Source organism: Schistocerca serialis, chromosome 5 (genome assembly GCF_023864345.2).
Source record: "Schistocerca serialis cubense isolate TAMUIC-IGC-003099 chromosome 5, iqSchSeri2.2, whole genome shotgun sequence".
In the NCBI taxonomy this organism is placed as follows: Eukaryota; Metazoa; Arthropoda; class Insecta; order Orthoptera; family Acrididae; genus Schistocerca; species Schistocerca serialis.
Genome location: NC_064642.1, coordinates 510,396,860 through 510,468,948, shown reverse-complemented (window position 1 = coordinate 510,468,948; position 72,089 = coordinate 510,396,860). Strand labels below are relative to the sequence as shown.

The 72,089-nt window shown below is 41.6% G+C and overlaps 1 protein-coding gene across 1 annotated transcript; it reads left to right on the top strand.

Annotated features, from left to right (window-relative positions):
- Positions 1-16,048: 16,048 nt before the first annotated feature.
- LOC126482036 (odorant receptor 43a-like) lies at positions 16,049-69,628 on the top strand. The gene is made up of 5 exons (XM_050106009.1): positions 16,049-16,995; positions 21,231-21,330; positions 27,669-27,770; positions 56,941-57,096; positions 69,506-69,628. Exons 1-5 carry the CDS (start codon positions 16,049-16,051, stop codon positions 69,626-69,628), a joined length of 1,428 nt encoding a protein of 475 aa, XP_049961966.1.
- The last annotated feature ends 2,461 nt before the right edge of the window (positions 69,629-72,089 follow it).

Sequence of the window (72,089 nt, the reverse complement as noted above, 5' to 3'; positions counted from 1 at the left end):
AACTGAAAGCTTGGGCGTATCTGAAGGAGCTAGAGTTCCTTAATCTATTTTATTGTGGAACAGGATATTTATTTATTTCGAATTTTTAACGAGATGTAGTTAATCATTTGTAAAAAGTGAAGGCTGTCGGATTGGGGGACAGAAGCAAGTGTCTGCCTTTTGCTGGCAGTGCTGTTTCTGCTGAATGCGCTATTGGGTGGTATGTGGTTTCATTCAGCTTGTTGCAAAGGGCTAACAATGGGTATGCCTCACTGACAGTAAGAATTACGAACGTATTGAAACAAGAATCTGCCTTTCATTGGAAATCACGATTAACTCATTTACTCGTTTAACTTAAGACTTACTTTCTTTTCTTTCTTTCACTGGTGCCATGTTCTGCACTGACACAGGGTCGGCTTTGTTAGGAATGGATTTGGCAAGGTTAGGATGAAGGGGTGGCCGGATGCCCTTCCTGCCGCCACCCCTTACCTCTCAGGACAGGACTTGTGTACCCCAGCTGCTTGCGTCTAGTGTAATTCATGGAATAGTGCGAACGTGTTCAGATGTCGTCGGGTCGTGTAACTGAGGCGGAACGTGGAGACCAGCCTGGTATTCACCTATCAGGATGTGGAAAACCGCCCAAAAACAACATACGGGCTGGACGGCACACGGGCCTCCGTCGTTAATCCGCCAGGCGGATTCGATCCCGGGCCAGCGCGCCTACCCGAGTCCAGGAAGCAGCGCGTTAGCGCTCTCGGCTATCCTGGCGGGTACTCGTTTCACTTAAGACGTACTTTCCAAAATAATTGCATCTTCTTATGCATGCATATGGGCTAAGATTCGAGGGAAGCTGGGAAAGAAAGAGAAAGCCTAATGAAACTAAACCAAAAATTATTTTATCATGAAACACAAACAAAAAGTAACAAAAACAAAGGCTGTCTGTTCGAAAGAGTGTATGTTTCCACATCTAGGTAATCAAAATCTACTAATCAGCGGCATTCAGTACCCTGCTGCTCCAATCCGTGGATTGCCAAACACGTCGACCTTCTTCAGCATTGCGGTCCACAAACTAGCCGAGATGTCACTGCTCAGTTCAGTACCACTCATTGACGGCGGTCCTCCTGAAATGAGCCAATGTGTTAGGAGACTACTACAAGTGTCAATTGGTTGAAATAGCTATAAGCACTATGGGACTTAACATCTGAGGTCATCAGTCCCCTGGACTTAGAACTACGTAAACTAACCTAAGGACATCATACATATCCATGCCCGAGGCAGGATTCGAACCTGCGACCGCAGCAGCCGCGTAGTAGCAGACTGAGGCGCCTAGAACCGCTCGGTCACTTCGGCCGGCATCATCAATTGGTCCCAGTATGCTCAGTCACTTTCTTGATAACAGATACCATTGGCCATTCCACTCGGCTGACTTTTCTTGGAGGGAAGTGTTCACGAGGTGGTCGTGGTGTGCTCGTGAATTATTGTCTAAAAAGTCTAATCCATAGCCGAGAGTTGGGAAATACATTGAGGGTTTCTGTCCCGCCACTGCATAGCCTTAAAATTATTCTCGATAGTGACGACAGGCGTTCATTATTATTGCACGAGACCGGGAAAAGCGTGGCTCACCAGTTTTCTGTTCAACCCGTACGACTGTATGTCTCGTATGTGCCTCTAACTCTTCCGGTCAACATTAGGCATTAGAAAATTGTTGCATTTATCGGCGATGAGGACCCGACTCCTTTGAACTAGACTCCAATCCATGTGTTCCCTTACTCATCTTCTTCACTCACGACGTTGCGTACTGTCTGAGCCAACAGAATACAACACTCCCAATTGCCTTCATAATGCAATGCACAATTCTGCTGCATTTTCCACGAAGTACCAACGAGCCATAAATTGAAAGTAGCGGTCGCGGGAAACCACTGTGAACAAAATGTTCTGTGTCTCACGATAGCGGACGCATATTGGAATGACACGGCTGTACTGTACGAAGATTTCTGTGTCGACTACCTAACTCGTCGTAACGATAATGAAAATGTGTATACGAAATAAGCTTAAGGTGATCGTTCCATGCATATGCACGTGCAGAATTGTCTCGTTGGCAATTCGAGATATAGTGCGCTCTGCTACATTGTACCGAGTTTACTTTTACATCTGTTACACAGGTGGCTGCACGTAGCGACTTCCTGTGGCCAGAAGAGTGTTGAGTAAGAGGTTTCTGGAAGAAAAGTCATGAGGGCGGTGCAAAACTTATTTTGACAATTTAGATTTGACGCATCGCAACATTCATAAAGCAAATGCATTACCATTGGGATACCTCGGATGCCACAAAAATGTGCAGGAAAGTGTTCACAAACACTACGTAAACGATACGTCAGATTGTCTGTGAGGTATGTAGGATACGTAGCCAATATGACTGGAATAATCTCAGCCAAAGTAGCTATTTCGTAAATGTGTTTAATTGTTTTTCCATGAACATGTCACTCACAGATGGAAGCCTCAAGGCCATCAACTTCCACTGACATCTCAGACGTTATCATAGATATCACACTTCACAAAGTGTAATCCTTTGTCACAAAACATTGAACGAAAACGAACCTTCAGAATATTGTTACACAGAGATGTAATGACTCATCTGATCAAGATCTGTGAACTAGTAATAGAATCAAAATCAAAATGTTTAGTAACTAGTAATCATCGTATGTCTTCATCACACAAAATATATCAAGATATATGAAAGCTTCAGTATTACACGTCCAATACCGAGCACGGTCACCCGATTGCAGTTGCAGCTTGAGTATCTAATGCCTCCCAGGGCGATATCGATTTGGTTTTCAGTACTTTATATAATTACCAAACACATTTCAAAATTTTAAATTCTGTCGCAATCTTCTCATTAAGAGGTGTAATCTTATGACAAAGGTTTAACTCAGTAATACAAGTACTAAAGTTAGAAACTGTGTTGTGTTTTGAGGCAGCGTAACCCATGGCGCGTAAAAATGCTCACGCTATATTCATCCAGTATTTGGGACTGAGAGCATTTAGCGAATTCCAACACACCTTACACATAACTTCAAAACTTCACGAAGATCTTCCTCGCTGGCACCCCGTCACAAAATCATGAAAGGAAAAAAAATTACCCTTGCAACATTTTCGCTGTTCATGCAATAAAACTTCATCATCAGGCTTGACGTTTTCATTTATTACTTCTTTACTGCTAACTCTGTTAGCAACACATTTTGCAGACAGTATCCAATACGACCCTGAACGTACCTGCAAAATTATATCGCTGTACGACACGTAGTTCAGGAGATACGACGTCGTAAACACGGAGATGTGTGAAAAATTAGCGTTTGCTTGAAACGGAGAGGAAATCACGTAGACTACACTTATCCACTGTTGATAATAAGAGCACTTAGCGACTTCCAACAAACTTTAAACATAACTTAAAACTTTTTCTCGCTCACATGACCAATATCAAATATTTAACACATTAAGTGGTTTGTAAAGTAATCAAAAGTTTTAAGTTGTTTTATACGTAGGAGTTCGATTCTTTCAAGAATCTGGAGTTTACTGCTAAATACTAACTCACTAAAAGCAATCACAGAACAATATATGCTGTTTTTAAGCATCTCATATAATTCTATATTATAAATCGGAGAAAGACGAAGGTAATAAGAAGTAGTAGAAATGAGAACAGCGAGAAACTTAACATCAGGATTGATGGTCACGAAGTCAATGAAGTTAAGGAATTCTGCTACCTAGGCAGTAAAATAACCAATGACGGACGGAGCAAGGAGGACATCAAAAGCAGACTCACTATGGCAAAAAAGGCATTTCTGGCCAAGAGAAGTCTACTAATATCAAATACCGGCCTTAATTTGAGGAAGAAATTTCTGAGGATGTACGTCTGGAATACAGCATTGTATGGTAGTGAAACATGGACTGTGGGAAAACTGGAACAGAAGAGAATCGAAGCATTTCAGATGTGGTGCTAGCGACAAATGTTGAAAATTAGGTGGACTGATAAGGTAAGGAATGAGGAGGTTCTACGCAGAATCGGAGAGGAAAGGAATATGTGGAAAACATTGATAAGGAGAAGGGACAGGATGATAGGACACCTGCTAAGACGTGAGGGAATGACTTCCATGGTACTAGAGGGAGCTGTAGAGGGCAAAAACTGTAGAGGAAGACAGAGATTGGAATACGTCAAGCAAATAATTGAGGACGTAGGTTGCAAGTGCTACTCTGAGATGAAGAGGTTAGCACAGGAAAGGAATTCGTGGCGGGCCGCATCAAACCAGTCAGTAGACTGATGACCAAAAAGAAAAAAATTATTCTACATTGTTTTAGGTTGAATATGCGTTGCAGAGGGTCGAATGACCTAGGGATGTGTAGGAATGTGTAGCCAACATATTCAAGAAGCGCAGGCGTCTCCACCCCAACAGATCGTAAATAAACGACGGGACGCGATTAAATCGCAAGTACAATAAAATTTGAGCATGCAAGAGAGGAAAGCATTAGAGCTTGCCAAAATAGGAATGTAGAATACAATACGGTTGCCAGCCTCATTAGGCGACGAGGGCATCGTAGCAAAATACTAGAATACGAGGCTATTAGCTAACCCTTTGAGTGCAAACAATACGAAAAAATCTAATTTAAATATTTTTCACATAATTAATTTTTGTTGTCTTAGTAAGCAATGAAAACAAGAATAAACTGACAAAAAGCTCACAAATATATGTTTTGAGGAGGTAGATCCACGTTGGAACCATTGGGGCAATATAGTTTCCAATCATCCTTCATTTCATGTGATATGTTTCAAAGCAATGTCACATGTTTCCTAGATACAATCCCACATATCGACACTTTAATGAATTCATAATGCGTAAATAAAATTATAGAGCTAAGTAACAAGCAAAAAACGGCTCTAAAATAGTAAATATATATCAAATTACAAAATTGATGAAAGTACGTATTGTGCCAGCGATTTCATGTCGAAATCAGTCATAAAAGCTGTAGTACAAACTGAAATTTACGTTACAATAACTCTGGGTGGACCTATCCTCACTGCTAAATATCTTCTCAATATGACCACCGAAAAAAAAGAAAGAAAAGAAAAGAAGCTCCTTCACAGCCTTCCGCGATCACGTAGCAAAATCTCTGCGTCGGCTGCTGCTTTAAGCACTGTAATCAGTGCTGTTTTTCCGGGGGAACGCTGGGGGATGCATAGCCCTAAACTTTTTCGTCGACAAAGTAATTTTTTTACGATGTTGGTTGGTCCTCCTCTGATGTTGTTCCAGCCCATGGACTATGTACGCTATTGGTTCATGAAAGGCAGACATCTTGCTACTGATAGCAAGAGTAAAGTAAGAGGGCGTGAAGACTACAGCAGCCATGAACTGAAGTCAGTTTGGAAACTGTTGTAATGCTATTAATGTAAGTTACACTGTAGTTTTATAGTTAAATAAATTTTAAGCTGTATTAAAAACTGGGTCAGTTGAAGCACCGGATGCCACCCATCATCTATGCTATTTCGGGAGCCAAACAAGGTTACAAAAGATTTTTGTAGTGTAGTTTCTATTGTTGTTGATGATATGAGTGGATGGTCTTTGTTGTATTATGTCTTTTAGTGGTGTTTTATAGGTTAAAATATGTGTTCGGTAATATTTCCTTGTATTGTTTTGTATGTCGGAGGGTTGATTAGACTCACCTGTTTCATTTGAGGTGTATTATAGGTCAATTGAAGTGTAAAATACCATTTTCTTTTATTGTTCAGGGGTTGATGGAAATCACATGCTTCATTTGAGATGATATAAACTGAAGTGTTCGATACCACATTCTCTTGTATGTTTGGGTGTTTCTCATTATCGCCGGCTTCATTTGAACTGCAAAGTCAACTGAAGAGTCTGAAACCATTTCTTTTGTAGTTCGACATGTTGATGACATCATGCCTAAATGCAGACGGGTGGTATTGGATGCTACAGTTATACACTCCTGGAAATTGAAATAAGAACACCGTGAATTCATTGTCCCAGGAAGGGGAAACTTTATTGACACATTCCTGGGGTCAGATACATCACATGATCTCACTGACAGAACCACAGGCACATAGATACAGGCAACAGAGCATGCACAATGTCGGCACTAGTACAGTGTATATCCACCTTTCGCAGCAATGCAGGCTGCTATTCTCCCATGGAGACGATCGTAGAGATGCTGGATGTAGTCCTGTGGAACGGCTTGCCATGCCATTTCCACCTGGCGCCTCAGTTGGACCAGCGTTCGTGCTGGACGTGCAGACCGCGTGAGACGACGCTTCATCCAGTCCCAAACATGCTCAATGGGGGACAGATCCGGAGATCTTGCTGGCCAGGGTAGTTGACTTACACCTTCTAGAGCACGTTGGGTGCCACGGGATACATGCGGACGTGCATTGTCCTGTTGGAACAGCAAGTTCCCTTGCCGGTCTAGGAATGGTAGAACGATGGGTTCGATGACGGTTTGGATGTACCGTGCACTATTCAGTGTCCCCTCGACGATCACCAGTGGTGTACGGCCAGTGTAGGAGATCGCTCCCCACACCATGATGCCGGGTGTTGGCCCTGTGTGCCTCGGTCGTATGCAGTCCTGATTGTGGCGCTCACCTGCACGGCGCCAAACACGCATACGACCATCATTGGCACCAAGGCAGAAGCGACTCTCATCGCCGAAGACGACACGTCTCCATTCGTCCCTCCATTCACGCCTGTCGCGACACCGCTGGAGGCGGGCTGCACGATGTTGGGGCGTGAGCGGAAGACGGCCTAACGGTGTGCGGGACCGTAACCCAGCTTCATGGAGACGGTTGCGAATGGTCCTCGCCGATACCCCAGGAGCAACATTGTCCCTAATTTGCTGGGAAGTGGCGGTGCGGTCCCCTACGGCACTGCGTAGGATCCTACGGTCTTGGCGTGCATCCGTGCGTCGCTGCGGTCCGGTCCCAGGTCGACGGGCACGTGCACCTTCCGCCGACCACTGGCGACAACGTCGATGTACTGTGGAGACCTCACGCCCCACGTGTTGAGCAATTCGGCGGTACGTCCACCCGGCCTCCCGCATGCCCACTATACGCCCTCGCTCAAAGTCCGTCAACTGCACATACGGTTCACGTCCACGCTGTCGCGGCATGCTACCAGTGTTAAAGACTGCGATGGAGCTCCGTATGCCACGGCAAACTGGCTGACACTGACGGCGGCGGTGCACAAATGCTGCGCAGCTAGCGCCATTCGACGGCCAACACCGCGGTTCCTGGTGTGTCCGCTGTGCCGTGCGTGTGATCATTGCTTGTACAGCCCTCTCGCAGTGTCCGGAGCAAGTATGGTGGGTCTGACACACCGGTGTCAATGTGTTCTTTTTTCCATTTCCAGGAGTGTAAGTAATTTTCACTGCATTATATCCAATGTCAGAGTACCCTCAAACTTTTTCTTAGAAATAAAGCACTGACTGTAAGTAACCGCTAAAACGCACTACATTCGTAGAAATACCTCGGTATATAGCTGGACATCTCTGTCTCGCACTAGCGTCGGTGTTTTCACGCAAAAGGCACTGGTACTTCGAAACGAAGTTAGTAAAATGGTGGTTTGGGTCAGAAACCATTGCTGCTCAAAGGGTAAGCTTATGCGCGGTAATTGCACCATGAAATACATCCACTCCAAGCAAGTAAAATTCATACGAATGACTCTAAACGACGCATATAAGACGCTTTTTGTTTCAACTGTTGTAATTAAGACTGCAGGTAACACAAGGGTGCGCTGGTAGACACTACTGATCGTACAGGCATAAAAATTTGCAGGTTTGCTCTCGTAGTAATCTTGACTCATTCTATTCATCAAACAATGATCTTTTTTAAGTCTTGGGTAATACTTCATGCACTGTACAGGCCAGTAATCCTGAACGCAACACAATAACAACAGTGATTCCTTTTACAATTCGTAGACGAATCACGACAGAGACTATGCAAAACAGAAATGACATCAGGCAGTGCATAATACAATACCACACATGCTATGAAAATAGTCAATAATTTCATTTAACATGTAAGGTACGTAGTTTCTGTGGCTAGGACACCGATGTACTGTTTGAATGAGTTTTTGCAGTGTTTATGATAACTGAATTAAAGCATAGAAGTTATTCTTAGGTGTAGACGATTCTTAAACTTTTCACTGTTTATGAAAACAGTTCCTTTTGTTCGTCTATCTTTAAACGTCGATGACTTCCGTGTATCAAAATTCAGTGGTTCTTTTTAAAGAATTTTGAAAATTCTTTGAATGTATTTGAGAATTGACCTCAAAATTTACTTGGAAGTCGGTTCTTCAAACTACGGGGGTTTTTCAATAAGTAAAGCACCACTTTTTTCTCTGAAACCTGGTTGATTTTATTCAGTATTCCAATACACCACATTATTCTTCACTCTTGTGGTTACAAAACCTCATTTTTCAACGTAATCTCCGTTCAATGCGACGGGCTTACTCCAGCTTACTGGGAGAGTCATTATGCCCGCATGGTACCACTCTAATGGTCAATGTCGGAGCCAGCCAACGTCTTGCTGCTGCATCAGTAACCCCCCCCCATGTACTGCTTCACGCAGAGTGCATCCTTCATCGTGCCAGAGAGTTTATAGTCGGAAGGCGCAAGATGTGGGCTGTAGGGTGGATGAGGAAAAGCAGTTCAATGAAGTTATGTGAGGTCCTTTGGGGTGCGCAGACTTGTGTGAGGCCTTGGATTGTCATGGAGAAGGAGAACACGCTGATGTCGTTTCTTCAATTTCCTGAGGGTAGCACAGCTGTGTGTGGCCGGCCAGCACTCAGAGATCGGGCAGATTTGCGCTACCTTGTTGCTATAATGTCAGACGCCTCACCCAAAGACTCACCGTGCTTTTGCTAACTGCAAGGTCTCCGTAGAAATTCTACAAGCGCCCATGAATATTTGCGATGTTCTGGTCTTCGCCAAAAGAAACTCAAAGACAGCTCACTGCCTGGAATGCACCCGCCATTTTGAAAGCTACGTACAGCGCTGCCAACTACTGGACGTTCCTGAAACTCTAGGGGTGAACTGGGAGTATTCAACGATGTCTAACAACTAATTCCGCATTTTTTCAACCGAAAAGGGGCGAAGAAATATGTGTTGCGTTACTGATCGAATGGCTCTCGTATATCATCAACTACCAATAATAGGTAGTCATTAATCTACACCAACAAAAGATAGATTGAAATCCAGACACCCCCCTCTCGCAAGTGCCAAAGATCTGGTAAAGAACGCTTTTATTCTTGAGGACCGCTGGAGAGAAGAATGGGAGGAAAAGACACCGCCTCAGGTTAACACCTTATTGGAACATCTAACAGACCTCGGGGCTTTGACTTGCCCCGCAAAATCTGGTCTACCCTTAACAGGATCAGGACGAGCCACGGCCGTTGTGCGGACTCCTTGTACAAATGGAGCATAGTGCCATCACCACAGTGCGACTGCGGCGCTGACAGGCAGACAATTCACCATATCGTGGTAGAATGCCCTCTGAGGGCCTACCCTGGGCCAACAAGGGACTTCATGGATGCGACTAATAGTGCAATCGATTATATTTCTAACCTAGATGTTTGTTTGTGATATTGTAACTGTTTTGTGTGTTATGTACTTTTAGATTTTTCATACGTGATTTGTACTTGCCATACGCTAAATAAATAAATAATAACCAACAAAAGAGTTGATTAAAGAGTTGATTACAGATAATACCTCCTAATCTATTGTGAATATTTTTAGAGAAGACTGGGACAAAAGAACACCTTTCACGTACTCATCTGCTACTTCTGGCGAGATGCACAAGCGGAGTGGTAGCAGATATTGTTGCTGTGCAGACATGGTGAAGACTGCTCTTTAACGCGTCACAGGCGTGTTAGACTTTTCTCTACAGAAGAGATGCACAGACCGAGACCCCACTGACTTATAAGAAAGAGCACCTCACCGTTCGTTCTTGTAATTTATTTGATTTTATTTTTAATGGTTCCCTCCCGGAAAAGAGAGGGTGGGCCCTTATGGAAACTACTAAGCGGGCTTATTCCAGCAGGGTAATACCTATGACACAAATTATGTAAACTTTCTCTAAAGCCTCCCCCTGTACTAGCAATCATATAGACGCGTCCTCTAAAGCCTGTGACTGGAGGCCACTGCAAGTGCCATCAGCACCGCGGAGGAACAGGGCTACGACAGTTCTTTCAGACCTCGCTCCAAACCACATTACACCAATCTGCCGCGACCGAGCCGCCGTATGAATGCCACAGTTGCGTCCATTCACTCTCGATTCCAGATCTCGTCTCACCAAGCGTGGCGGCGCAGTTGTTAGCACACTGGTCTCGCATTCGGGAGGACGACGGTTCAATCCCGCGTCCTGCCATCCTGATTTAGGTTTTCCGTGATTTCCCTAAATCGCTCCAGGCAAATGCCAGGATGGTTCCTTTGACAGGGCACGGCCGACTTCCTTCCCCATCCTTCCCTAATCCGATGAGACCGATGACCTTGCTGTTTGGTCTCTTCCCCCAAACGATCCAATCCAATCAAGATCTCGTCTGTCTCGGATATGTCACAATAGTGCCACTCCCGTGTCGAGTTTCACTATGGTTTTACATTTCTTTCATAACTTTTCTAGAGTCCTTTTAAAAGCGATTCAATTTGCATAGTTAGTTTCATCTTACTGAAACAAAAAAATTAATAAGCACAGACATTTTTCAGAAAAGTTTATCAGTACTACAAAGTTGTCACAAATAGTACACGATTTCTTATCCCAGTGGTGATAAGCGGCATAAGGTATTTTCCAAAATCCGCAATATATATCCACTATACGTACTTGTTGCATCCAAAATTTGTCACATCTTTGCATCATTCACCACAAAGACGTCAGAAATTGTCAGGAAGAATGCTTACAACTTGTTATGCAGTAGAACAGAGCAAGAAGACTTTCTCTCAAACACAAATGTGATATTATCCCTCTGAGCAGCTGCTAAAATTATTTACAAATTAATTTCAGTCAACTGAACAAGGAGACGTTCTTACGAACATTAATTTGAAAAAGAGTCATATTTTCACCCTGAGCTGCTGGTAAAATACTTTATTTACACAACCAGTTTCAGTTGTTTAACTAGTAGCGGCACCACCGTTTAGGATAGGGAAAGTTAGTTTTGTGCAACAGTCTGAGCACAAGTCACAGCCAGGTGTGGGCTGGATTGCAGTGAGTTACGCATACCAGCAGTTGCGAAGTAGAATAGAGGCCACAGGCCCATAAAATTGCTGAAAGAGCGTATGTAGCGGTTTTGCATGTCGCAAATCACAGGGAGAAGGGGCCCACTGGCCAACCCAGCATGTTATGAGTACATGACCCGAAACGGCGCATATAGCAAAACAGAGGTGCACAGCCATATATAAATAGTTGTAGGATTCTAACGAGATTCATTCAAGTGTCGCAACTCTCCTCGATAGCAGGGCATGCCACACCACCAGCTACATGCAGCAGTAGATGGGGCGCCAGCATTCCAGTCCACAGCGCGTCACTGGTTCGACCCTGTGAGGCAGATGCAGGGTCCGTAGCCAGCCAGCGGCGGGCCATTCCATGGCTCGCTACTGTGGGCAGGTGTCCTGATCCCAACACATACCGGAATCCTGAGGCGAGGGCTGCAGATTTGGACGGCAGATCAAGTACACTTGTTGTCGCTGAGATCTCAGCCATGCCAGCGAGAAGCATGCAGCTTTCCGCCCATGGCTCACGCCCAGCGGTGCTGAGTGGGCAGGGACACAGACCGCTGAGTCGACTGCTGGCATCCTGATGACGCCACAACTCCACTGGTATGATGCTCAGAAGCTCGAAACTGGTTGTCTAAACAAAGTGTTTTACCAGCAGCTCAAGGCGGTAATATGACATTTTTCAGTTAGATACGCTGACGGGAAAAAAATCACAGCATCAAAAAATAATTAATGTGGAGTAAAGGAGCCTGCCGGAGTGGCTGTGCGGTTCTAGGCGTTACAGTCTGGAGCCGAGCGACCGCTACGGTCGCAGGTTCGAATCTTGCTTCGGGCATGGATGTGTGTGATGTCCTTAGGTTAGTTAGGTTTAAGTAGTTCTAAGTTCTAGGGGACTGATGACCTCAGAAGTTAAGTCCCATAGTGCTCAGAGCCATTTGAATCATTTTTTGGAGTAAAGGAGTTTCAGGAGTACATTTGCCTAGAGAACAAATTGAAATAATTAACATTACAAGATCACAGGTTAATGTAAGCGCGGAATAAGCCATTTCAAATGTGAAATACTGGTACATTAGCAACCGGGGTAACCGTCAATATGTTCAATTCAAGCACGCAAATGTGTTGTACAGGTGGCAGATGTCTGTCTGTGGGATGAAGTTCCTTGACTGTCGTACTTGGCCGGCCAATACAGGGACGGTTAATGCTGGTTGTGGACGACGGTGGAGTTGTCGTCCTATAATGTCCTGTATGTGGTCGACTTGAGACAGAGCTGATGAACGAGCAGGCCAAGGCGACATGTAGACTCTCGGTAGAGCATGTGGGGTTTTCAAGGCAGTATGTGGACGACCGTTTTCCTGTTGGAAAACACCCCTTGGAATGCTGTAAATGTATGGGAGCACAACAGGTAGAATCACCAGCCTGACTTACAAATTTGCAGCCAGGGTGTGTGGGATAACCACGAAAGTGCCCTTGCTCTTACACGAAATTGGAACCCAGATCACAACTCCAGGTGTAGATCCAGTGTGTCCAGCACACAGATAGGCTGGTGGCAGGCCCTCAACTGGCTGACTTCTAACCAACACACGGTCATTACTGGCACCGAGCCAGAAACAGGTTTCATTACAAAACTAACAGAACTCCACCCTGCCCTTCAATGCGCTCTTACTTGACACCACTGAAGCAGCAAATGACGGTGGCTTGGGGTCAGTGGAATGCACGCTACAGGGCATCTGGCTCGGCGCTATCCTTGAAGTGACCTATTTTTAACAGTTCGTTGTGTCACTGTGGTGCCAACTGCTGCTCAAATTGCTGCTGCAGTTGCAGTACGATGCACCAGGGCCTTACGCCTAACACGAAGGCCTTCCCTCTCGGTAGTGCCACATAGCTGTCCAGAGCCCGGTCTTCTTGCTACAGAACATGCTCGTGACCACCGCTGCCAGAAATCACGTACAGTGGTTACAGTCTTTCTGCAGTATCTCAGAAGGATCATCCAGCTTCTTGTAGCCCTTCTACATGACTTCATTCAGACTCAGTTAGATACTAATAATGGCGTCTATGTAGCCTTAGAGGCATTCTTGACTAACATCAACTCACCACGTTCAATTTCAAAGGTACCTAACGTTAACAACTGTTACACCGTGTATTGAAAGCAAACCTTAGTTGCATCCTCATAGCGGCGCTACCAGCACCGCTCTTAACGCGACTGGGCATCATGTTTCAGATGTAGAACACTCCTGCCAACCTCCGTTTATGTCGAAAAGTTTCTTTGTGTTGTGATTTTTTTCCGTCAGTGTATAGAATACCTGTGGGGCACGACCTCCTGAAAAACATGAATGTTTAAAGGTGATAGAACACATTGAAATTAATTGTAACGTAAAAATGACAATGGAGCCAGAGTTTGAAGTATCATCTTCTGCTGTTACACAAAATATCTATATTTCCGTATTTCTGAATAATTTTCGAATGACGACCGGAAGTCCTACCGTGACATTTCTAGAATTGAACAGTTCAAGTTTTAGCTTGAGGAACTTTTTAAGTGGTAGTACTTACGCTTCATATTTTACTCAACATACGTAGTGAAAGTGAAAAACTTTAGACTGCCGTGGCTATTTTTGGTTCGTAGCAATTTTAATTGCATGTCATGGCTGTTCTATAGCTGAAGCAGGGTTCTTTCTTTCGGTCCTGTGTCTTTGTTCAATCAGAACTTTTCTTCAGTCTCTAACGACATGATTCTTGGCGGGACGTTAAAACCTAATCATCCTTTATTCTTTTCGGTGTTTGATACAGTAATGTTATGTAACACTGTTGTAATGTTATGTAACACCGTTGTCTACGATCTCACATCAGTAACTAGGAAAATTAAGCTCGCAGATCCAATTGGTGCTATTCGATAGCAATTTTATGTGCTATTTCTAGCTTTCAACTCTCCTCTAATACCTTTCCGTAATAACACGAACAACCTACATTTCACATGTCATAATCACAAACATCGATGTGGTAAGGATATAGACTAATACCCTTCATTGGCACTTCAGAGGAAAACAACACGGTAGCACCTCAAGGATGAAGCAAACAAAGCAGTGTCAGACTGCCGCTCGTCAGACAGAACGAAGTACAGAATAAAGAGCACTAGGACAGTATGAGTCTACTGTAGCAACTCACCGAAATTCATTGTTCATCATCTTTTATCTCCTTTCAGAAAATTCTGTTCAGATATAATGGAGCCTGAGTTTTAAGCATCATCTTCTGCTGTTATACAAAATATCTGTATCTCCGTATTTCTGAATAATTTTCGAATGACAACCCGAAGTCCTGTCGTGACATTTCTAGAATTGAACAGTTCGAGTTTTAGCTTGAGGAACTTTTTACGTGGTAGTACTTACGCTCCATATTTTACTCAACATACGTAGTGAAAGTGAAAAAGATTTTTGAATGAAAAGAATTTGAGATTGCATGCCGAAATGATACCAACAAAGCTTTCTAAGTACGTTTCTTGTAACATATGACGTAGATAGAAGATAGGGGGTTGCAAGATAGACCACGAAAGCTGTTCCTTTGACAGTTTTTAGAAACAATTCTTTGACGATTGACGGCATACTATCTGCGACTCTGAAACTGCAATGGTCTTCATCAGCTTGAAAAGAATCCCAGTTACAAAAGAAAAGATTGTTCATTCATGAGTATGCGTCAATAGTACAACATCCATATGCAAATGCTGAAGCTTAGCGTTTTTTATATCATTATAAGATTTCTTAATTTGCACTGACAAGTGCACAACTCTTATATAACATACAACCTTTGTGAAGAAAGAGGAGGATGATTTCGATATACTTGTGTCTTTTAATAATGAACACACAGTAACGAATAACACAATTTGCGGTTACGCATGTCTCTCTTCTACATATACTGTAACTTACAGTACTTCTATATTAACCTCCAAGGCGAGATTAACATTTTACAGAATGATGCCAAATCTTACCAAGAACTTTCCTGGAACAATGGCACCATTAGCAAAGACGTTGCCAGAAATTCAACAAGATGTGCTATACGCAAAACGTTACTGTAGACAGATCAGAGTTTTGGCAGTAGGCTACATATTATCCCTGGAAGGCAATCGATTTCTGAAAGCCGTTCGCTGAGTGAAGTTATACATACGTATTTCTACCACTCCTGCCTCCCCGCTATCATGTCACAGTCTGTCCTACGATTAAATTACTCTGCTGAACGGGAAAGTGGAATCTCTATTATAATACAGATTCAGTTTACCGATACTGAGGAACGTCACGTCTTGGATATGAATTAGAAACCAGAAGCCCAAAATGATTCATTTAGTAGCTTAGACAATTGATTCAATTAGAGGGACTTAAGCTGTGTTTACAACTGACTTGCAATTACTCGTAGTTTTAATCGAGTCTGATTAATTATTTATTTCCGACCACTTTTCCCGTTTACACTGTGAGAAACGGGATTTGTGCGGAGAGAGCAATATTCCCTTTGAATACTATTTGTAATAACCGTGCTGGCAAACACCACACCGTAATTTATTACTTATTTGTAGGGGCATTTGATTTCATTTGTGTGGTTTTATTGATGAGCTACACAACACTTCAGGTACAACCTTCGGTGGATGTTATGCACGAGGAAGTGACGTAAATCGTCATACGCATTTAATTCAGAGATTCTATTACGCAGCTCAGAAATTCTCTTTAAGGTGCAGTGAGACCTACCTGGCTGTCAGCAGATTTTGTAATAAAAACATTGAGAGTCTTCAGTATTGATCCTGCACTCTTCGTTTATAAGAAGAGCAGTCATGTGGGGGAGGGAGCCGATGCTGCAGAAGTGCCGTCCTATTCACGTCAGTGGTGCTCGCACTGGGACTGTGAACGGTGGGGAGAAGGAAGGAGCTCAGAAGTGTAACAGTCTACGATTTGGGCCGTTTTTCGTCATGGATTTGGATACTCAAGGAACGACGTCACTGACATGGCAGTACACTACGGACTCCATTCTCAAGTACGACGTGCGTTTCCTGAGTGTCTGCGGTCTTTGGCCACTACAAGGCTCGCGATTGTTTCGCATCTTTACTGTCACCATCATCACGCTATGTTTGGGTCACATTGCCGAAGCCGGCATCAACCTCTGCACTTTACGAGGCGAACTGGAAGACTACACACTGGCGCTGTCCAACGTGTCGGTGATCATCGTCGGCGTGCTCAAGGTGGCGATCTTCCTCCGTGACGAGGGCAGCTTGTGTCAGCTGGTGCGCTGGTTGGATGCGCTGGTCAAGCGACAGACGGAGTACGTGCGGGGCCAGCCGTGTCGCGAAGCGATCTTCAGGGAAGCTCGGCAGCGCGCCAGTCGCATCTCAAAAGGTCTGGACGCGTACAACGTCTCTCTGCTCTTCGTATGGATTCTTGCACCACTGGTTGCGTCCCCAGGCGACAAGAGACTACCCCTCCAGCAACTCCCAATGGCGAACACGACCGCCTTCCCCCTGTACGAGTTGTCCTACGCCTTACAGGCTATCTCTCTGACGTTCATCGCTTTAATCAACGTGCATATGGACTGCTTTTTTACAGTAGTTATGATTCACATAGCAGCTCAGCTAAAAATTATGGCCTCACGCATTGCTGATCTACATCTGACCCGAAATGATGGTGGAAACTCGTCAGAGTCAAAATTGGGAAATAATAGTTTGGTAATGGAAGACCTGTACAAGCAGTTATGCCTCTGCATCCATACACACCAGGATATCACAAGGTACATAACGTCAAGAAGATATCATTCAAACCATTTACATTTAAGGTAATTCATGACAATATGTTCCAGTACCAGGGCTACAGTACGAATTTCTTTTCTTTGCGAGAAAGTCACCTTAGCCAACAGACTATCCGACGACGTCTCCTGAACCCGTTCAAATTCTCGCTGTCTTCGATGACTCCCTCTTACATCCCGAAGTCTTACGTGCATGGAATCTCCCATGTTGGGAGTAGCACCAAACGAGGAAACAGTAGCAGAGGACTTGTCTATTAATCTAGAACCAGGGATACTCCATGTGCACTAATGACAAACGAGAATTGCTTCACATTCCCCACTCATCGAAGAGCACACTGAATGAGGTGACGCAGTGGTAAAATACTGGACTCGCACTTGGAAGGACGGCGCTTCAGTTCTCAATCGGACGACCTGGATTTAGGTTTTCCATGGCTAAACCACTTAACGAAAATGCCGTGATTGTTGCTTCTCCATCTTCCCGTTCCATTCCCAGACTGAAGTTGTGCTCTGTCTGCAATGATATCGCCGTCGAGAGGATGTTGTAAGGTGACACAAGAATTGTACCAGGAATAGGACTTCTCATGCTTACCGCGATCGCTCCTTATAAGCAGTAATTCCAAGTTGAAATTCTGGTCCGCAAGCAAATTTTTCACGTTTAATTCCGATGTATATCACCATGGACACTGCGACAAGTTACTAAATTTACGAAATTCTTATTACAAAACAGTTCTTGCTAGTAATTAATACACCATTCAAATAAAGATCGTTGTATCTACCGAAGTAAGTAACGCACGATTGTGTGATTGCGCAGGATGACGTCCTCGGAGAGGAATAATTTTTTCATAAGCTGTAATGGGTTGTCAAGGACTAAAGTAATGTTCCCCATGATCAGAATTGGTATAGATATTACGGGATCAGTTTCAGTACTTCTCACATTGCCTCAAGCAAATAGAGCACGTCACACTCTTCACTGTGATAGGTCCGACAGATGGGGCAGAGAGTTCGGCTACTCTTTCGTTCTAACTTTGCGGAGCAGACTGCTTGCCAACATCGAATTCACCTTCCTATTATACTCTCACAACTTGGCGTTTGAACGGATTGCGCCAGTCCATAAATCACGTGAAACAGTAATAATAATAGCATCTACCAACAAGGAGCAGTTCCAGTAAGGACTGTGAAGGTGATGAGGTATGACATTATTTAGGTATTAGTTGCTTTGTGAAATTTTGAGAACCTATCGAAAACTTAAATGGAGATACAGGACCATAATTGTAAATGCTATTCTATCTGAATAAGAGTACACAATTTTTAAACCGATAAATCTTAAATAGCGTTCCTGAAAAGGGAATAGCTCATTGACAGCACAATATTATTCCATGCTGAATATGAATGATCTGAGTGTGCAGTGAATCTATATCCTTTTGACATTGGATCAGAGAGATGGGCCAATTGCTTCGTGGCCATACCCACTCCCGATTTAAGCCCATTGGTCTCCTACACACGCGAACGCACAGTCCGTCGTGCATTCGACCTCGGTAGCTGAAGAGGAAAATGTTCTCTGAGGATTGTGCTAGCCTGTCGGACGTTTCACGCTACACTGAATTGTGTGTGTTACGTAGTATGGCGAGGAGCGAGGACAGCATCTACGTCTACATCTACATCATAACTGTGCAATTCGCTCTTAAATTTTTGGCAGAACTACTTTCAGACTATTTCTCGATCGTCTCACTCTCGCGGAGTACGTGTGAAAAATGATTTCCTAAATTTTTCCGTTACTATTGCTATGGTAATTTTCCCCTATGCAGGTCAGAGTAAAAAAAATGATTTTGCTGCCAAGGTGGTGATTAAAATTCCATGAAAAAATCTCGCCGCAGCACATAACTCCAGAAATGAAATGAAATGACCGCATGGCATTGTTGGCCGGGAGCTCCCATTCGGGTTCCGCCGCCAAGTGCAAGTCTTACTTCAGTCGGCGCCACATTGGGTGACTTGGGGCTGATGATGAGGATGAAAACACAACACCCAGTCCCAGAGCGGAGAAAATCTCCAACGCGTCCGGGAATCGAACCCGGGCCCAGTACATGAGAGGCAAACATGTTACCACCCAACTAAGCAGGTAGACATAACTCCAGAGAAAGTTACGAACGCCTCAAGAAAAACTTTGCAAGCTAATTTTTAGTCCCTTATGACCCTTTAGACTAATTCTGATTTTATCATTTCTAGTGTCTCTAGAACTAAATCCATTTATTCGTATTTGATTTGTTGTTTTCCCATTTTTTGAGGCTCTCCTCAACAGTCATTTTGAAAATGTTTTTGATATTTACTCGTATTTCCCGTTCACATCTCGCATGTTCTGAAGGAGAGGTATCACAGAATGCCTCTGCATAAATGATTCACGAATAATTGTATAATGGTATGTGGCACCATTAATGCGAAGAACTATAATAATGAAACTTCCTAGCAGATTAAAAATGTGAGCCGAACCGATACTGGAGCTCAGGACCTTTGCCTTTTGCAGGCAAGTGACCTACCGGGAGAGCACTGGCCCGCAAAAGGCAAAGGTCCCGAGTTCGAGTCTCGGTCCGGCACACATCATTCATCTGACAGGAAGTTTCATATCAGCGCATACTCCACTACAGAGTCAAAATTTCATTCTGGAACTATAATAGCGTTCGAAAGCATGCATTCGAATAACTAAGTAAATCAGTTACCCGGTGTAAATGCGCCAGGTTGATGACTTTCGGAAATTTATCCAGTCCACATTTGACCAGCACACTGATTCCAACGCATACGCAGCATATGCATTCGCTTTCCACTCAGGAAACCTAAGAAATACCACAACATTTTGCTTTTCAAACGTCGACCCATTACACGGCAATGTCGATTGTCTTCAGTTTCCTCTCTTGACAGTGCAAGACGATCTCACGTGTAATTTCTTGTACCCCTATTTCTCATTTTGTTAATGACTTTCTTTCGCTTTCAAATCTCCCTACAAAAGAACACAACAGGTCCTTATATTGCCATACAGTTCCACAACTGAAGTTACTTTTAAGAGGATGACGTCCAAATGTGGTTGAGAAATGTTCAGCACTGTCAAATACAAGAAATGGCATCCTGAGCTGATTCAGTTCTCAGACTGTTACTCGAAGTGACGCAAATTAAGAATTCTAGCCTTCAATTCTTGTAGTCAACGACGACGTAAAGTTAATTAACTTACTGAGAAAGATGTCTTACTGTTTCTTATTGAATCTTTTTGGATATGTGATGCAGAAAGATCAGCCAGAACACTACAGCCTCCCCTTCACCGTGTGAATCAGTACACATGGTCATGTGGAGATCACATAGCATGGCCCAAAGAATATTTAAAATTTGATCAGAGACTTATTAAAGAATATTCGGCCTACTCTGTGACTAGGGAACGGAGAAGGTAGATAATTTAAGTAACTCTGACGAATGTGGCTCTGACGACACACATTTGATCTTAAACAATACTTCCTATTTTATAAATGGGAACACTCAAGCAACATAAATTCTACTGCCAAAAGTCTGACGTGGACGTTCACTCCGAAGAAGGCTGAGAGCGAACGAAAATTAAATAGGCGTTTGAATGGAGAAACAGCTAAAAACACGACTTGCAGTAGTTTCATTTCAGGCTTAACAATTGTTTTACATAAAGTGTATTAAAGTACAAGCACTCACAGATACAATCGACCGACTTTAGTGAACAGTTGTACCAATACGGCAGAGAGGTCCATAAACAATCAAATGTAGAACTAAGATACACATTGTGGAAATATTTTGAGAATTTGAGGACCAGGCTCATAGCTGTGTGTATTTTTTTAGCTTTATATGCTTCAAGCAAGTATTAAGCAATTAACAATCATGCTGTGAGGATCCAGAGGACCGAAACATTTCTGGATTGAAGCAGAAAAGAAGGATCCGACCGCGTTTTTCTCCTAATAGTGACCTATAAATATTTTTTGATTATATTCTTCATGTTTCAAAAAATTTATGTAGCTTAACCCAGAGAAGAGAATCCTTTACAGTCTGGGGTACTAATGTTCGTTAAAGTATTTAATAACTACTCCCTCTTTGTGCACTACCTCTGAAGGGAATTCTGTAACGGTGTATGAAACAATACGTTGATGCACCCACGGAACATGCTAAGAATTTCATAATCTTGTTCCTTGGCAAACTGAATATTTTTTTTCTTTTTTAAGGTTCATCGTTCATTTAGAAAAAGTGATGAATCCCATCGCAATGATGCAACTGGCTCTAGGAGTATTCAACGGCTGCATGCTCATTTTCCCGGCAGCTTATGTAAGTACCACTTGGAAATTCACGTCACCGCTTATTGCAAAATATGATACTCGTAAACTTCGAAGTGTTGTCTAAGATCTAGAAGTGGATAATATTCCCAAAAATATTATACGGCTTTAAACAATCTTGCTGCGACTATTCTCAGCCACAGAAACGAAGAAGGCAGAAGTTATCTCAGGAAATATGTCTACTGCAAGTCTCTAAAGTGAGCTCCTATGGGAACGTTAATCGGGAAATCTCAATATGAATCCCAAGATTTTTTTATTTATTATTTCTCTTAGAAAGCTTAACAATTATTCTGAAGAACAGTGAACAGTAAGTCAGTAATTTAATTGCTAGATTTTACATAACGAATTTACAAGATCGTATTGACATGTAATATTAGCGTTATATGATCTAATAATAAGCAGTTTCCAATAAAAAAGTCAGTGTTCGTTGCAGTAATAACTTAAATGTTCTATATGATTCACAAGGAACTCCTTGAGTGCGAGGTCAAAGATGTTTACGGCATTCGACACCCCACATGTAGTTTACCATGCAACCACAGTACTGGTTGCTAATGGCAACAGGGGACGGGAATGGAAGTATCAAATCGTGAGCACAGCACTACGAAGCGTCGTTGAACTACTTAATCGACGAGTAACTCACAACAGGTGCTACAGGTGTTGATACAAAGCAGGGCAATGACAACAGTGAACAAACCAGACATTCATATATCTACAACAAGATGAGTCAGTCGAAAGTGTTGTGGCGTATACGCGCGACTGTGCAGAAAATGTCCTTGAGGGCCATGATATGTACTTCACAAGTGAAAGTGATTTTGAAACAGTTGTTGAGTCCTGTAGTTCTTCATGTTGTCGGACATGGAGCCGTCTCCAGTGAAACGTGGTAAAGGGCAATCGTTGTCCAAGAAGGGAGCACTAAACATAATTACGTAAATGGAATATCATCCTCAGCACAGTAAAAATATAATAATTTATGAACAGATTTCGAGTAAGTCCGCAGCAATATGACCGTTTAAGGCGTAAGAGAAACTACGAATATTCAAGAGAGGATAAGGCGCACTTGATACAAATAGTGGTGTTTGCGTGTTTCAAGAACGCTCGATACAATTTGCACGATGTTCATGTTAGTGACCTACTAAATTATGCACATCAAATTGAGCACGATGTAGATTTCCGTCATTTCAAGTGAAGCAATGGATGGTTCAGACAGTGCTACAGGATTGGAGGACAAAACATAACGAAATTTCAAGCAAAGCGTCAACTTGATGAGGCATAGCAAACAGCGGAATCGGCCCGAAAATTTATAGATGAGATAAACAAACTTATCCTTTCATTCAGAAAGGAATTTTTTTCAACTCCGACCAGTCGGGATCTGAAGAGGAAATGCGCATGAGAGGAGCTCTGAAAATTAAAGACACCAAGAGAGTTGTATCAAGATCAACTAACATCAATGCCCTAATGCATTCGTACACAATTACGTTGACTGATTGTATGGATCGTAAATTGGATGGAAAGTTATTTACTGTGCTACGAGAAGTTGGAGGTGGTCTGCTCCATAAGATTCTTTCCTGTGTGCGTGATGTGTGATCTTGAAAGGGCAAATGGGGTTAAGAGAACTACAACTATGGTATGAATACTGCTTTTGGTCAATAGCTGGTCAAAATAACTTGATTTTGCTTGATTCCTGGTCTCCTTTAGCGTAAAAGACTGTTATATTGCAATTCATACCAGCTGGAAACACTGGACAAATCCAGCCAATGAATGTTTGTTTTTTCGGAGCCTGGAAAACATATTATCGAACTTTGTGTAGCTAAGTCCTAAAGGATATCCGGCTTGACGATAAGCTCCATGGCAGACTGTTTCAAAAAAATGGTTCAAATGGCTCCAAGCACTATGGGACTTAACATCTGAGGTCTTCAGTCCCCTAAACTTAGAACTACTTAAACCTAAGGACATCACACACATCGATGCCCGAGCCAGAATTCGAACCTGTGACCGTAGCAGCAGCGCAGTTCCGGACTGAAAAGCCTATAACCGCTCGGCTACAGCAGCCGGCCAGACTGTTTCGCATTCGGTTGCATGCCGTGACATTCCATCAGTTCCCATCGCCCCGTTACACCAATATGCTTCTATATGCACTGTTGCATTCTTTAAGAGTGAATACCTAGCTGAACGTCCTGCACGGTTAGTAACTCCCGAGGGGTTCGCCTTCGATCTTGATGGTGCGAATCTTTGTGATCACTGCGGCGCTCCATTTTTCATTCGGCGTTCATGGTGCAAGCTAACGGTTAGATTTGAAGATTTCTTGAATGCCGACAATGTCCATTTTGTGAATTGTAATACACACATCCCACAGAAGATTGATCTCAGCAGCTCCCAGACACTCATTTTCTGTTTGCCCTCCCCAAACACATGGTGAGTCATTAGCAGCTAATATATTTTCTCAGTAGAACGAAACGCAAGGCCAAAGTTGCAAATTTTACTTCTTTGTTCGCTCGATAACTAGTTTCGGGACGACGATTTGAAAATGAGTCTCGGCCGACACAAGTCTTCGAGTGAATAAAAAAAATAAAATTTGCAAGTTTGGACTGGTTCTTCGTTCTACTGATTAACAGAAATTTCTGACCCAAGCTATTCAGCATGCTGAAGGTTCGTAAATATATTTCCTGTCTTAGTCGCTAACATAAAACTTTCAAATGAGCGTTACTAAAGACTGAACTTGTGACTTCGAACTAAAGGGGTTCCTTGTCAGAGACATTATGAAATAAATGGTAAGATCGCTAGTTACCGTGTACCATGGCAGATAAAGCTACGTAGTGGCACGTCACAGTTGTTTAACTGCAAGAAAAAAATTCGCAGTTTAAGGGTTCGCCAAATTTATGTCTGTGGTCGCAGAACAGAGTAAACATGTCGTAGACAAGCATTACCGCACAAAATAATAATTCGACAGTGTCGTAAGTTTAAGTAAATCTTGTAGCGTCGCTTAGAGCATATCGATTATATGGGCAATATAATGCGGTAATGCAATTGAAGCATAAAGAAATCTTTAACGCTCCATATTTCGCCACTTTCGGTTTTGAGAGCGATAGCCGTAATGTCGTCAGTAAAAGAGTGTCATTACATTGATACTAATGTAAACGAAGCCAAGGAATAGGACAGGCTGTTCGTCCCAAAGATGTCGAGTTTGCAATTGATAACTAAGGGAAGATACCTATGTCTTTCAGAAAGTAAGTTACACATATCATCCCACGCTAATACCATAATGGTCCAGTGTCAAAATAGAGTACACGTTCTGTGTTTTCTGCAATCACAATTCTGCCGCGGTATCGATAACAGGTACAGCACAGTGCAGGAGGGAAGTAGCGCGGTAACTGGAAACCTGCTGCAAAGCTGAAGTACGCGGAACAGTACGATTCTTGATGGCAAAACCCTGACTTGCACAAAGATGCCCTATTAAATTCTGGTGGTGTATGGACCAAATGACAGTGGCCACACAGGCGTGGATGATGAATCTTACACCATATGATTTCCATCGTGAAAGACATTGTCCGACGATGAGGGAATTTACACAGCGATTTTCGAATGGCTCCGTGATCAAAGAGCGGATTTCTATCGTCAAGGAGGCGAACCATTGGAATAAATCTGCAGCCATTGTTTACCGAAACTTGGTTACAGTGTGGAAAAACTGTGTCACGTATCTGTGTGGCATTGAAGTGTAGTGTAGCTTTCAATAGAAGTTATTTGCCCTACCACAATAATTGTAACTTACTTTTTGAAGTCTCCTCGTAAATACCAATGAAACGTTAGGAATGCGACTTCCCTAGGCAAATGAACTTTAGATGTACAAATCGGTATGAAAACTGCAAAGATTTTCGCAGCAGAGTCGGTTGACATTAAAGTTTTCTGAATACGGTATTGCGTCATAATGTAAAAACTATACTGGAGAAACCAACGTTTCGGCCAATGTTACAGTGACCTCCTTCCAGGTCTTCAGGCGATACCATATTCAGAAAACATTTGCATAGGCATAAGTCACGAAGATGGGCAGATAGATGAATTTCCCCTGAATTTGTCCCAAATTCTGCGTAATTTAGACTCAGATACGTGACGCACCCACGCAGATAGCTACAAGAAAAACCACTACATGTACTTATCACAAATTTGATTGAAACCATTTGCGTGGACGTAAGCTAGAAGATGTTAGCACGATCACACTCAAGAAGATCCAGCGAAAGCGTGAGGAATATTGCTTAAATTTGAAGTCAAGATGATTAAATCTTAAAGTCCCGTCGACGACAATGTCATGAAAATCGAAGTTCTAGCTTAGGTAAGAGAAGTGGAGAGAAGGAAATCGGCTGTCTCCTTTTGAAAGGAACTTTTATGGCACTCGCCTTAATCGATTTAAGCAAATAACGAAAATTTTTAATTTGGTTGGTGAGCCGGTTATTGAAAGATCAGTCCTCCAGAATACGAATCCATTGACTTCACCAGCTATCCACATCGGTCAGTCTGTCAGTCAAAGATAGAGCCAACTCTTCAAGTAACTTTGGTCACTTTCAAGGGCAAATACGTACTGTTATCTTTACGAAGGAACGGAATATTCAACAAAAATACAGGTATAAAACAATACCTTGAACAATAAAGTCAGTTGTGCCATTCAGTTCAAGCCTCATTCGAAGTGGTTATCAGACAACATATTCATAGGTTCGATTCTCAGTTCTCAGCCAGGCTTAGGGCTTTTCCTCATGCTAACATCTTCTTTCACCAGAAAAACGACTACTCAAAAATGTTGTACAAAAATCTTTGGCATAAAGTGCATTTCCGTGTTCATAAATGAGTACACGCGTAGCATGCGTGAAGTATCAGCAGAACTGCCAAGTATGTGAGATGTGATCATAAGTTTATCAAGCGACAACCGAGAAACTTGGTCATCTTGTTAGTTCTCGTCTGGTTATTCTCACATCTTTTCAACGATGGTTGTCTTGGTGGAGACCTTGCTTGTAGAAGTCTGTAGTTTAGCTATTCAGGGAACGTTCCACCTCGAAAATCATCAGGTATTTTTCCTGAAAATGGTTCAAATGGCTCTGAGCACTATGGGACTTACCATCTTAGGTCATCAGTCCCCTAGAACTTAGAACTACTTAAACCTATCTAACCTAAGCACATCACACACATCCATGCCCGAGGCAGGATTCGAACCTGCGACCGTAGCAGTCACGTGGTTCCGGACAGAAGCGCCTAGAACCGCACGGCCACCGCGGCCGGCAAAATGCTGGCAAGCCTTTGTATCTTCATCCAAAGAAACTGGAAGAAGTCACAGACTGACACGCCAGGAGAATACGAGAGATGAGACGGAATTAGATAGCCCAAAGAGACAGCATGTATGATGGTGGATGGTGTCCTGTTCAGAATGAGAACGGGCGTTGTAGTGCTCAAAGCTTCCAGCAGCGCTTGACGGCCTCCCAAATCGTTTCGGGACTGATACAGCTTCATTTCCGCCGTTGCCTTGATTTGTCGGGGTGTGAGCCTCCGCGGAACCCCGCAGGCTACAACATTTCGCATTTTCAAACTGACGTGCAAGATGTTGGAATCTGATCCATGACTGACCTTTTTTCTCAGAAGTGATCCACTGGTCTTCGAGCACCAGAACCTCCGCTTCTTTTACGATTCCCAGTTATTGAGAGATAGATGGTCTGCTACTTCGTTCTTCATCATTCAGAGATGTTTGAGCAGAGTATAGGCGTCTTCACCACCTGATCACCGTATCGTATGATGCTGCATTGTTATTGTGCAGCAAGACCGCTACGGTCGCAGGTTCGAATCCTGCCTCGGGCATGGATGTTTGTGATGTCCTTAGGTTAGTTAGGTTTAACTAGTTCTAAGTTCTAGGGGACTAATGACCTCAGCAGTTGAGTCCCATAGTGCTCAGAGCCATTTTTTTGTTATTGTGCACTCCCACCACATCAGCGTGGATTTCTGAAGCGTTGTTCTTCAAATGCTGAAAAATAAATTGCTGTACGATACTGCTCTTTATTAGTGAGCTGCTTTAGCCCACCTAGCCGCGTGCTACGGTATTGTGGCACAACTATTTTAATGTGTACGTACTTGCAGACAAACTAAATATTAATTACGTAATTTCATTTTTTCCCGTTGATAATCAATGATTTATGACTAAACGTCGTAGTTAATTTAAAAAGTATTGTTTTATACGCATACCGATTTCCACTTTCAATTTTCATATTTTTAGCTATCTGTATCCTTTTTGCGCGTTCTGAAGGTTGTTGACAGAATGACATACGAAGAAATAGTGATGGAAACGTGATTTGTTGACAGAGCGCTGAAAGTGGATCTCTGCTGAAGATTTTGGTGAGCGCGCCTGCAGTCAGCACGCAGTTGCTGCTCTACTGCCTCGGGGCTCACAGCGTGCGGCAACAGGTGAGGCCAATCATTTGCGTTTCATCCTCTCTTTCGAGGTTCAAACAATTTAAATGTACGAGAGCCGGTGCCACTAAAATAAGAGGTGAAAGTCAGTGTTGAAGATGAACTAGAACAGAATGCCTATGCAAAGTTTCCCATACCTGTCGCTATTTGGCGCTGCAGTCACCGAAACATCCAATATGACGGTGGCAGGAAATTCCCAAAATGCAAGATGTTGGTGGCAGGAAATTAAAAAGTTTAAGATTTTGGATTCCTTACTGCAACAAATTGCTTCATTACTAACTGAACCTGAGAATGTTGTCTAATATAAGCAGCTGTTTCTTACTTTACAAGTGTTATGAATGGTAAAATGCCGCTTTAAAAGAATAACAGTGCAAATCATATTACTTCGTGTTATTGAGTAATTTAGTTTAACACACTTCCTAACAATGCCTAGGCTCAACACGCTTGTATTAACAGTTAAGCTTATTCCACTTTTATATTGAAGTTTCCACTGCTACATTGCATTTCCCAATTAATCTAAAACGTTCTCACCGTTCAGGGAAGCCTCATAATAAGCGTTCCAGTAGTAATACGAGTTTGTTATCCCAACAGAAGTTACTGATCAACAACGACGACGCTGTTTCGTTCACAGTTTTCGTAAGTAATTACACGCCGCTTTCCGCAAATAAAACTAATCATTAATTAATTTTATCCTACTAACTGACGTAATACTTTCAAACTCTTTATCATCACTTATCAAACTCGTCATACAATTTATGCACTACATCCCACACATTCAAACACTGAAAATTACAAGTTGTTTGCATTTTGTTTATACATGCAGTAAGTAGAGATAGAATATACACAGAAATTAAATGGGTTATTTATCTAGACCAAACAACAATAAAATTTTAAAATTCCCCTTACAGATGTACTTAACCTGTATCTGTGAAAGCAGTGTGATTAAATCCATTTACCATATTCCTGATTGAAAGCATCAGACTTTCCTATGTGCAAGGTCATTCTTCACTACTGTAAAGGCGTATTCATACAAATCTTCAGATGTTATGAGCACAGACTGAGCGAAAAATGATGTTATTATGAAATCATCTGCTCTTAAACAACAAGAAACATTGCATATTACTCAGTTCACCATCATTAAAAAATTTTAATAATATTGCACTGATGTATGTTCTTTACTTCCTTCAAATGCATGTTTAAAATTCATGGAAGTGTGTTCTGTCTTTGCAACTAAATGAAAGGCAGTTTGTTTTCTGCCATACGCGTTTCATTTCTTTTATTTGTGAAGCATCTTCTGTGGCCTGTAATACATTCCATAGTATTTAACAAAAATTTTACTATGTTAAGTTTTCCCTCGTTATTGTATTGTTTTATCAGCCTAGAAACAACTTTTGCAGCACAGTTTCGTGAGGTTAAATTATCTTTTGGTGTTACTTACGATTTCTGATTATGTCAATCCACGTGCGTCGTTCTAGAGGTGTGCTTAGTTGGTCTGCATACTCCAGCTGGCCGATTTTCGGCGTTTTATCGACCACATTTATTTTAACATTTCGTTTCCACTTTCCATTGTGTACTGAATGTGTGCGTTTATAGTAAGTAGTGTTGCCAACTGTCATTGTGTGTTTATCATTTGTCTTTTGTGCCTGTTGTTGTGCTAATGTGTAGCATGATATTTGTTCATTTGTCACGTATGTGCGAGTGCTGTTACGTGTGGGTGAGTGTCATCTGAGTGTGTGTGTTATTCTTTGTGTGGTGGTGTGACGGAGTAGATATTTCGTGTGTGTGTGTGTGTGTGTGTGTGTGTGTGTGAGAGAGAGAGAGAGAGAGAGAGAGAGAGAGAGAGAGAGAGAGGGACAAGAGTCGAGAGATATTAAATTATTATTTTATCTGTTTATGTTGTATGTTTTAGTGGCTAACATGATAAACAAGTGATGGTTTATAATGACTTGGTCAGCAATTACTTTCTTGTTCATTGCCAGGGCTCATTGTATTCCTGTAATGTTAGGAGTTTTTTGTTGTAATCGTTCACGCCAACAAACAACTTTTATGTTCTGTTCCAGATTAGATGCTTCATGCTCAAGTTTTATCAAGTGTTAAGTGAAGGTAGAATGGATATTTTGATACTTCCATCTTCATGTATGTTCCTTATACCTAGTTTTGAAATTTCTTCCAGTCATTGAAAGATACTATGATTTGCGTTTTTGAACCTCCAACTTGTAATACCTACTCCATCAACTTTATTTGGTTTTCGGTTGCTGTTTGTAAATATGACCGGAGCGTGTTTCTTGTTCTGTAAACGGTCTGTAATCCTAGTTTACTAGCATATTTGCTACACTGAGTGTTAATTTGTGTTTCTATTTCACACTGTACCATTTCTTTCTCTTAGTCATGTTATGAGTGTTATTGTTTTGTGTTTGTGTGTGCACAGTAGTGGTTGTATTGTTTGGGGGATTTTTCTTTAGACTGAGGATAAACACACTATAACAATTGGCAACACTACACATGGTAAACATACACATTCAATACACCTGGGAAGATACCCAGTTAGAACACAGCCCTAACGTCATCTTTTATCGAACCCTAACTTACAAAACCCAATGCTTTAACACCAAAAGAAAGGCATCAGCAAGAAACAACATCCACCGGAAACGAGCTGGTACAATTTAAGGGTCACAGCCTCGTGTTCTGAGAATGTATGCGTTACACCTCAATTACTCTGCACGATAATTTGCCTGTCCTATCTGGTACAGTTCCAGTTATGGCAGATAGGTAAGACTTCGCCTTAAGCGAGACTTGCAGATTCATTGCAGGCTGAATGAGATCAACTCCATTCCAAAAGATCTAATGTGTAGCAGTAGCCCATCCCCGGACATCAGAGAGGTCCATCGCCTTTATGGGTCCTCTCCAGGCACTTCCCAATTGAAGTCAAGATGTAGTTTCCTCCATACTACGGAAAACATTACGGAACAACCTTCAACATTCAGACTAAATTCTTGGCGTAACAGAGACCGCAAACTAGAATTAATGGCACCATGTGATAACTTTCTTCCCCGTCATGAAGAAAGCTGGATGACGTGGAAAACGTACGTTAGGCTACGATGTGGAGTCGGCAGATGTAAAACCAACATTCTTATGACTCCACCCTGTGCGGATATAGACGATAGCGCACGAGACTGCTGAGCTTTTGGCTCAGATTCGATCCTTCCTACCGTCCCAAGCGCACTTCTTGTATTGCTCTCTTGCGCCCTTTTAGGAAACCAAACGAACCTTCAAATCCACTTTCTGCATCGTTCTCTTGCTCCGTTTTAGAAAACCAAACGTTCGGCCACACCCTCAATTGAATGGGCCCCTTGAATTTACACGCGTAACGGTTTGATTAGCCAATGTCAATGCTAATTAACTTGGAAAACGACACATTATAACAGTCTTTTTCTTTATAATTATTTCTCAGCAAATGCTACCATGCAAGACACTAACAAGCTTTTCGGACTCATTTAGACAAGATCTCTGAATGTAATTCACTTATTCAACAAAAATTGTGGCACAGACCTATCATAGTTTTACGTAGATTCCCACTATAGCAAGAGAATGAACGAATTGCGATTATATTTCCATCGCTGTCACAAAAATTTAATTAATAATATAAAGGTTTTCTGTTGAAACTGACTGCGAGAAATAAAATTCTGTATTGTTCTATGAAATTGTACGGTTTGTCTCTCTATATAGCAGTCGTTGTAACTAAACTAGCAGGGCATTTAAACAATAAGACAAATTGTTTCTCCCATATACATTCCTTCTGTCTAGACTACAATGTGTTACGTTTTCTTTCTTGCAATCAGTTTTAACAAAAAGAAAATAGGCAAGTGGTGTCTCATTGGTTTATGATTAGAGTATGCCTACGGAATCTGAATCGTCCGAAGCTTTGAAATCCTACCTGTTTACCGAATGAAACTGAAACTACGGGAAATACCCTAATTCAGCAGCTGGAGAGCTCTCTCTCATATCCTGTACACCAGATGTTGCTAACGATTTACCCATTCATTTTAAGCGATTTGGGTTCCCAATCATGTTTTGTTGCCAATATTAATAAACAAGGTCAGATAAAGGGGGAAAGAGGAGATGAGCCAGGTGGGGGGGGGGGGCGAGGGGGGAGGATTTGGACACAGAAATTCGGAAGGAGGAGATCGACAACAAGAGAGGGAGAGAGAGAGAGAGAGAGAGAGAGAGAGAGAGAGAGAGAGAGAGAGAGAAGGGAGAAGGTGATGGGCGCAGATAGGAGGCAGAGGTGACGGACAGTGAGACGGAGGGGGGGGAGGGGGGAGGGTGGGAGGACATTGGGACGTATATCCAGTTCCAATACAGATTTAGCAATTGCGATATATTGCCGGATTCACTAGTACGCAATAATGTCTCTCGTAATCGTCCAGTTTCAGGTGGTAGTGACCTAAAGGTAAGGTATTCCCATTATATTAAAAAACTAGAAACCCGCCTCGATTGCGAAAAAAGCACCTAGTGTTAACCTAGGTTTCGGCGTAGATAACTACACCTTCTTCAGAACAATAAAACCCATGGGTGTGAAAGTTTTCGACCATTTGTAGATGCAGTTTATGGCGGGTCATGGCCCATCGAACATAGGCCGATGTGAAGTGGAGCGTACACCATTAAGTTAAGTAGTGGTTTTGACTTTGTACATATGTACTGTTTGTGTTTTCCTTTTTTCGTTCATAAATGTATAGCCATGGTGTTCTTTTGATCATTGACAAAGGTCTTCTTAGGCACTTGTGGGTTTTATTGTTCTGAAGGTGGTGTAGTTATCTACGCCGAAACCTAGGTTAACACTAGGTGCTTTTTTCGCAATCGAGGCGGGTTTCTAGTTTTTTAATATATTAACCAACGATTGCTGACGCGGTGCGATGTTGAAGGTTCTTATATTCCTATTATCTAGAAATAAGGAAGTAAAAGCAGGCCACCATGCTGTAAAGATAAAATAAAGAACAAAGGGATAACATTCTAGGAGCTGAAGTATGACTCGTCAGAAGACTGAGGAAAGCTAGAAAATCTTAAAAAGGGAAATGTTAAGGCTCAATCTAGATATAGTGGGAGGCAGAAAAGTGAAATTGAAGGAAGACGGGGATTTCTGGTCAGACGAATATAAGATAATATCAACAACAGCAGAAAATGATATAACTTGTGTAGGATTCATTATGTATAGGAACGTAGGACACAGACGAGCTACATTGAATAGTTCAGTGATAGAGTGGTTCTCATCAGATGCGACAGCAAAGCAACATCTACAGCGATGGTTTAGGTATACCTGCGCTCGTCGCAAACAGAAGATGAAGAGATAGAGAAAGGATATGAGGATACTGAAAAGTAATTCATTATGTAAAGGGAACTGAAAATCTAATAATCTTGGTGAATTGGAACGCGGTTCCTGGTGAAGAAACAGAAGAAAGGGTCGCAGGAGAATATGGGCTTGGCAGTAGGAATGAGAAAGGAGGAAGACTAATTGAGTTCTACAATTAATTTCCCGATGGTAATAGCTAATACTCTGTTCAGTAATCACAAGGGAAGAAGGTGTACTTGGAAAAGACTCAGAGACAAGGAAAGATTCCAGATGTACTACATGATGGTCAGGCAGAGATTCCGAAAGCAGTATTGATTTTTAAGGCGTACCCAGATGAAGATGAAGACTCAGATCACAAATTAGTAATGTTGAAGCGTGGTCTGAAGTTTAAGTGAATCGCTCAGAAGAAATAGTGTAGAAGGAAGTGGGCACTGAAGTACTGAGGAAGCCTGAGGCCAATTGGAAGATTCCAAAAGATGTAGGTCTGTGACAATAACACAGTGAGCAGTTCAGCTGAAGGGGACTAGACATCTCTAAAAAGATATCACAGATTTGGAAAAACAAAGATAAATACTACGAAGGTAACTGTAAAGAAACCTTGGATAATTGAAGAAATACGTTAGAAGTGTCCTTGGCAAAAATCTCGTAAAGTTCTTGGCCGTTTTTCTCATTCTTTTTCAGAGTGATATCATAAATGTACAACAGACATAGGCTATCTAATCTTCTAATACACAGGGTGTTACAAAAAGGTACGGCCAAACTTTCAGGAAACATTCCTCACACACAAATAAAGAAAAGATGTTATGTGGACATGTGTCCGGAAACGCTTAATTTCCATGTTAGAGCTCATTTTAGTTTCTTCCACCTACGCTCAATGGAGCACGTTATCATGATTTCATACGGGATACTCTACCTGTGCTGCTAGAATATGTGCCTTTACAAGTACGACACAACATGTGGTTCATGCACGATGGAGCTCCTGCACATTTCAGTCGAAGTGTTCGTACGCTTCTCAACAACAGATTCGGTGACCGATGGATTGGTACAGGCGGACCAATTCCATGGCCTCCACGCTCTCCTGACCTCAACCCTCTTGACTTTCATTTATGGGGGCATTTGAAAGCTCTTGTCTACGCAACCCCGGTACCAAATGTAGAGACTCTTCGTGCTCGTATTGTGGACGGCTGTGATACAATACGCCATTCTCCAGGGCTGCATCAGGGATTCCATCCGACGGAGGGTGGATGCATGTATCCTCGCTAACGGAGGACAATTTGAACATTTCCTGTAACAAAGTGTTTGAAGTCACGCTGGTACGTTCTGTTGCTGTATGTTTCCATTCCATGATTAATGTGATTTGAAGAGAAGTAATAAAATGAGCTCTAACATGGAAAGTAAGCGTTTCCAGACACATGTCCAAATAACATATTTTCTTTCTTTGTGTGTGAGGAATGTTTCCTGAAAGTTTTGCGGTACCTTTTTGTAACACCCTGTATATGAAATATAAATATATATACTACATAAAGGGAAAGATAGTTAGCAAAAAACTGGAAAAGTCCCTGACGGATCTGCTTCAAATTTTTATGCAATACTATAATAAACGTTCAGACAGACGTGGACTACATATTTTAATACATGTAATATACAGAGTGTCCCATTTATCTTGACCACCCTAAATAACTGGTTACCATGATGAAAATTACAAAATGTTTCAAGCAAATGTTCCTTAGCCGTCAGGGGGACATCAATCAGCATGATTGCCTTCGTTGTAGCTTTGTTTTTTACAAAGATATTAACAGCGGTATGACTTTTTAAAATGGCACCCTGTATTTTTTTATTCGGTAATTCATTTCCTCTTCTAAAGACCTAATCAAAAAGTATCACAGTGTACCATTCACTGAAACACAACGTTACTAATTACATAATACAGCACTGACGTTGACGCTCCCAGCGCGTAGTGCAGGTACTCGGGGTAATGGAACACATCCACGTGCTGACGTTGACAGAGGACAAATGTAAACATAAGCAGAATGCACACCCGTCATTCCGTCAACCATCGCCAGTTGAAGAGTTGTGTGAGTAGAATGTACACCAAAGAAGAGAAGGTAGAAATGCTTCTCATCTATGGGGAATGTACGAGTAAGTTAGCAGAACAGTTATTGCAATACTGTTTTCTTATGTACGAGTACATTTCGTACTGTAGTTTAGTCCGTTTAAATACTGTTGTATAGAATAGGCATACAGTAAAGGCTGTTCTTCCTACAAACTGCATCGACATAACGTTTCTTTTGTTGTTGTTGTTGTTGTTGTTGAAAGTTGGCGAAATGCTACGCAGGCAGCGGAACTGTACAGAGAGCAATAATACTAATAAGAAATTTGCCCCTCCAGCTTGAATGCCTCATCATCCGTATAAAATTTGGAAATTTCTTGGCATTTGATTGCAGATTGTCATGAAGCTTCTCTATGAATTCGTCACACTGAAATTCAAAAGACCAACGACGCAACATGATTTGCTGGGTGTAAACTGAGATGACACATGCTCAATCTGTGTTGTCTGTAAAGTCCTTCAACGTGTTGTGTGAGGCCAGGCGAAAAGTTTACCCACTTAAGTGCCTTTTCTAGTGTCCAACAGCGCTAAGCGTCGCCTGCATCTCTCTCGTGCTATCAATCAATGAAATCTAATGAAATCTCCCACCAGGAACCGAACTCACATGCGTCCTGCCCACTTACGACGTGCGAGTGGTCATCACCTCTAAGCCACATAACAATCGAAATTCCGTGTGTGGTTGCACTGACTGTCTTTATAGCAATAACTACGTTTTGCTGGTGTAGCATGTCGTTATATTGACTACCAGTATTGCTTGGCATGCGTGCGTCTGACGATACTAGTGACAAGCCAGTGATGTTCTGGCACCAGTCATATCTGCCGTTGTTCTCCACCGCTCACTACCTCTTAAGCGGCCCAGTAACGTTACCTGCACCGTGTGCCGATTTTATGTCACGCTTTTAGTAATGGCGCGATGGTAGATTATGTGAGAAAATGACGCACTAGTGTCCAAGACAAAACATGGAACATCCTGGCATGTGTTGCAGCCAGTAGACTCGAGTCGGTCCTCTTCTCATTTCCGTGAGACTTGCGATGGTGCCCACAGTCCAGCAGAGTTCTAAATTTAAGAGGCAGAATAACATCATGCGTTCAGGGTACTGGTAGTCGTCATGTTCGAGGACTGATGACAGTCAATCTGTAAACTGTCGACCATTGCCCCCCTCCCCCTCCTAGAGGTGGGGGGGGGGGGGGGGGGGAAGGGGGTGATATGTGCCAAATATTGGTTGCCCTCCACAAGGGGCCTTACTAACTCCACGTCAACTCTGATTATGTGAAAGAATTATATGATTCACAGGCTGATACCAAACTGATTTTGGAAGATGAAGAGGAACAAAACGAAGAAGGCCAAGTTCCAAAGCTACTGAAGTAGGAATTGGAGAGAGTAATTCAGGATCTCCAGGGATGAAAGCATTACACTGTGACTAAATACCATCTGAGGCAATGTAAGTCTTAGGCCCAAATTCAATAGCCAGACTGATTAAGATAAGAAACCGAATTTATGACACAGGAGGAATTTGGCCTCAAGATCTACTTAAGACCGTTGTAGTGTCTTTACCTAAAAAATGCAATGCCAAAGAATGCAAAGATCATAGAACAACTAGTTGTACCAGTTATGTTACAAAGGCTATAACAAGAGTCATAATAAGGAAAATTGAAAGGAAAATTGAGGAGAATGCCCGGGAAGAGCATTTCGAGTTCAGAAAGGTTAAACGCACAAGAAATGCTCAATATTACCTGAGGATGATTGGTTAAAGAAAGATGATCATGAACAAGGAGGTGTATACTTGTTTTATCGACTGGGAGAGAGCTTTCGATTAAATTAAATGGAGTATAGCACTGAGAATTTTAAAAGATGAGGTTCAGGCAGGAAAGATAGAACGTTAATAAAACAGTTGTATACAAAACTATAGGTAACAATTCGAATACAAATGAGGAGACACAAGAGATGAGCAGTGGAAGAGGTATAAGACAATAAGATGCTCACTGACACCAAAGCCATTCAACGAGTACGGAGAAGAACTGATAGGTAAGGCCATAGTGGATGCAAGAGACATTGTAATTGGAGGAGAAAGGATAAAGACTATGACATATCCGGATGATCAAGCAGTGCTGTCAGAATCAGAAAAGAAGCTGCAGAAGACGTATTGTAATAAGGGGCAAGGGGTATGGAATGAAGATAAACATAGAAAGACAAAAATGATGGGAATAAGCAAGAAGTAAGTTACAGTTCATATCTTCCTAGACGGGAAAATCTAGATCAAATGAAATCCTTTCTGTTCCTGGCAAGTTTAATGACACGGAATGGAAGTTGTACAATATATAAGGAGGACGATACCTATGAGAAAGAGATCATTTTAAGAATGGAGCAGAGAAAAGATTTGCTAAGACATACACCAGTGAATCATGGACAGTTAAGAAGAAAGAAAAAAAATATGTTCAGAAAGCAGATGTGATTATCGCCAAGAATGCCTAAAGTGAAGTGGCGTGACGGATTTAAGAATGAAAAATTATTGAAGAAAATAGAGAAAGAAAGAAGATTACTGGAAGTGTTGTGAAAAAGAAATAAACATCTTGTTGGTTGGGACGACTACTGCGTAGAACTTGACTGGATCAAAGAACTATAGAGAGAAAACTGAACGAAATGAGAGGAAGGCATACGAAGAGAATTGGAATGATGGATGATATTAGAAGAGGAGGAATATACAGACATATGAATCGAGATGCTCAGAACAGGATACTATGGGGAGCCTCTAGTTGAAATCTGTCATAAGATACATACACTTGAGAAGAGGACTGCACAGAACTGAATGTACAAACAGTAAGTATTTTCAAACAGTGGAATTTTTGTATAATCAATTCTGTCTGCTTTATTTATACTAGGCGAACATCAATTAAGCCGACAAATTGCATTGACGGATTCCTTATTGGAAATGGAAAAAAAATCCTGTGAACTTGTCTCCGGAAACGAATCTTTGCCCGGTAGACGTCGTTGACGAATGAAAGTTCCTCTGACCACGTGTCGTGTGTTCCTTATGTGTTTCAGACTGTCTTACTGTTGCAACGTAATGCAAGCAGCAGAACGGTCCGGTATTCATGACTGAAACAAGCCGAGAGGGTTTTTGTGTACGGTCAAGCAGGTGGAAACGGTCGAGAGGCAGAACGCGGTCCTCCAATCTGGTGTACGCACAGAGCCTGCAAAACAGGAATAACACACGGTACATCGTCAGAGAAACTTTCATTCGTCAGCTCCATCTACCGTGGCAACGATGCATTTCCGAAGACATGCTTATAGGACTTTTTTTTCCTTCAATTCCAGTCAGGAATCCGTCCGTGCAGTTTGTCGGTTTTCTTAATGTTCACCCTGTATGCCACTTATTGATTCATGTTTAATTCAAATTGATCACGTGTAACATTAAAATGTTTCGTTGTCGTGAGATATCAGGCTATAGCTGTAGAAGGGATACTTTGTTTTTGGGGTTCCGTGCTTCAGTCGTTGAAAATGGATCCCTTACAGAACCACTTTGTTGTCTTTCCATCCGTCTGTCTGTCCTTGAGTCCGTCTATTGAGACCCCTTTTTCTCAGGAACGTTCCGACGTATGAAGCTGAAATTTATGTCACATACTATGATCCTGGGTCCCTTGGCGATGAAAAACGTTTAAGCTCCTAAGTCAATGAAAGCGAAAAATACGGTCATTTATGTCACATATTTTGACGGCTGCAAACTCAGTTACTACAGATTGTAGAGTACTTTCCGCTGACCTATAATCATGAAATTTGACAAGAAGCAACGTTTCACAGTGCAAGTAAGGAAAAATATCCTAAAATTTTTGATTTGTGATTATATCACAAGAAAAAAATATTTTTTGTCATTTGTTATCCATCTGTCTGTCTGTTTGTCTATCGGTTAAAACCTTTTTTTTTTCTCTCTCTCAGGAACAGGTAGACTATCAAGTTGAAGTTTGTGTCACATTCTAAGGTCGATGGTTCCTTGACGGCGTAAAAAATTGAAGACTCTACGTCAATGTAGTCAAAAGATCGGCCATATATGTCACATATTTTGATACTTGCAAACTCACTCTTCAAAGCCTATAGGGAACTTCCCGTTGACGTAGAATCATGAAATTTGGGAAGAAGCAAGGTTTCGCAGTACAAGTATAGGAAATAATGCATCTGTAATGTTTCAAAACCCTTGGGAACTACTGTAGGGCTTTTGATCTGGTTTTCAGTAATAAATGGAGTGATTCACGAGCAAGGTTTGTGTATATAATTGACAAGTACTTCGTGCTAACTGTCTGAGCTATGATGAAATGAAATCTCCTGCCGTTGTGAAACCGATGCCTTTGGCATCTAGCAGTGATAGGCGTAAGGTCACCCGGCTACCGCGCTGACGGTCTATTCCTACGACACGTACGGCATCTCCAATGCTTCCAAGGAAAGTAATACCGCCCTTCCTTTATTTGGGATGACTTCCCGATATCCCATAAAATAGCCATCGAAGAGTTCCACAGAACAATTCGACATTACGTAACAACAACAGTCTTACTATTGGTTGTACTATTTGCTTCTCAAGCGACTTCCGTCAAATCAAACCAGTAATTTCAACAGGGACGAGTGCGGGCGAATTCAATGCATCTGCAATTCCTACTTTGCATAGCGTGTTAATATGACTACGAAATGAATGAAATTAATCAAAAATTACAATAGCGAAATCGAAATTACAAAAAACGTTTGAACATAAAACTTAAAATTAAAGCTCTCTCAAAAGTCTTGAAATTACGGGGACCAGTATCATGCCACTGCCGGTATCGATGGCAGACAAAAATCGATTCCAGGGACGGATGAACTATCTATATTCATAATTATGCTTCTGTTGAACCCTCGTTGCGGAAATCCTACTCGCGCTGAAAGGGATCTTTTTTTTGTGACTTTCGTAACGATGAGTAAGAGTTTTTCTACATTTTATCGTTTTTAAATTCTATCTGTTTTCCAAAGGACACTTCTAACCGCTTTCAAGTACTCTATATTCTTATATCTCACAACGAAAGCACTCCTACCATTGTTATAAATGAATGGAAGTAGATGAATTCTCAGACATTATATTAGTCTTATCACGCGTACTGTTATCAACGATTAGGGTACTTATGAAGTAGTTCTGTGACACACATGTCGCCTTGTCTTCTTTGTCAACACTTCCAATTTGAATGTCAAATGGTTCTCTGAAAGTTCGAGATCGTGATGCTCGTATTCCAAAAGCGGATTCAGCTGTTTGGCTGGCTCGCGAAACTTACCTCAAGATGCAGACAGTTTTTCTTTCATTGCCGATAGATATTTGGCCATTATAATCTCGTGAACCTTGTGCAATTGGCTCCAATCTTTTAAGGACGTGTTTCATATCAGAAAACTCAGACGTCTAAGAGAATTAACCTTGAGTTTTTCTCTTGTTCATGAATCTGCCTTACATTTTGATTTCTTCCGTTTCGGAGTGTCATACAAAAACATCACATTTCCATTTCCTCAGCAGACTCTGAAACGAAATCCAAGTGTTAAGCCTTTGCTTGAGAAGTAAATACTGCCCAAATAGTGGCTTTGGAATTATCTCTCAATGTGAGCACATGCTATGTCGTACAGTTTCCCCCGCTCCGCGCTGCGCTGGCATACTCTGCGTAGCCTACGCCCATTGTGGGCCCCTCCTTATAGTGTCATTAAAAAATTTAAAAAGGTATATAGATAGGTTAAAGTCAGATATTGAGGGAATTAGTGAAACTTGGTGGCAGGAGGAACAAGACTTCTGGTCAGGTGAATGCAGGTTTACAGATATGATGTCAAATAACGGCAATGCAAGAGTAGGTATAACAATGAATAAAAAAATGGGAACGCGGACAAACTACTCCTAACAGCATAGTGAACGCATTATTGTAGCCAAGATACACACGAAGCCTACGCCTATCACAGTAGTACAAGTTTATATGCCGACTAGTTCCGCAGATGATAAAGAGATTGAAGAAATGTATGACGCGATAAAACAAATTATTCAGATAGTTAAGGGGACTGGAATTCGATAGTAGGAAAAGGAAGAGAAGGAAAAGTAATAGGTGAATAGTAACTGGGGGGGGGGGAGGAGGGGGGGGGGGAAGGAGTGAAGGAGGGAGCCGCCTGGTAGAATTTTACAAAGACCATAACGTAATCATAGCTAAAACTTGGTTTCAGAATCATGAAAGAATATTGTATACGTGGAAGAGGCCTGGAGACAGTGGTAGGTTTCACATATATTGTATAATGGTAAGACAGAGATCGAGGAACCAGGTTTTAAGTTGTAAGACATTTCCAGGGACAGATGTGGACCTTGACCACAATTTATTTGTTATGAACTGTATATTAAAATTGAAGAAACTGCAAAAAGGTAGGGATTTTTAGGACATCAGACCTGGATAAACTGAAAGAACCAGAGGTTGTAGAGAGTTTCAGAGCAAGCATTAGAGAACGGTTGACAAGAACAGGAGAAAGAAATACAGTAGAAGAAGGAGGGTAGTTGGGAGAGAGAAAAGAGAACCACCTGTATGAATATTAAGAGCTCAGATGGAAAACAAATCCTAAACAACGGAGGGAAAGCAAAAAGGTGGAAGAAGTATATAGAGGGTCTGTACAAGGGCGATGTACTTGAGGTCAATATTATGGAAATGGAAGAGGATGTAGATGAAGATGAAGTCGGAGATATGTTACTGCGTGAAGATTTAACAGAGCACTGAAAGACCTAAGTCGAAACAAGGCTACGGGAGTAGACAACATTCCATTAGAACTACTAGTAGCTTTGGGAGAGCCAGTTGTGCAAAACTTCCACCTGGAGAGCAAGATGTATGAGACAGGCTAAACACCTTCAGACTTCAAGATAATATAATAATTCCAATCCCAAAGAAAGCAGGTGTTGGCAGGTCTGAAAATTACCGAACTATCATTTTAATAAGTCATGGTTGCAAAATACTAACATGAATTCTTTTCAAACGAATGGAAAAACTGGTAGGGGCCAAGCTCGTGGAAGATCGGTTTGGACTCCGTAGAAATGTTGAAATACACAAGACAATACCGGCCCCACGAATTGTCTTACAAGGTAGATTAAGAAAAACAAACCTACGTTTCTAGCATTTGTAGACTCAGAAAAAGCTTTTGACAATGATAAACAGAATACTCTCTTTCAAATTCTGAAGGCGCCGGCGTCAAACACAGGGAGTGAAACAAAAGAAAAATTAGGAGTAGGAATCAAAATCCATGGAGAAGAAATAAAAGCTTTGAGGTTTGCCGATGTCACTGTAATTCTGTCAGAGACAGCAAAGGATCCGAAAGACCAGCTGAACGGAATGGACAGTGTCTTGAAAGGAGGATATAAGATGAACATCAACAAAAGCAAAACGAGGACAATGGAATGTAGTCGAATTAAATAAGTTTGTGCTGAGGGAATTAGTTTAGGAAATGAGACACTTAAACAAGTAAATGTGTTTTGCTATTTGGGGAGCAAAATAACTGATGATGGTAGAATAGAGAGATATAAAATGTAGATTGGTTATGGCAAGGAAAGAGTTTCTGAAGAAGAGAAATTCGTTAACTTCGAATATAGATTTAAGTGTTAGGAGGTCTTTTCTGAAAGTACTTGTATGGAGTGTAGCCATGTATGGAAGTGAAACATGGACGCTAGTGTAGACAAAAAGAGAATAGAAGCTATGGAAATGTGATGCTACGGACGAATGCTGAAAATTAGATGGGTAGATCACGTAACTAATGAGGAGGAACTGAGGAATTTGTGGCACAACTTGACTAGAAGAAGCGATCGGTTGGTAAGATACGTTCTGAGGCATCAGGGGATCACCAATATAGTATTGGAAGGATGCGTGGAGGGTAAAAATCATAAAGGGAGACCAAGAGATGAATACATTAAGCAGACTCAGAAGGATGTAGGTTGCAGCAGTTATTCGAAGATGAATAGGCTTACACAGGATAAAGTAGCATGGAGACCCGCATCAAACTAGTCTCTGGACTGAAGACCATAACAACAACATTGTTCTAGGCGTACGTAAATACCTGATGCATCACATCATAATTTCCGTGATGCAGATGATTCTGTTCCAACTGTAGCATAATGCATGGAGACCTGTAGTGAGTCGATAATTGGGGCAGGGACTGATAGTTGACTCACATGTGTTCGACCACTGTTTTTCCGTGCACTATTTACATATCGAACAAGAAAAAGTGGAACTGACGGAAGTGCAGGAAACACTCTGCGCCACACCCCGCAAGATGGTTTCGAAAGAATGGAAATAAATGGAATACACGGTTACATAAAGAAATTCCTAACTATTTGTTATCAAGCTATAGAAGCAGTATCTCTTACAATCTCTGTAGCCCGGAGACAGTTCTCTAAAAATAAATCGTGACATGGAACTGCAGGCGATGCTAGTGGCAGCGAGTTATCTTGTGCTAATGTGTTACAGCACAATGCAAATAGTGCATTAATATAATACTATTTGTCCTTGAATGCACGCCGAAAATCGCACTAAAACTACGCATTTCTCTTCGGATGCGTGCTGGTGTGCAAATAAAATGGACCAGCACCTGGTCAGTATTTTCTTTGAAATTGCGTGTAACGTACTGTGCAAACGTAGAGTCTGAGGGGTTTCTGAAGAGTAGCTGCCGTAATGGCACTGTGGCCGAGTGATCAACACCGATGCCTGTCAATTTGTCAGCATGTGTTCGATGCCCCTTACGAGTTCCTAGAATATTTCACGCGAATGGGCCGTACGGAAAACGTAAAACGGTCTCTAAAGATGAACGCGTAGAGTATGAGGGATTTTTGAGTGGTAGTTCTTGTTACGACGTGGCAGCCATGTAGTTAAATGCATTAAAAAAAACAAAGTGGTTAAATGTACAGGCTCGCAATTTGGATGTCCGATTTCGAATGCTGCCGGTTGCATCGTTTTCTTTTTTCCTTGTCTGTTATTCCTCACAATGTTAAAACACAAATTATAAAATTTAAATATATTTAAACAGTTCAATTTATACACGGTAAATTAGTACATTCAATTTAGTTATGTTTACTAACCTTGAAAGTAAAAAGGCTATGGACCACCACATGGTAGCACATTGGTAAAATTTTGCATGAGCCGCCACTGGATGATGCCATTCTTTAGCTGAAAAAACAGCATCCAGATAGTTATTTTACGTGTTATAGAGGAGGTACGAAATGATTTTACGGGAGAAAAATTTGCTCGGTCGATCACTTTCCGTCTATAGCAGATACAAGCAGGTTCGCTAGCTATTCTGCAGTCTGTTACCAACAAAATTTAGCAACGTCTATTTTCTCCCCTGTATCAGGTATATACGTGTACAGTTCATCTGATTTGGCTGGTTAATAAAAACCAGTAAATTTCCAACCCTAATTCTTTAAAGAATCGAACTCCTATATATAAAACGGCATATGTCCCGAACTATATGCCATACAATGATATGATTCTGGAAGTACATTATGTCATATATATGGATGCTGTCCGCAAAATGAGTTGCAAATAGAGCTTGTACTAAATAAGTAATTAATTAAAACGTCATGCCTGATGCTGCAGTCATACTGTATGAATAGCGAAAATGTAATAAGAGATATACTTTTTTGAGAAGCAATGACAGAGAGAAAAAGCTTCGTGAAAGTTTGAAATTATGAGTAAAGTTTCTTGGAATTCGCTAATTGCTCTCATTCACAAATACTGGATGAATGTATCCTGCGTAATTTGTGCTCTGTTAGTTACGCTGCCTCAAGACATCCAGTTTCTACTGCAAACATGACTCATTTTGTTCAACTTTTAACGTAGTACTACTGCTATTAATGAGTAAAATATGACAGCATTTTAAATTTTTAAATGTGGTTCGTGCTTGTATGAAACATTGTAAACCAAATATTTATTGGAACTGGAAGCTATCTGCAAATTGGATCGTGCTCCAGCCAAGATCGGTGTCATGCATCTCGTACGTGGGGAGCCAGAAAAAGCAATGGCTCCGATGCAGAGTCCAGTGTTCTGGAGGCTGTTGTCTAAAGGCCCTCGTAAATGATCAAAATTGTTTGACAAAATTACCCTTTCATAGCCACGGATTTGCCAAGCAAGCCCGTACACGTTCAAACAACGTTTACCAGTTTAACCTCACTTTTAAGCAGACGCTATCCGTCCTCGTAGGTATATTGACAACAAATCTAGACAAACCAGTGCTGGCGTTGACTTTGTCGCTGTGTAGAAAGAAGAAGAAAAGGGAAGAAAACAAAACCATGGTCCGAAAAACGACTTAAAATGAGAGATTCGCTCATGAATATCTGCTAAAGTAAATATTACCCTCAGCACCCGATGATTACATCAACTTTCTTCAAATGGATAATGATTTTTAAAGCTTATTAAGGCCCTCTTAAAGGAGCAAACTTGTCTGTCAGCTTCACTCTTATCTAGCCACGGATGTGTCAAATAAGCCCTTACACGTACGAAGAAAGCTTGATAATTGACCTTATTTTTGAAGAAGCTGTATAGTGTATTTTGGCCCTAGTGGGAATGGCTACAATGCATTTGTGGCAGCATGGAGAGTTCCATCAAGCCACTCTCCTGACCGAAGGGCGCAAAAACAACACTGATTCTGGAATTGTGTTTAAAGAAGAGTTCCATCAAGCCACTCTCCTGACCGAAGAGCGCAAAAACAACACTGATTCTGGAATTGTGTTTAAAGAAGAAGAAAACAAGACGCCGGCCCAGGGAATGGTTCAAAATGAGAGTGAAATATACAAGTGAAAATGTGTTAATGGAAATGTTACATTCAGAACGTGATGATTACTTCAACTTCCTGCTGATGGTCAGTGAAACGTCCAATAACTTGTTTAGCGAAAAAGAGGAGACAAGTATGCGAAAATTTATTCCCTTCTACTTGTTCCTCTAAGAAAGTTCTTTAAAATATCACAACGTAGAAACATATAGCTGTCATAGTCCGTGGATAAACCGAAGAACTTCGATTTCCTTTATTTCATTACACTTCCGCTTGTATGCGACTGTATGCGTAAAATACTGATTTTGTTCATAACCTTTTCATGCGTAATATATGGCTGGGAAAGATGGTATGCCTCTACCATTTTCTAACACTTTTTAATAATTTTTTCAAAATGCGGGGCCACAGTCATAATACATTTCTTTTAAAGTCAGTACCGCCATTAGACTGTTGTTTATTTATGACAGTGTGCCATCTTAGGCAATTTATAACACTTAAAACACTTGATAATGGCACTCTGAAGCTGTAATCATGATTGTGTAAGTGTTAATGTAACACTGTAAATAAACAACAGTCTAATGACTTCAAAGAGATCTACCATCTTGGTAACTGTCAGTGCTATTTTGTTTTTATACTTGACCATGATTGTAGGAACTCACGATATAATGAGATAAAATGTAATAAAACAATTTTTCACTAAACATGTGCAGCAAAACATCTTCACAAATAACGTCCACCTGCTTGCCAAACTTCCCCTTAATCAAAATTTCTCTCTAACACGTCAGACACGATCTATGCTGGACAAACACGTCAAACAGCTTTGTACTCAGCTTTGCACAGCTTGGCAAGCATAGTTGGGTTTGACAAAATGTTTGATCGTTTAGGTAGCATTAATGTCGTCATATAACGCAACTTTAAATCGATTTTTTGCATTCCATTTTGTATTACCATTTATTATTGCAGCTAGGTTCATAACTTCCTTTGTGACACAAGACCATAGTTACCTTTCGCGGATAACGCTCTCACTGAGTACGACTCCCGTTTGCTTCAAAGGTTCTATTCTGCAAGTAGCTTTCTCGTACTTTCAGTACTTCATGGATCACCTGCATATCTTGCCGTATCCTAACAATTGTTTTCAGAGCGACTTTGGCTCTTTATTCTGCAACTAAGCAATGTCTTAGACATATCCTCTATTACAGCAAGGTGAGAACTTGTGTGAAGTATGGGCAGTAGAAGAGAGGTATCGATGTAACTGAAACAGTAATGGATCATTCATTTAGTAAGAGCGTAGACCACGAAATATTTTTCATTGCAGAGTCACAGATTAATTCTGAATAAATTGCTACTTTGTGGCTAGGCTGTATCTCGGTGAAACACGCTCTTCCAGAAGTCTGATGCCACAATGTGCGCTGGAAAGCTTCTGTGAAATTTGCTCGAAATCAGGCGAAATCTCTCGGCGGGCACCCATACTTGGCGCGGGACACTATTTTCTAGGCGTCCTTACGTGCTTCCTGTGCACACAGATCTCCAAAGTGCAACGTGACGCGATCGACAGGCATACTAGAGACATTTCCCAACACACCTGTGCAAAGCTTTATGGGAATTTAACTGTGGTTTCCATTTCACCTCTGACAGGAACTTAATGGACACCCCTCGTATTAGCAAGCCACCCTGGCTTCGTAAGGGTAGCATTAATTATCTATGGCCAGACGACTTGTCTGTGGTGGGGTAGAGGAGCGGTAATAAATTACATACATAAACCTTCCTCTAATAATTATATCTGTTAGTGAAAACCGTATGAAAATCCCTAGTTTAGTTGCTGAGATTAGCCTTTATATTCAGATAGAAAAACACGGCGGGGTACATCATATTTCGACCAGTTAATAGGAAATATTTACAAATTATGTACGTAAATCTTCCCTGTGAATCAATCTATCTATTAATGTAAACTTTATCAAAATTATGCAGCAGTTCCTGAGATAAGTTTTCACATATGGATGGAAAAGCCTGGAGGAAATTATATACATATATATAGACCTCAGTTTATAATAGGATGGCCGATTAATAGTGTGCTTTCAGTTGTTTAGCCGAGCAGTTGTTTCCATTTATGTGCACAACCTTTCGACGACCACCCCAGTCCCACTCTTCAGCTCTGGGAGCGTATAACTCCCCTCTCCGTGTATTAATTCTGAGGTATAGCAGATGCTGATATGACTGTAACTAATTCTACAACAAGATGCATTTTTGACTTTACAACATTTTGTATCATTCTTAAAGCATGTTTTCTTATAACGATGTTTGAAGACTCATATTTTTATGTCATGTTTGCCTTCGTTTAACCCTTTCTCAAAATCCTGCAGCAGTTCCTGAGATAAGTTTTCACATATGGATGGAAAAGCCTGGCGAATATTATATACATATATATGGACCTCAGACCTGTTCTGTTTGGGTCTATATAACCTGAAATGGTTGTAATTTCGTTTCTTATTATTTAAATATCAAAATAACTTCCTGAAATTTTGTGACTTTGTCTGAAAATGCAAGGGCAGTATGTGGTTAAAAAACTTTTAAAATATTTTAAGTCATCTGGTCATAAACCTTAAGAGTTACACATGTAGTGTTGTGGTCACAATGACCAGACATTAATATGATTGCTCTAAAGTCAAATACTTTCTGGTTGTCTCATATTTTATAACAGTAATGACTTTCATTCTTCATACTTATTCTCAACATTCAACATGTCAACAAAGGCGCTGCGTTTACAACAATGGACTTGTCATTACGACTTGTCAAATGTTCGAATTATTCATTGTTTCTGCTCAGTTTGTGTTCTCTGTCATTTGTGATCGGTCTAAATTGTTACATCATGGCAGTTACATCATTGACTGACGCTGAGTTGGAAGAATGAGTAAACAGCTCAACAGGCGACGGATCACTTTCCGAGTTCGAAGACCATGCTAACAATGCGTCTGAAAGCGTGTGTTCTGATGACATTGATGACAGTCCACAGCCTATTCAATGTAGTGTTCAGACTTATATTTCTAAAAACGGGATCACAGAATGGCAGTTGCAACCACCAGAACAACACGGCCGCCTACCTGCATCGAACGTCATCAAGAGTACCCCAGGAGTCACCAGGTATGCAAGCAGAAGAATAAGCGATGTAAAAAGTTCATTTTCAGTATTCTTTTCTGCAGCGCTTCGGAATGAAATAATAGATATCTCAGATATTGAGGGAAACGAGTTTATGGTGAACAATGGAAAAACAATGATGATTTTCTTTTTCGCGTCTACTTAGGACTCCTATTCCTTGCGTGTGTATATCGCTCGCATGAGAAATCTACGTAAAGTTTGTGGGATAAGGAAACTAGGCGGCACATATTTCGACCAACCATGTCCCTAGAAACATTCTGTAAAATATCGCGAGCGTATTGCGATTTCGTAAGACATCCACAAGAGAAGAAAGAAGATGTACTGATAAATTCGGCGCAATTCGCAGTATCTGGGGGAAGTGGTTGGAAACCTTCCTAAACTGTATAATCCAGGGAAAAATGTGACCTTCGATGAGCAGCTGGTAGCATTTGGAGACCATTCAAGCAGTACATCCCAAGCAAACCGGCAAAACATGGGATTAAAATATGGACTCTGTGTGACAGCAAATCTTCACATGTACTGAAAGGCCAAATTTATACTGGAAAGGAGAATGGATCAGCGCCAGAAAAAAAATCAGGGAATGCGAGCAATTGCTGACCTTACCTCTGATTAGGTCAGAATGTAACTTGTGACAGCTTTTTTTAATGTTAAACAATTTGGGACACCTGCCCCTGACGAGGAAACTGATAATGTTAGGAACCGTACGTAAAAATAAGCCAGAGCTCCCACAAATTGTGACCAACAGGGAGGGTCATAGCTCTTCATTTTATTTCACAAATGGCATTACGGTGGTCAGTTATATACCTGAGAGAAATAAGAATGTTGTACTAATGAGTATTCTCCACCGTGGTTGGGAAATAGGTGAGAGTGCTGATAAGAAGCCAATAATATTTCAGACTATAATTCAATCAAAGCGGCTGTAGACACACTCGATCGGCTTACAGGTACATATAAATGCAAACAAAGAAACAATAGATGGCCCATTTCAGTTTTCAGCAATATTCGTGATGTTGCTGCTTGTAATGCATATGTCTTTGGATTTAGATTGACCCTACTAACTCGAAGGCAAGAAGACTGAGTAGATGGAGAATAATTTTGGAGGAACTGGTTACAGAGCATATTGCACCAAGGAAGCATTTTCCAAGAACAGAAGATTCTTCGAGAATGATCAGGAGTATCCAGGAACCTGAAGGAGTGGCAGGTGTGGCTAAATCAGCAACAACAAGAAACTCTTTTAAACGTGCACGTTCTAAGTTCTGTCCTTGAAGCAATGACAATAAAACAAACACGTGTGTGGAAAGTGTAATAAACATATATGCAAAACACACACTCACCTACTTATCACCAAACTGCAGGGAGTAAGAAGGAAAGAATTTCATATGGGCAGACGGACTGATGGTTGTTGAGATTGACTTTTTGGTGGAAATGTTTGTTGTTCCTAGTGTACCCTGTATGAATATTAAAATAATAAATTTTCTTTAGACATGCTATGTGTACTACCTTTATTATTATTATTATCGCTATGGTTAGTGCCTTCGTACAGTAAAAGTGAACAGAACAGCAAGGTTCTGAAAACCTATTACTTTGTGTTTTAGTCTTCCTGCTGAGAACGTTGATTACCACAAGTGGAAAGTTATAATTCCACTCACCAGTTATCAGCAGGGAATTTCGATCTTAATCAAAGATGCACGTTATGTCACTTTAACAAGTAACAGCTATATCTTTTAAGTGAGGATAATTATATAGCGTATTCTGATAATTCTATCACAAGATTTGTGCTTGTGTATCTCTGAAGCAATGTAAACTATACGGAATATTTAAAAAGCATTATAATTTATTGCTGCCAAGCCTAATTGATTATCCAAATTTAATAAAAATGCAATCATTCTTCGATGTCAATTATTCTACATTATATGTCATCTGTGAACAAATAGCGACATGAATCGTATTGTACGAGTTATCGTTGTAAAACTTTTGTATCTTTGGTTCACGTTACTCTTTCACGTAGGGAGTTGGCTGTGGGCTGTGGAGGAGAGGAGTCGGCATTATCTAGTCCCTGTTGTACACATGTGCAAAAAGTGTTTCTTTGTTATTTAAAAGTGAGAAATACACGGTATACTGACTTCAACTGGTGTTTAGTTTTAAAGGAGTTACATATATATATGATTACATAATTATGAGAATACGTCGCATCTGCATCATTGATGATTTTTGTAGGAGGAATTATGATTGAACTTCGAGATCAAGAAGAAGATTTGCATATTGTTCCTAAACGCTTTCGAGATCCAGGCACCCACTTGGCAAAATAATACCCCATTTATTTTCAGCACAATGAGCAACAGTAACTACAACTGCAAGAATCAATTATTTACAACTATTGACGTTCCCCACGTACAGAGTTAACGAAATAGTTCTAACACCCATGTCCTGCGATTAATCTTAATAGATTAGATTAGATTAGTTTTCCGTTCCATAGATCCGTTCTGAGGAGATCTTCGTGGATGTGGAACATGTCAATTTTTTTTTAAGCTGAAATAACAATACTAATAGTATGAGTATATACAATACATCTTTTTTTTAAGCTGAAATGACAATACTAATAGTATGAGCATATACAATACATCATTTGTTTCTATTAACAAATTCATCAGTGGAGTAGAAGGAGTTGGCCCCTGATAAGTCTTTCAGGCTCCTTTTAAACTGATCTTTATTTGTAACTAAATTTTTTATGTTTGCTGGCAAATTATTGAAGATGTGTGTTCCTGAGTAGTGGACCCCTTTTTTGTACTAAAGTAAGTGCTTTTAACTCCTTGTGCAGATCATTTTTGTTCCTGGTATTGTATGTATGAACTGAACTGTTTGTTGGAAAAAGAGATATATTATTTAGAACAAATTTCATTAAGGAGTAAATATACTGAGAGACAGTAGTTAGTATACCCAGTTCTTTGAAGAGGTTTCTACAGGACGTTCATGAATTTACTCCACAAATAATACGTATTACACGCTTTCGGACTCCCAAAATATTATACCATATGACATTATGGAATGAAAGTAGGCAAAGTATGCAAGCTTTTTCATTTTTATGTTGCCTATGTCTGCTAACACTCGAATTGCAAATACAAATTTGTTAAGGCGTTTCTGCAGTTCTGGAGTGTGCTCCTCCCAACTGAATTTATTATCAAGTTGTAATCCCAGGAATTTAAGACTGTCAGCCTCTTCTATCTGCTCTTCTTCATACTTTATGCACATGCTGGGTGAAAACCTCTTACATGTTCTGAATTGCATATAGTGAGTCTTTTCGAAGTTTAATGTCAGTGAGTTGGCTTTAAACCATTTATGAATATCCATGAAAATATAGCAGATCTTCCTAGAACTACACTCGACATACTATTTGTTGTAATACTTGTGTCATCTGCAAACAAAACGAACTCTGCTTCTTTCAGTGTAACTGATGAGAGATCATTAGTGTACACAAGAAAAAACAATGGCCCTAAGATGGATCCTTGTGGGCACCACATGTAATTTCTTCCCGTTCTGATGTTGCCAATGCTATGTCTAGTATCCAGCGATAGAATTGTGATTGTATTCTATGACGTCACTTATTCAACAATATACCAATTATAGGCAGGGCAGGATAGCATTTTAAAGTACTAAATGGCGCAACGATTTTCTTGGAGTTTCAGTGTGCCTTTAAACTAGGCATGACCTATCACTGGTATGAAGATTCGACAAAAACGACACGTGATTCAGTTTCCATGTTAAACTGTACGTTATATTTGCTTGGTATGATTAATGGGGTAGGTAAGGTACACACATGTAACCGAAACGTGGTCTAGTTGAAAGACTTGATCCAGACTGTTGAGGAGGGCCGTGTAAGCGATACTCGCGTTCGAACGATCTCGATATGTCCTAGTAGACCGTAGGGCTCGGTACAACATCGAATGCTGCTGGAACAATCACTGGAGATTTGGCACACACAGAGCAGAAGCAAGCGATAGCGAGAAACTAAAGAATTGCCAAGACGACAAATTATAATTCTGCCTGAAATTTGACAGTTTCGTGAAAAACAGGTGGAAATTATAATAAAAACTACCACTGAACAAATTACTGTTTTAATTGAACTAGTTTTCGATAATAGTTATCATATAATATTAGCGGATACTGTACATAAAAAATTATGGTGACATTTTTATATAAAGTTAACAAAGGTGAAACTACCGTCGTTCAAAAATATTACTCGAGTCCGAAGCCAATACAGTATTTCATTTGGTTATTAGAAACTACAGTAATTTACCAAGTGAGTTAGAAACGAGTATTTCGATCCCCGTTCACATATTAACGTGTGAAAATATTAACCAGTTTTAAAACAAGATGGTAACATTCTCATGTTGAATGCTTAATAAATTAAATAAATCATATTAAATTGACTGAGTGCTATCGGGAGAATAAATAATAGTGGCAAGACCAGCTGTGTGAAAAGTAGCAGCAGACGTCAGTAACTTCAGTTATTTTTCAGTTTCAACGTTTTATTGAACAGGAGCAGCAACCTTTTTAATCCTTCATGAAGCGTTTATTAACAGTGTGTCACAGTCGTAGTACATACTTTTGGCGACTGGTTTCGAACCAGCTGGTTCATTCTCAAGCCTGGCCTACTGAGGCTGCACTGAAAGTGCCTGATCGTAATAACAAACATCAAGATGTCAATACATGCTTTATAAGATGTTCGCAGATGACTGTCAGAATCAACATGTGCCCCTAAGCAAGGGACTCCATCTCGATTCTGCGTTGCTTGGAGGTGAGATTCATCTGCGAATATTTTATAAAGCATTTATTGTCATTTAGATGTTTGCTATTAAGATCAGGCGCTTTCACTGCAACCTCAGTAGGCCAGGTATGAGAATGAACCAGCTGGTTCAAAAGTAGTCGCCAAATACACTCCTGGAAATTGAAATAAGAACACCGTGAATTCATTGTCCCAGGAAGGGGAAACTTTATTGACACATTCCTGGGGTCAGATACATCACATGATCACACTGACAGAACCACAGGCACATAGACACAGGCAACAGAGCATGCACAATGTCGGCACTAGTACAGTGTATATCACCCTTTCGCAGCAATGCAGGCTGCTATTCTCCCATGGAGACGATCGTAGAGATGCTTGATGTAGTCCTGTGGAACGGCTTGCCATGCCATTTCCACCTGGCGCCTCAGTTGGACCAGCGTTCGTGCTGGACGTGCAGACCGCGTGAGACGACGCTTCATCCAGTCCCAAACATGCTCAATGGGGGACAGATCCGGAGATCTTGCTGGCCAGGGTAGTTGACTTACACCTTCTAGAGCACGTTGGGTGGCACGGGATACATGCGGACGTGCATTGTCCTGTTGGAACAGCAAGTTCCCTTGCCGGTCTAGCAATGGTAGAACGATGGGTTTGATGACGGTTTGGATGTACCGTGCACTATTCAGTGTCCCCTCGACGATCACCAGTGGTGTACGGCCAGTGTAGGAGATCGCTCCCCACACCATGATGCCGGGTGTTGGCCCTGTGTGCCTCGGTCGTATGCAGTCCTGATTGTGGCGCTCACCTGCACGGCGCCAAACACGCATACGACCATCATTGGCACCAAGGCAGAAGCGACTCTCATCGCTGAAGACGACACGTCTCCATTCGTCCCTCTATTCACGCCTGTCGCGACACCACTGGAGGCGGGCTGCACGATGTTGGGGCGTGGGCGGAAGACGGCCTAACGGTGTGCGGGACCGTAGCCCAGCTTCATGGAGACGGTTGCGAATGGTCCTCGCCGATACCCCAGGAGCAACAGTGTCCCTAATTTGCTGGGAAGTGGCGGTGCGGTCCCCTACGGCACTACGTAGTATCCTACGGTCTTGGCGTGCATCCGTGCATCGCTGCGGTCCGGTCCCAGGTCGACGGGCACGTGCACCTTCCGCCGACCACTGGCGACAACATCGATGTACTGTGGAGACCTCACGCCCCACGTGTTGAGCAATTCGGCGGTACGTCCACCCGGCCTCCCGCATGCCCACTATACGCCCTCGCTCAAAGTCCGTCAACTGCACATATGGTTCACGTCCACGCTGTCGCGGCATGCTACCAGTGTTAAAGACTGCGATGGAGCTCCGTATGCCATGGCAAACTGGCTGACACTGACGGCGGCGGTGCACAAATGCTGCGCAGCTAGCGCCATTCGACGGCCAACACCGCGGTTCCTGGTGTGTCCGCTGTGCCGTGCGTGTGATCATTGCTTGTACAGCCCTCTCGCAGTGTCCGGAGCAAGTATGGTGGGTCTGACACACCGGTGTCAATGTGTTCTTTTTTACATTTCCAGGAGTGTATATTGTAACGTCCCAACAGAAAAAATATGTATAACATTCACATTCAGTGTAACCTCCCAACAGATAAATTCCGAAATCTACCAATAATAAAATCTGACTAACCTCTCAATAAAATTGTGGCTCACTTATAACCTTTCAATAATTGACTGTGAATTTAAACTGGTAAATTTTGGACGTCAGCAGTGCTGCGTCATGGCCCTGAAAGATCATTCAGAATAAATTGAAAATTCTTACCTCAGTTAAGTCGCCGGATAACGCGTATATATCTGCTCCTATAAGAAATTTTTCTGGGACAGGCCAGTGCAATGCTGGCCGCTAGATTTGTCATGTATAAAAGGAAACGACTGATTTTTCTTTACGATAATCGGGATAACTATAGATTGCATAAATTAATCAATTCTTTAAATTCAGATGAATGATTTTCAAAAAGTTACTTTTATAAAAATGATTATTATTAAAAGATTTTTTAAAACATTTACATTGGACTTGATAAAACACTAGTGCAAATTTTGTTGTAACAAACTACATATGCGCGCGGCTGCTTTTACCTTATATTACATCGCTCTGGCACGGCCATCGCTCCCCACGACCGGCCCAGCCAACTCCATACGCACGACTGCTAGCTACTACTTACTCCTACGAACACTGCTCTTAGTGCATACAACACTGTTCTCTGCTCTGAGATTCTCTTATAGCTTACATATCGCAGGCAGCCTGTGATTTTTTTTAAACATTTCCATCCATCGAAATTACATCTGTTCGACTGTGCTAGCACTTAGTCACGGACCTCTTACAATATGAACTGCAAGTGTGACAGATTGCTAATTAACGCTTCATGAAACTTCAATTATATTTTATCATAAAGTTCGAGAATTACTCGCATTCGGGAGGACGACGGTTCAATCCCGCGTTCGGCCATCCTGATTTAGGTTTTCCGTGATTTTCCTAAATCCCTCCAGGCAAATGCCGGGATGGTTCCCTTGAAAGGGCACAGCCGACTTCCTTTCCCATCCTTCCCTACTCAGATGAGACCGATGACTTCGCTGTTTAGATTCCTCCCGCAATCAACTCAACCCAACTCGAGAATTACATTAAATTGTGGTTGTGATCATTTATTTTTTTATTAGTGGTTGTGTTTACGAATGATCTGAACTCTTTAAGATACTGGACTACTTGTTTCACCGTTATTCTTATGACTAAAATCCATAATATTTGAGAAAGTACCACTAAAACCAAAGTACCACTAAAAGTCACTAAATCGCTCTATGGATGTTTTCTCAAGATAACTTGTTTGGAGTGTTAATGATGTTCATGGTGCTTACGTTTGAGAAGCATGTAACATTGAAGAAGTAGCTTCTATTCAGGTAGAGACAAAAGTGGAGCTGTTTCGGCTGTGCGTGACGAAACGGCTGTGTGGTTGCAGGGTGAGCTGGTGTCTCTGGCTGCATACAGCTGTGGCTGGCCTGACGCCGACGCCAGATTCCGGAAAGCCTCGCTGCTGATCATGGCGAGGGCGCAGAGGGCGCTCAGACTCACCGCCGGCGGCATCTACCCCATACAGAGGGCCACCTTCCTCTCGGTAAGAGTTTAACTACTGTTCGCACTGTTTGTTTTGCACGTCACAGCATTAATTATCTGTTCTGTTTCGTCATGATGCCATACCTTGACGACAGTGTGGTCCTTAGAGACGGACCAGTAGCTCAACTGGACAAGGGCTCCGCAGGTAACATAGAATGGTTCTTTCAAAGGGGCAGTTCGAGTATTCAGTTTAGAAAATGACGAAGAGTCAGTACATGATCCTTTCAAAATTCGTGTCCAGTATTTATCATTCCTCCTCCCTTTATAATTGGTTAACAGAGGAGCTGGCAGTGGCAGAAAAATGGATAAATTAGGTTAGTACATAAGTTCGCAGCGTTTTTGTTTTGCATGTTGGTATTCTGGTTGCTATGGGTTTATTTATTGATTGTCAATTTTTTTTGTAGTTCACTGTTGCTATTTGAGTTTACGTATTATCATTTTGTCGTTTGGAGATTGCGACAGGAGCTTCGGCGCAAAAAAGAATGGAGCGCCAAGTGGAGAAATCGGAACACTGGCGATATATTCTTCTGTTTGAGTTCAGTAGAGGGGTGACAGCATTGAAGGCAGCCAGAAACGTATATTCCATGTATGAGAATAATGCCATTGGACAGAGCACGGCAAGAAATTTTTTTTCTGTTTTAAGGAACATCTTTTCTACATCAGTGACTCTCCAAGTTCAGGAAGATCTTCAGGGTTTGATAAAGATCGATTAAATGCATTAATCCACAATACCCGACGTCAGTGTACTCGAGAACTGACAAATGTGATGAACTGTAATCGTTCCACCATTGTGCGACATTTGCGTGTAATGGCGAAGGTTCGAAAATTGGGTGAGTAATACTGCATGCTTTGAGCCAAATTCACAAAAATCAGCAGGTAGCCAAATGTGCATCCCTGCTTGCTCGTCATCAATTGGGTCGTGAATAACACCGACCAGTCCTATCCTTCACCGTTACTGGTGACGAGAAATGGTGCGTGTATGGAAACATAAGGAAAAGAATGTTTGAGCCCAAAGAAAGGTGCAACTTCCCGTGTAAAGACCCACGCGCACCCAAAAAAGATAGTGTTATGCAGCTGGTACAACAACGACAGTGTGGTGTATTACAGATTTCTTCTCCGAGCTGTAACCATCACTACTGACATGTATTGTCAACAACTGAGACGTCTTGCACGGTCCGAGAACAGCGACCAGGAAGACTGCGTAAAGTGACGCTATTCCATGATAATCCCCCCCACCACTCTCCTAGATTGGCAAAAAATACGATACACGAGTTGAGTTGGGAAGTCATTCCGCACCCACGTTATTCACCTCATCTTGCACCCCCAGGTTTTCACCTTTTCCAGTGTCTATTGAACAACCTTCAAGGAACTTTCTTCCCGGATGAAAAGGGCACTCCGAACGTGACTTAACAAGCTATTCGCCTCAGTACCACGTCATTTCTACAGTCGCGGCATCGAAAAGTTACTCCATCATCGGCACCCTGTTGTAAGTGGCTAAGGACAATGTATTATTGATGTGAAGTCTGTTATATGTATTTGTCGTCTTTATTAAACTTACGGTTAACGCTACGAATTTGCGCACTGACCTAATGAAGTCAGTACTGACAAAAATCTAAGAGAAATATGAAATGAAATGAGAAGTATATTAACAAAAAATAAAAAATTTTATGAAGTTTTTTGTGAAAGTACATAGGTCGTTCAACAAATAACGCTCCGTGATAATGCCACTCCAATGACTGCCTTTTTATTCACAGCTAAGTGTCAGATACACACGTTTCGCCACCTATAACGAACAATGACAGAAAGGATTCTCAATTGGTCTCAAAAAGCTCCAACAATTCATGTGAAATGAATCTTGTGGTCTGTTGTGAGCCTTCGTGGAACGCATTTGAACACACCTTTGAATAACCATAAGCCTCAGTCAATGCACACGCAAATTCAATGTTTACCTACAGCAAATTGTCGAATTATGAGGCGCTCGTCGCCGCGAATAATGGTATCCGTGCAATTCACTGTGTCGGGAGCAGTAGCTGTGCTAGCACGCACCGAAAGTGGCCCATCAGGGATGTCAGTTGCTGTTGCTGCTCTTTCTGACGGTTTAACTCTCTTTACTCATCGCCCAAAAGTAGTCCTATCAATTACCTCATTACGATACACTGCACAGTAACATTTTTGGATGTTCTCCGCTGTTTCTTTTTCCACAAGCATGAATTCAACAACAGCACACCGGCTGTAACTGGATTATTGCAGACACCGTTTGATTGTTCACTACGCCACTTTAACCTGTTTAAATTGTTTGAAACTTCACACACGTGTCGAAGAAACATCATATTTCAAGCACCTAGAGTGAAGTATTTGTATATGCAGAGACTGGACAGAAACATGGAAACACCGCGAGAAATACATGTTTGAACATACATTCAGGTGGTGTCATAGCCTGTAGGTTACGCTGTAGTATTTGAGCACGAGAAGCACCTGTACAATGTTCTCCTTGTGTTGAAAGTGTCATTAGTGGCCAGCTCAGTGTTTTGGGTAGTTGTGAGTGCATCATTTTGAAGCTAACTCAGTTCGAAATTGGGCAGATTGTTGTTGCTCACACCGTAGGTGTCCAGTTTTCTCTCAGACTGTTTCCCGACACATTTCAGATCACTTTTATGCTCTTTTCCCATGAACAAATCGTCAATCATTGGACGCTGCATAATAACTGCAGTTAATATTCGGGACCTCTACTGACTTACCCTTTTATTGCCTTCTTTTCGAATGGACGGCACAGTTGGGAGCCTACCAGCTACACAGCCCTTTTAAGAGGGACGAGACAACATAAAAGCTTCAGAATCGGAGGCAAAATCGCAGCCTCAGGTAGACAGACCAGCATTCACGTCCATTCGTGTCCCCGATCCCATACTCTCTGGACATTACATCTTACATGCACATAAACCTTCCTTGTGACTCAGTCTATCTATTAGTGAAAACTTTATCAAAACACTACAGCAGTTCCTAAGATAAGTTTTCACATATGTTTTTTTCCGTTTAAAACAGACAGCCTTTTAGCAAGATAAGGAATATCAAGCGGTGTTGCTTCCCAGAGACGGCTACCATGTCGACTCAGGAGCGACATCACAAAATAACGTTCAATTTAAATTTTTAGAATCCAACATTCTGGTTCATGCTCATCCGCCTCCACGTGTCGGGAGTCTAATAGGTCTGTTTGGAGTTCTACGACGAAGTGGGTGAGATTTTCTGCGTCCCTCCTCACCCCACAGCACTACTGGTTGGAAATACAAAAAATGCGAAAGAGTAGGAGATTGTTTAACAACTGTACTTGAGTTTTACTGGATGGAACTCGCAATGTCTGTAATGATTGGCAGGTGGGATTCCTGCTGTGACAAAAAGAGTGAATTTAGAGACTGTCTAGAAAGAAAACAATACACTTCAGATGGTTGAAGAGAGAAAACTTCATTCTAGGTGATGAACGAGCACTCTCCATGTTAGGAGTTTTGAGGGTAATGACTTCATTTTAGGATTCTAGGAAACAGTGGATGCAGACTTGTTGCTGGACGAATGACGAGGTGAGCCTTGTAAGAGTGTTGCCTCTTGAGAACGCATTGTAAAGAGAGAACTCAACTCAGTCTCCAGCCGACGTCGCCAATGCTTTCTGCATTACGGTAGGAGATGATCGCGATCGTAAATTCCGTAACGACACGATATTATTTCTCTCTCTTTATGGGCCAATTATTCCGTTTAAATATTTCGCAGCCAGCTAGTATTCTTTTAATAGGCGTTTCGGCGGTCTCATTGATCTTTGATCCTAATTTTCCGTGTTCTGTCTGTAATTTACTAACAATAATTACAGCCACTGGTCGTACTCGTCTGTTATCAGCATAACTTTGCACTTATCTTGTTCATCCACCTCTGTCTAGGTTAGAGTCCATTATCTGAATCCTTTATCCAGGTATTAAATGTTCAATTGTTTATCTCATCTCGTGTGTTTTGCTTTTCGAAAATAAGCGTGATTGTTACAATGACCACTTATTTCCGTTATAAATTAAATGATCTCCTCCACCATTAATATGTGTACGTGCGTAGTATGGTACCCATATTGTCATATTTGATTGGGCCACACCTGCTAATCAACATTCAGTAAGACATTTCCATTGGTGTCATTATCATCTCTTTTAATTAAGTTGCATGATCGTATAGGATGCTTCCCGTCTCTGATCACTATAGATCGAACTTCAGCATCATAGAGGTATGCAAAGCATCACAGCTGACACTCCACAGTACAAAGAGTACTTCCGTAACTAAGGGAGCCGAAGTTCTTGGTGTTTCATGAGACACCAATTCGAAGATTTATACAATGTACAGGCAAAGCAATAAAGCGTCATCCACTAAGTCAAATCGCGAACGAAACTGTTTGTTGAATGATCGTGACAGACGATCATTGAAGAGGACTATGACGAATAATAAGACAACGACACCTGCAAAAGTCACTGCAGAACTGAATGGCGCACTCGTAAACCCTGTCAGCACCAGAACGTCACAAATGGAGCTCCATAAGCTGGAGTTGAAGGGTGATTCGCAATTTCAAATCAGCACATCAGTGATGCAAATGCTCATAACAGGAGAATGTAATACAGAAGCCATAAAACCTAAGCTATGGAGCACTGGAAGAATATCATTTGGTTGGAGGAGTTTTGTTTCACACTGCTTCCAACTTGTGGTCGAGATTACCTCCCAACAATGAAATATGATGGTGGTTCGGTTATGATTTGGGTAGCCATATCGTGGTATTCGATGGGACCCATGGCTACTCTGAACGTTCGCATTTCTGCCGACGATTATGTGACCATTTTGGCTGGTGAGGTGCTTCCAATTGTACAATATTTGCTTCCAGATGTTGACTCTGTGTTTCAAGCTGACGAGACCCCCGTTCAAATAGTTTGAATTGTGCAGAACTGGTTATATGAGCATAAGGATGAAATGTCACATCTCCCCGGGCCCGCGCAGTACAATCGAGCCTTTATGGTCTAGTTTGGAGAGGAGGGTGCGTGATCGCTATCCACCTCCATCGCAGTGTTCTGACCTTGTACAATTTTGAGGGAAGAATTTTATAAGACTACCGTCAAATCTATACAGGACCTGTATTGATCCATTCCAGAGGGCTGCAGGCTGTTTACAATGCCAACGGGTCTCCTACACCATGCTGGGCGTGGTAATGTGTTGTGTTTTTGATGTTTCCATATTTTTATACAACCGCTATTTATTAACAGTGGTAAAAATTTGTTTTCTCCTATGCTAAGTGACGACGGGCAACGAAGCGGTGGCTGCAGCAGCCGACCACGATCGTGTCACCTCCACATATAGCTGCGGAATCTTAATTCCATATATAATAAATGTTGGCTTACTATTTGTGGCACAGAGCCATGTATCAGTAAGAGATGAGAGACTGGAAGTGAGCTGTGAAAAAATGCAATCCATGAAGCTGATTATCATGGTTTGGCGTGGCACTTCCCTCCCACGGAGGCGTGACGAAACGGTCCCAACCATTTTCTAGATTGGGGTTAGTCTTATGAGGCACTGATTTCTTCTTCGGCGATAGGGATCACAACCGTGCAGAGTGAATTTCAGTATTCTACGTTTTAAATTAATTTGCTCATACAGGGGTACCCTACGAAAATTCTGACTGGATTGGGGATTTCTTAGCAGGGAGGACTCTGCATTCTATGTTGGACGGAGAGCCATCGACAGTACTAGAAACAACTCTAGATGTAGCTCCCAGTAGCACTTTTGAACCCTTGCTTTCATTTAGTATTTTAATGACCTGACAGTGTTAATACTTGTACAAACCACCGATTTCTATCAAATGATACAGTCATCTGCAAATGAAAAACTTGCACAAATATGAGATCGTGATAACATTTCAAAGATCAGCAAACATTTAAAGAATCATCAACTTGCTTTAAAAGTTCAAAACTTTAAAATTGAGCACGCAACAAAACGAGAAAACGTAGTGACCCATGACTACAGCATCAAAAAGTCACAACTGGAACCGGTCAGCTCAAGCAAATACTCGGGTGTAACACTTCGTAGAGTACTAAACTGAACACTTACGTTGGCACAGTTGTAGGTAAAGCAGGTGACAGAGTTCAGTTTGTTGGTAGAATCCCAGAGAAATCTGAAAGATCGCAAGTCATGAAGGATTCCCACCTTTCATATTTAATAAATTCTGTCATTAGTACGTATCCATTAAATTCACGATTATCCAAGTAAGAAGGCAGTAGGACTGTACGGCAGTAGGCGTGGCTAGCAGCAGACCTGTGCCGACAGGGAGTCTGTCAGTCCCCGGGGAACGTCCTACCTTTAATGCACTACGGTGCATTCTTCCCAAAGCTAACTGCAAGGCGTTTTTTACAACTTTCAGGCGCCTTTGTACGCCGATGCAAACCGACGACAACAAAGACACATATCTTCAATAAATTTAAATTGTAAAGACAATTATTCACTTATTTCAACATAAATTTACAATGTAGCATCAATTATTAGTCTTTCACAACCAGCCAAATACTCTGAAATGCCATAAGTACGAAAACTTTGTATTTAGGTAAGTAAGTATATGAATTTCTAAAAATAGTTCATTTAAGAATTACTTTCACTTTTAATTTGATGCGTTATTTGTCGTTATAAAAGTTTGCAACCCTTATCATAACTTACGTTTATCCGAAAACTCTGAACAAGTATCTGAGTGAAACCACTCCTCTCCGCACAATAAGTCAAAACATTCACATAGCTGACTTGTTTCAGTTTGTTGTCTAACATTAGGGGAAACCACTCTAATCCAGAGTGTGGGTGGAAAACATCTGTAGAGCTTGCGTAACCATGGTGACTAGTTACATTCAGTTGCTTCATTCGACAGAACAAGAATAAAGGAAAAAAAGAACTGACTGACCAATCGGTTGTTAGAGTCATTTTGTTGTTTCACCTCTGCTACTGCTACATGTACTGCAGTATATGGGTAAACCGCGGCTCACTTCTGACTCAACTGTTGCAGTTGCTGAACGCTGGTTACTCTTACTATGCAGTTCTTCAGAACTTCACTGGACGCTGAAGACTCAACATCGGGCATCTGCTATCACTGCACGCACCCTGCTTGTCACCGAGATGGTAAAGGGATACACCCTGCTGCTTATGACATATCAACAAAAAGAACCTTGGACTTATCTAGTAGCTATCGAAAAGTACAGGTGTATGGATACTTCATGAGTCTCAACGAAACAGTCAGAAATAGCGCTGAACACTTAAATAAAAACTAAGATGTCATAAGCACAGCAGGAAAGTGGAATAAATAGACAATTGAATATATGAAAATAATTCAAAATAAATTCATTGAATGCGAATATCTTGACATCAGACCCGGTCCGGCACAAAGTCACTAATAAGCAGTATATCTATACCTAACACAGCTGATGCCAAGATATTCGCAGTCAGCGGTGTTACTTCAAATTAATTTCGGATGACCGTCAATAACCATTAACGTTTGTTCATGCGCCATCCAAGTAAATCAAGTAAATAGTAAATATTTCCTTATTTCCTACTGTTTCCTTTCTTTTGGTGATGTGTAATGTTCTGTGAGGTTATTGAATAAAAATCTTAAGTTATAAATCTCCCACTCACCTCATCACTCCCAGAGTTGTTTATTCATACACACAATACCTCTTTTCTCTCAGGAGTTCTCACTTTCACCTTTCTCACACCGTTCTTCTTCTTCTTCTTCTTCAGCAGGCTGCTGTGTACTCGGTTACAACAGCAGAAATCTTCTTTACATGAAAGACGTAAGAAACAAATCACATATATTTTACACTAGAGTAACAGAGATGAGCCAATGAGAATAATCAATGAACCGTATAGAAATTATCAGGTATAAGCGTATTTCCGACATTTCTTGAACATATTTTATGTTTCTATGTTTTTCGTTTCTCGCGACAATGCACTGAAGATTATTTTATTTCGATAACATGTGTTTCTCATCAGTAACGGCGTTAGGCGTCGTCTTCAGCTAGTGACCTCGTGCACGTGGCGGCCTCGCAGAAAAGTTGTTCAAGTTACTAAAATTTTAGCTATTTAGTTATCCGTATTTATTTCCGTACGAGTGTAGTAGTATTTATCTAAGGTTGCCTGGCAACATTATGAAAGTTGAGTCCCTATTACACGATGCACCTAATGTGGACACCTTTACAGCAGCACCCCAAGGGTACACGTTTGGAACTGCAGACTGGTTCAAGTGGATCGATAACACGAGACACACGGGATATACTGAAACTAGTTCTTTAATTATTTTTATTATATTAAACATTGACCTACAAAATTTTCTCCGACGAAGACAACTCAGACTTAACCTATTCATTTATAACCCACAGTATAAAAGCCCAACGCAATCTGACTGCTATACATTGACAACATGGCTTCCAATAATTAACTCAAAGGAATGGCCCCAAATTGCAAGAAATCCTAACAATAATACAAGTCCAAAAAACTTTGAAATTAAAGAAATATGAAACTACCTCCAACTCCGTTAATTGCCTAGACTCATTTCAATCACGAATCCCGATAGTGGAAACCCCATTCTTTTTCATAAGTCACTTACCTCACAGAAAATCTTCATAACACGAACTACAGCAATTACAGCAAGTAGGAACAACAGCCAGCTACATAAAAAGATTCTAACTACTATAGACTCTAACTATTACGAGGGATTTGGTTAGCAAAAAGAAAGATTTTATTGAAGAGCAAACAATGTATTTAGAAAATTTTACCTTATTCATGTCACATCCAGTTCCAAAAAATTGTGTAGTTGTCAATAATTCCACTACCCAAACATTACAACGAAATTCATTATCATATATTTCCTTGCACATTTTCTTATAAACACATCATTTAATCTCACTTTACATTGCGTGTCCTACCAACACAAGCCTCCACTAAGAAAATCATGCCCATACACTTCCCTACCCACTCGCTAACTACTAGTCCGTCTAACCACAGAATCTCTTGCCGAGGACGCAGAGCGCTGTCAACGATATTTACACAGTCTATAGCACTGCCAACATACAAACAGACTACTTACAATACCTATCGCGAATCCGCTCATGCATACTAGACGGAATAAGGTATGAATCTCTTGAGGCAGCGACACACATGTGTAAAACTCCTGACTCCGTTTCCTTTAATTACTAACTGAAAAATTGGTTATTTGTTTATTGTAAATAAGTTATAATAAGTTATTATCTATTTAATGACATATTTATCATAGTGGCGTGATTTATCTCATAAAGTCACTATCCAAATATACACTCCTGGAAATGGAAAAAAGAACACATTGACACCGGTGTGTCAGACCCACCATACTTGCTCTGGACACTGCGAGAGGGCTGTACAAGCAATGATCACACGCGCGGCACAGCAGACACACCAGGAACCGCGGTGTTGGCCGTCGAATGGCGCTAGCTGCGCAGCATTTGTGCACCGCCGCCGTCAGTGTCAGCCAGTTTGCCGTGGCATACGGAGCTCCATCGCAGTCTTTAACACTGGTAGCATGCCGCGACAGCGTGGACGTGAACCGTATGTGCAGTTGACGGACTTTGAGCGAGGGCGTATAGTGGGCATGCGGGAGGCCGGGTGGACGTACCGCCGAATTGCTCAACACGTGGGGCGTGAGGTCTCCACAGTACATCGATGTTGTCGCTAGTGGTCGGCGGAAGGTGCACGTGCCCGTCGACCTGGGACCGGACGGCAGCGACGCACGGATGCACGCCAAGACCGTAGGATACTACGCAGTGCCGTAGGGGACCGCACCGCCACTTCCCAGCAAATTAGGGACACTGTTGCTCCTGGGGTATCGGCGAGGACCATTCGCAACCGTCTCCATGAAGCTGGGCTACGGTCCCGCACACCGTTAGGCCGTCTTCCGCTCACGCCCCAACATCGTGCAGCCCGCCTCCAGTGGTGTCGCGACAGGCGTGAATGGAGGGACGAATGGAGACGTGTCGTCTTCAGCGCTGAGAGTCGCTTCTGCCTTGGTGCCAATGATGGTCGTATGCGTGTTTGGCGCCGTGCAGGTGAGCGCCACAATCAGGACTGCATACGACCGAGGCACACAGGGCCAACACCCGGCATCATGGTGTGGGGAGCGATCGCCTACACTGGCCGTACACCACTGGTGATCGTCGAGGGGACACTGAATAGTGCACGGTACATCCAAACCGTCATCGAGCCCATCGTTCTACCATTCCTAGACCGTCAAGGGAACTTGCTGTTCCAACAGGACAATGCACGTCCGCATGTATCCCGTGCCACCCAACATGCTCTAGAAGGTGTAAGTCAACTACCCTGGACAGCAAGATCTCCGGATCTGTCCCCCATTGAGCATGTTTGGGACTGGATGAAACGTCGTCTCACGCGGTCTGCACGTCCAGCACGAACGCTGGTCCAACTGAGGCGCCAGGTGGAAATGGCATGGCAAGCCGTTCCACAGGACTACATCCAGCATCTCTACGGTCGTCTCCATGGGAGAATAGCAGCCTGCATTGCTGCGAAAGGTGGATATACACTGTACTAGTGCCGACATTGTGCATGCTCTGTTGCCTGTGTCTATGTGCCTATGGTTCTGTCAGTGTGATCATGTGATGTATCTGACCCCAGGAATGTGTCAATAAAGTTTCCCCTTCCTGGGACAATGAATTCACGGTGTTCTTATTTCAATTTCCAGGAGTGTATTTTCAACGTATTTAATTGTCTGTAACAAGTTTTTTATTTTACTGTCTTAAATTTTAGATAAATATTTGGTAAATAATTTTTATATTTTAATACTTTTTATTCTGCCATCCAGCATGTCAGGATAAAAAAAAATATTCTCCCATGTATGATGATCACACACCCTTTTCTCTCTATACTAAACACTGAGTACTTTAGTTCTATACTTATCAAGCTACTCACACTGATCTGCCACAACGTTATGACCACCTACCTAATAGCCGGTGAGTGCACCTTTGGCACGGATAACAGCGGCGACGCGTCATGGCATGGAAGCAATAAGGCCTTGGTAGGTTGCTGGAGGCAGTTGGCACCACATCTGCACACACAAGTCACCTAATTCCGTAAATTCAGGGTAGGGGGGCAATGAGCTCTGGCGCCACGTTCAATCATATCCCAGATGTGTTCGATCAGATTCAGATCTGGCGCGTTGGGGTGCCATCACATCAAATGCAACACGTCACTGTGTTTCCCGGACCACTCTATCACACACCTGACCTTGTGACATGGCGCATTATCTAGTTGAAGAATGCCACTGCCGTCGGGAAGCATGATCATCATGAAGGGGTGTACGTGGTCTATAACCAGTGTACGATACTTCTTGACCGTCATGATGCCTTGCATGAGCTCTACTGGGTCTAGGTATGCCCACTTGAATCTTCCCCAGAGCATAATGGAGCCGCCGTAAGCTTATCTGTACAGGCGTCAATGATCTGTTCCCCTGGAAGACGCCGGATTCGCGCCCTCCCGTCGGCATGATGTACAAGGTATCGGGATTCATCAGACCATGCAACGCTCTGCCACTGTGCCAATGCCCAGTGCCGATGGTCACGTGCCCATTATAGTCGTAGTTGCCGATGTCGTGATGCAAACATTGGCACGTGCATGGATCGTCGGCTGTGGAGGCCCAGTTTTAGGAGTATTTGGTGCACTGTGTGTTCGGGCACACTTTTACTCTGCCCAGCATTAAAGCCTGATGTTATCTGTGCCACAGTTCGATGCCTGTTCCGTTTTACCAGTCTGCCCAGCCTACGACGTCCGATATCAGTGATGAGGGGTGATCACCCAAACCCACGATTTGTGGACATGGTTTCACAGTGGCTTCGCCACGTGTTGAAGATGCTCACCGCAGCACTCCTCGAACACCCGCAAGTCATGCAGTTTCCGAAACGTACGGCCCGAGCCCCTGGGCCCACACAATCGGCCCTTGGTCAGAGTCAAATAGATCGCGCGGCTGCCTCATTCTACAGACACACAGCACGCTCACTGATACCACATGCACATTGCGTTTGTGTGACTGGCAGTCATTCCTCGCCAGGTGACGCTGCTATTGCCTGGACGGGTTTATATCGATGGTACGTCGCTGGTCAAAATGATCTGGTTGTTAAGTGTAACAAAAAATATTTTTTAGATCATCATGTCTAGAGGAACCGTAAGTAGACAGAGACATGGGGAGAAAATGGGAGTCAGGTGCATCAAAAAGAAGATAAAAGGCTGAGACGGCTATATCCATCCAAGCTATGAGTTCCAGTATGATAAAAGTTCTTAAGAAATCCCTTTCATGCTTAACTGCACCAGAGGCCCCTGATGAATCTCTTCTCCAGGTATCTTTAGTTTCTGATCAGAACCAGCTTCAGGCTCGAATGAATTTGTTACGCTTTATGACACAGCAGCACAGTTGGGTGAAACTGCTGCGACCCAACATTCTGCCCCGAATAAAGAGTTAAAAAGCGAAAAAACGTAGTTCAAAAAATGAAGAGCAAACTGTTTACGTAAGAAAGTCATTTACAGAATCGAGTTCCGCGTAGTGGGTATTTCCAGTAACAGGTTCGCAGAGTCATGACTTAATTCAAAACGGTCCGCAACAAAACCTAGAGAAATCTGATGAGTGTCACCCCAAAGACGCAAATAATAGATGTTCTACTAAATTTTATTTACTAGAAAACTGAGTGACAGTGACAAACAGCATCACAGATATTTAGCTTACTCCATATCTCAAGATGAAAGTTTATTGCTTTACATATAGACTTTTATTCACATTTTCAGACACAGATGGTAAAAGAAGGTTTTTGTCACTGGAAAGACCTGAGTAAGATATTTCAAGGACATGAACGAAGTCAAGGATACATGGAGTTCATGATTAAATGCATGGAATTCTGTAAAGGAATTAAGTAAGAAAAACAATAGCTAAGGAAAACGAGCGACTGATTACGGAATCATAAAAGTATTGATATAACTTGTTTGGAAGACTGAGAAATGCTATCACCTACCTAGCCTCACACAACCAGATATTTAGAGCTCATCGAGAATCTCTTAATCTGAACGATAGCGGAAACAGTGGAAATTTTATAGACCTATTTAAACTGTTATCCAAATATGGGCTAACACTAAAAGTTCACTTACAACGTATTAATGAAAAGCAACTTTGTGAACATTATCTGCGCCACGACATCCAATTACATTAACATCCAAATCTGTTATTAAGGAAATTATAAACAGAGTCAGACAAGCAAACTACTATGCCTTCATGCTTGATTATACTAGGGATATAAACCGTCTGGAACAAACGTCAGTAATATTAATATTTTCCAATTTCGCAACTAGAGAGATAAAGGAACATTTCGTTGAGTTTATTGCCGTCACAGAAACAACTGGAGAGCATTTAATAAATGCCATTTTTAAGAACTATAAAATAATGGTCTAGATATCCGGAACTGTCGAGGACAGGAATACGATGACGACGCCAATATGTTTGGCATTAATAAAGGAGTCAGAGAAAGAACACTCAGTTTTAATTCACGAGTATTCTTAAACCCGTGGGGATGCCATTGTAGGAATTTGTTTTTGATAGATGCAGCTAATACTTCTACAACAGCGAAAACATTTTTCGCTTCTTCGCTAAAGCTTACATGCTCTTTACAAAGTCAAACAAGCGCTGGAATTTTCTAGAAACTAAATTAAAATTGAATTTAAAACGTCTCTCTGAAACACGATGGGTTAGTAGAATTGGAGCAGTAAAAGCGATATTTTTGCAATTTGATAATGTCATCGGAAGTGTGAATGACCTGAAAAATATAACTGATGATTTCAAAACTCTTAGCGACCGTGAGGCAGTCTTGAACGAAATGATAACTTCTGAATTTATAGTCGCAATGCCCCTATGGTACGAGATTTTGCTACATGTGAACAATATAAATAAATTATGTCCGCAGCTCGTGATCTAGTGGCTATCGTTGCTGCCTCTGGATCACGGGATCCCGGGTTCGATTCCCTGCCTGGTTGGGAATTTCCTCTGCCCGGAGACTGTGTGTTTGTGTTGTCCTCATGATTTCATAATCATCATCATTCGTGACGGAAGCTAGACTGAACTGTGTAAAAACTGCGACTTTGTACGGCGCAGATGACCGCGCAGTTGAGCGCTCCACAAACCAAACATCATCCTCAATATCAGTAAACTATGGTAATCGGTTCAGGTGAACTGGAAAGTCGCTATTGACGCTTTATGTTCATTTCGTGACTGGATTCAAGAATTCCGTAATACAGGATATGAAACAGGCGTTGTAGATTATCGATTCTTTGTTGAAAAAAGTAGTTACGAAATTGACTCTCAGTTCAAAAAAAAATACTACTTCAGACGAAGGAAGTTTCTCAAAGTTAAAATTTATTAAGACCTACTTGAAAAGTGCTATGAGCCAAGAGGTGCAACTACGTTATTAGTACTATCAACTAAAGCGGAAATAGCGACTGGTATTAACTATGACGTACTCTTAAAAAAATTCAGTGAGGCGAAAAGTCGAAAAGTTTGTCTATTTTAATTTGTGTTTGTTTATTGTAATGTTTGTTTTTGCAGTAATACTTGTATACTATGGTAATAAAATTTTTGTACAAATCCTACCACAGTAGTACAAGTTTATATGCCAACTAGCTCCGCGGATGACAAAGAGATTGATGAAATGTATGATGAGATAAAAGAAATTATTCAGGTAGTGAAGGGAGACGAAAATTTAATAGTTATGGGTGACTGGAATTCGATAGTAGGAAAAGGAATAGAAGGAAACGTAGTAGGTGAATATGGAATGGGAGGAAGGAATGAAAGAAGAAGCCGCCTGGTAGGACTCTGCACAGAGCATAACTTAATCTTAGTTAACACGTGGTTCAAGAATCATTAAAGGAGGTTGTATACATGGA

Excerpts from the sequence above, each read along its gene's own strand:
- LOC126482036 (XM_050106009.1), top strand. The coding sequence starts at position 16,049 with ATGTGGGGGAGGGAGCCGATGCTGCAGAAGTGCCGTCCTATTCACGTC. Across the intron at positions 16,996-21,230 it reads ACACACCAGGATATCACAAG|GTTCATCGTTCATTTAGAAA; the intron begins GTACATAACGTC and ends TTCTTTTTTAAG. Across the intron at positions 21,331-27,668 it reads TCATTTTCCCGGCAGCTTAT|AGCGCTGAAAGTGGATCTCT; the intron begins GTAAGTACCACT and ends ATTTGTTGACAG.